Source organism: Mchenga conophoros, linkage group LG3 (genome assembly GCF_057382185.1).
Source record: "Mchenga conophoros isolate Kocher_MC1m ecotype Shallow Benthic linkage group LG3, M_conophoros_male_GT1.1, whole genome shotgun sequence".
In the NCBI taxonomy this organism is placed as follows: domain Eukaryota; kingdom Metazoa; phylum Chordata; class Actinopteri; order Cichliformes; family Cichlidae; genus Mchenga; species Mchenga conophoros.
In genome coordinates, this window is record NC_140528.1 from 65,568,964 (window position 1) to 65,631,902 (window position 62,939).

Consider the following 62,939-nt stretch of genomic DNA (forward strand, 5'->3'; position numbering starts at 1 on the left):
AAACTAGAAATTTAGGTTAACCGTCAAACAGCTAAACTTTAATCAGATTAAGAGTCAAGTAATTTTATTTAGTCCATTATCACATTTTTTGGTACAAATGAAAAACAAAAAATAGTTTTCCTGCATTTCCCAACTCAACAGCATAAAGTGCTGAAGCTTTCTCCTGCTGAGACTGTATGAGTAACCTAACCTAACAATAATGAAATTATCTGTATTTTGATACTGAATTATTTTAGCAATAAAGTCAATATTTCATTTGTACCACATTTTATATAATGTATAATGAAGGATCTTATTTTTAGATGACAGTGTTCACTTACAAGAACTAAGGAATAAATAAAAATCCACAGGAGTTTTCTGGCTTTTCTTTACCACAAATAAATCTTTATTTACATTTTAGTAGTGTTTAAGTAGTGACATTGATTAAACATAACTAAATTTTTCTAAAAGAAACCTTTTCTCTAAACAATTTATCGTCATGTAGCTTGAAATACAAACAACATGTGTGATAAGGAGACAATATATGTTATACATGTAACTAACCAGAGGACAGCATGTGCACACACAGAATGTTTAACCTTATTCTAAAGTTTTTTTAATGAATGACATTAGATTTATGCAGGTTTATCATTGGACTTCAGACATGAGAGCTGTAAAGAACACATTTGATATTAAATGTCTCACTAATAAAACACAATTTTTATTCATAAAGTGATGTTATTAAAGGAGAGAATTTAAAACACAGCATAGTGCCATTTACATTTAGAAAAGACGCTCTCAATACAAAGAAAGTGAAACATATCAGCCTTGTGTCTTTCCCATTATTTCTTCTTCCAAACAGGTATAGAGGTCTGTCTGGGGGCAGGAGTGCACCTGATCCCCCAACATGTACTTGAGTGCTTAAGACATACAAAACAAAATGTCCCATTACATCGAGGGCAAAAAACTGATGGGCAACCCTTCTTGCTGTGCTGCAACAGCAAACCACAGGTTGGACAGGCACGCACTGAGGGACACACACGGATTCCATACTCATACTCATCTCCATACTCGGACTCATACTCATCGTCATACACATACCGATTTAATGTGATATCTGGGCATTTTTTTAGTGTTTCTAGTGACTCGTTACAGCAGTCATCATTTTCACAGCGGTCTTTCCGAGGCCGTGGACCCTTCCATTCCCTCAAACACTGCCAGCAGAATTCAAAGGGCCATCCTTTTACTGCTGTGCACACTTTACAGAGGACATTCAAATCTGATTCATTTGCTCTCGTCACAGTGGATCTGCAGCCAGGACACTACATGGAGACAGAGGTGGGACAATATTTGATATATAGCAAAATGTCTATCAAGTCTATATTCACAGTATATATAATATATTGATGAAACACTTACCAACTTAGTAGTAAGTGTCTGCCTGGCAATGTTAAATTCCATGTTTTTTCTGAAATACGTCTTTTCTTGAGGGTCCAGAAGAGCCATTTTACAAACCTCTGCAAAAGTCCACTCAGCACTACAACCAGACCCACCACACACAAACCTGGTTTCACCCTTTATTAAATATGGAGAGGTGAGAATTAATAGACTCGCATGTTGGAAACAAAACACTAAACAATTCGATGAGTTTTTTTCAGTAGGTTATTAACCCTTTCATGCATGAATTATGACAACCTGAATCTGGATTTTTTTTCTTAAATATTTTTATTCATCTTCAGGCATGAAAAAAAGATTTTTGACCTTCATTTTTTTCAAACATTTTCTTTTTCGAAAGAGTTTTTTAAACTCAATACACGTATTGACTTATGAATTGAGTATGAAGTGACACATCAGTGTCCAATGTAGTGGTATATGTGCAAGTATACCATCAACACTGACACAAATACAAAAAAACAGCCTTTGAATAACTGGCCACTATGCATGAAAGGGTTAAAACTACAAACACTCAAATATTTCATCATACATCACAACTGTATTGCTATATGTACAAATTATGTACAAATTTGATGAAACACAGAGTTGTGTTGCTATATTTTGTCTGAAAGCTATTTATGTTCTTTACTCTATAGAAACACTGAAATGATCACAGCTATAACAGTACAGGTGTAATTCAAAGCTACACTGAGGCCTCACAGAGGGCAGATCAGTCAGCCAACATGCACAAGTACAAGTTACAATAGAGAAGACAGAAGCTGAACATTTCTGACTGTTTGATTTATTTCCTTGAGAGCACAGCAGGTTTCTGCTAAGAGAAGTTCATGAATTTACAGAGCAGTGTGCTGCTCTGTGTTGATTTAAGTCAGCGTAGCTTCTTTCTCATCTACATGACAGTAAACATTACAATCCAATTCACAACCACAAAAACTAATGACATATTGGGCACTGTTTTCATTTTTCTTTATTTATTCACGTTGACATAACATAAAAATCCTGTTAAAAATCAACACAACCCTGCATGACGCTGTTATTTATTTATATATGTCTGCTTGTTTATTTTAGCAAAGCCAACCTTTAGTGGCCTACCTGGTCCAACAACTTGCGACACCAGTTGGTGAGAGAGGTCGGGGTCACAGCGTGACCACAGGACATCTGAGCTCTGCGAGATTTGAAGTCTTCACACAAGACTGAGAACAATCACACACAAGCAAAAAAATCAGTGTCAAACATAAATGAATGCTAATGCGTTTTGTTTAACTTTAGTGTCAACGCAGGTAAAAATATTTTAATATAATATATATATATATATACATATATATATATATATATATATATATATATATATATATACATATATATATATATATATATATATATATATATATATATATATATATATATATATATATATATATATATATATATATATATATATGTATGTATGTATGTATGTATGTCTGTTCGATGTCACTTTAAAAAGTGCTCAGGTAACAGGCCTACTTACAGTCCAAATCATCTTCTCCATCGACAAACTTAAGTGTCTTGTCGCGAGGGTCGTAACACTTCTCCTGTTTTGTTGGCACGCTTGAGGGCGTGAAAAACAAAACAAAAAACAGATTAAAATGAACACTTTCGGTTTCACTTCAAAGAGACATAATTTCGCTGGAGGCAGATAGTCGCACACAGTTTCTTCTTAACATAAAGTTTGTGATCAGCGCGAAGTTTAAAACAATAGAAAAAGTCAGTGAAATCAGAGCAGCAGATGAAACACACACACACACAACAGTGACTGAACCACAGTGTTACCTGTGTCGCGGAGGCGGGAATGCTGGGGCCATCGTCGCTGTGTCCACGAGAAACTCCGTGTAAGGGTGACAGTCATCTAGCAAGATGGAAGCAAACCTTCGTCTCAGTAAAATATCTGAACGCTCGCATAAGGCCGGGTTGAACATCTGGCTTGGCTTTTACTGTCTCTGTTCACAGAATAATATCCAGCGATGGACTGAGAGTCGCTTTGGTCCGCTGTGAATGTAAGCAACGATACTCCTCCCTCTCTCTCTCTATTCGGGCGTGTGTTTCAGGGTAATGCCTCTGAAGGTGTGAAGAAACTCCAGTTTAGGCTGATTGCCTGAGTTTACAACAACGATATTTGGTTCACACAGGGCTGGACTGGGACAAAAAATAAAAATAAAAATCAGACTTTGGTCCAGAAGACCCATCATGATCGCTCAGCAAAAAATTAAAAAATAAAATTAATTAATTAATTAATTGATGAAGTTTAAAAATTTATTACATTTAAGACAAGGTAAAAAAATCACATTGGTTGTTGTTGAATTAATTCTTAGTTGCACTGCAGTGCCGCATAATGATTAAGTACGTTTCAGCTTTTAGTGAACTTTGAATGTGTCACTTCCTAATCACGTCTCCCCACCCCTATATCGATAGATAGATAGATAGATAGATAGATAGATAGATAGATAGATAGATAGATAGATAGATAGATAGATAGATAGATAGATAGATAGATAGATAGATAGATAGATAATGACGGCAGGAAGGAAGAAAAATCCACAGACTTACATCAAATGTTTTGTTCAAATGCATAGATGAAATTTGGCAATAATATTCTGCAATAATAATCTCTAAGGCAGAGCCCTCACTCTTAAGAAGAAACTCTGCTGCTTGTATCCACAGTCTCATTTCTTCAGTCACTACCCAAAGCTGGTGACCACGGGTGAGTGGAAGAACATAGATCAACCTGTAAATCATCAGCTTCACTTTTACACTCAGCTCTCTTCACCACACCAAACTAATAAAGGACCAAACTGCCTGTCAGTCTCTGGCTCCACTCCCCCATCGCTCATGAACTGGTCCTAGGGATACTGGAAATCTTCCACTTGGGGCAGCAGCTCATCCCTGACCAGTGGTGCTGATGGGCCCTCTTGTTACTCCAAAAGAAGAAGCTGAAGCTTTTGAGAACTCACATTCCCGGAAGTGAACTGAAAATGTGTGGAAAGGTCTTGAAAATTTGGTGACTTCTTTAACTGGTCGGTTCATGAATTACATCACAGTAAAGCCATTCATTATCTGCACAAACATTGAGAAAATAAGTGAATTTAGAAGATCTCCCCCTGGCCAAATTTAAAGGTTCAGTTTTCCCAGAATTATTCACACTCTGTTCATTTGAATCCCACCAGTTATCCTTCTCAGGTTTGAGCAGTAAACACAGAAACTGACATCTGCACACACCAGGTCTCTGAACGTCACCAATATATTTTTGTTTCATTTGTTTTTTGTCACTTTCAGTTTCTCCCCAGCAGCTTTAAGAAGTCATACGACTGCAGATCAGGACTTATATGATTTTACTTTATATAATACATGTATTACTGCTGCTGAGAGTTGAGGTTTATTTATTTAATTGATTATATTTTATAACTATCTTTTATAGGCTTGCACCATATAGTCAAAGTTGATCTGACCAGTCGTGCTGTGTTTCTAGCATTATGACCTGGATTTATTATTTTATTTGGAGAGTTGGGGGGATTGTTGCGTTACTGCAATATTCTGAGTGTGAATCAAACTGATTGTTAAAAGTTTTCATCTGAATGTTTGTAAAATAGGACTGCTGAATCCACTCCTAGCCTTCATTTGGCACAACAACCAGGATGTAAAGAAGCAAAAAACCAAACCAAACATTGTTCTGGTTACAAAACAAACACTGATACAAACAGTTCTCGTTAGTAGGTAGTTTCCAGTGTGCAGCTTAATGACAGTCTTTGAAATCGTGTTGTAAAACCAGATTTACTTCTACACTTAGCTACGAGGCATTATGATGAGCATCGTTTACATGTTTCAGCTGTAGTTGAACTCTATCATTTACAGATCATCTTGGGTTCCATATTTAGATCTTAGTGCGTATTTTCTGTGATACATTTTCTGCTGCTGGTAACCAAAGCAATGCAGGTAATGTTCTTCATAATGTATCACTTAACCAGCATTAAAGGTAAAAGGAGAGCATTCATGCTGGGAATACAAGCACATAAGTTTACAGTATAAGCTTATCATGGAATCATAGGCCTTCATCATGGTCATCTGAGACAAATGGTCTAAGATGGCTTGAGCAACCTGATGATGGGCCTAGAGGCCTGGGGCAAAAAGGAACACCACCTACTTCAGGAAGAGGTCGAAGCAGGTGTGGCCAAACGGAATGAGCAGAGCAGTGGGACTGTGGTGGCAAGGAGAGTAGATGTTTTGGCTAACCTGGTAAACCTTTATCATCTTGAGAAAGAGTGAAACTCCTTTCTGCTCCTTTGCTCTTGGAATATCTACTCAGCAGCTGCCCACTGACTCTGCACGATGGCTGCTATCTGTGGCACCATAATCAGGTGCTGATGGCAGTGATTTAGAGTTTAGCTTCATATCAGAATCTCAGACCTGCTCTTTTGACATGTGTATTATATATCATATATCATAACTTGGATTTTGGGAAACATAAGTTCTTCTATAAAATGTTTACCTCAGTGCAATTCATGCAGTGATCTACATGTGAATACGTTAACAATGATTTTAAATGATTTAAGCAGAGTAAAAACTATAGTCATTCTGGGATCACACTAAGACTAGAAATTCACGTTAACATTTAAACAGCTGAACTTTAATCAGATTAAGAGTTAATGTAGTTAAATGTAGTCTATTATCAAATGAAAAACAAATAATGAAAACTGGTTTTCCTGCATTTCCCAACTCAGCAGCACAAAGTAATGAAGCTTTCTCCTACCGATACTGCAATTTAATAACAATGAAAATATCTGCCTTTTAAATCAGTTACTGTATTTATTTACTGTCACATAAATATTTCATTTATAACATTTTTTATATAATGTTTAATGAAGGATCATATTTTATATGACAGTGTTCACTTACAGGATATAAGAAATAAATAAAAATCCACAATATTTTATTGTACAGGATTTTGCTGGCTTTTCTTCCCCCACAGATACATTTTTATTTACATTTAAACATTGACGTTGATTAAATATAACTACAATTTACTAAAACAAACATTTGCTCTAAACAATTTATTATCATGTAGCTAGGAATACAAACAAAATGTGTGATAAGGAGACAATTTAACCTTATTCTAAATTTTTTAAATGGATGACATTAGATTTATGTAGATTTATCACTGGACTTCAGACATAAGACAGCTGTATAGATCACATCTGTTAGTAAATTTATAATGTGATGTTATTAAAGCAGAGAGTTTAAAACACAGCATGCTGACACTTACTGTACATTTAGAAAAGGCACTCTCAATACAAAGTAGGTGAAACTTAACGGCCTGTTTCTTTCCAATCATTTCTTCTTCCAAACAGGTATAGAGGTCTGTCTGGGGGCAATGCAACTGGTTAACAAACATGTACATGGGCATTCCTAATTGCTGCAAACCACAGGTGGGACAGACACGGACAGAGAGGCACACACACATGGACTCCATACCCATACCATGTGATATCTGCACAAGCATTTTTTTAGTGTTTCTAGTGACGGGTTTGAGCAGTCATCATTTTCACAGCGGTCTTTCCGAGGCCGTGCACCCTTCCACTCCCTCAAACACTGCCAGCAGAATTCAAATGGCTGTCCTTTTACTGCTGTGCACACTTTAAAAAGGACATTCAAATCTGACCCATTCTCTCTCATCACAGTGGATCCACATCCTGGACACTACATGGAGACGTACTATTTGGAGGTGCAATATTTGATATATACATTACAGGTTTATATTGCCGAGGCAATTTAACTTATAAGATTTATGTGCTACAAGTTACAATAGAGAAGACAGAAGCTCGTGAATTTACAGCAGTTACACAGTGATTAGTAATAAACAAGCGCCTTTGTGATTTAGTAGAGCTTGTGAGAGTGAGTGGATTTAAGAACGTGAGTGACTTAGGTGTGTCAGTTGGTTTGTCGTGTGTTATCGAGTCTGGAGGAGAGTTGGAAATCTTTTGTTTTAAATCGAAGTTAGGATGATTCATGATTTAATTTCCAAAATTTGCATATGATCTTCAATTTGTAGCAGGTTCACTGACTATCACATAGCAGCTGGAGCAGTCTCAAATGGAGCTCAGTCCACTACTGCCACCTACAGTGGGGCAAAAAAGTATTTAGTCAGCCACCGATTGTGCAAGTTCCCCCACTTAAAATGATGACAGAGGTCAGTAATTTGCACCAGAGGTACACTTCAACTGTGAGAGACAGAATGTGAAAAAAAAAATCCATGAATCCACATGGTAGGATTTGTAAAGAATTTATTCGTAAATTAGGGTGGAAAATAAGTATTTGGTCACCTCAAACAAGGAAAATCTCTGGCTCTCACAGACCTGTAACGTCTTCTGTAAGAAGCTTTTCTGTCCCCCACTCGTTACCTGTATGAATGGCACCTGTTTGAACTCATCATCTGTATAAAAGACACCTGTCCACAGCCTCAAACAGTCAGACTCCAAACACCGCCATGGCCAAGACCAAAGAGCTTTCGAAGGACACCAGGAAAAGTATTGTAGACCTGCACCAGACTGGGAAGAGTGAATCTACAATAGGCAAGCAGCTTGGTGTGAAAAAATCAACTGTGGGAGCAATCATCAGAAAATGGAAGACATACAAGACCACTGATAATCTCCCTCGATCTGGGGCTCCACGCAAGATCTCATCCCGTGGGGTCAAAATGATCATGAGAACGGTGAGCAAAGATCCCAGAACCACACGGGGGGACCTGGTGAATGACCTGCAGAGAGCTGGGACCAAAGTAACAAAGGTCACCATCAGTAACACACTACAACGGCAGGGAATCAAATCCCGCAGTGCCAGACGTGTTCCGCTGCTGAAGCCAGTGCATGTCCAGGCCCGTCTGAAGTTTGCCAGAGAGCACATGGATGATACAGCAGAGGATTGGGAGAATGTCATGTGGTCAGATGAAACCAAAGTAGAACTTTTTGGTATAAACTCAACTCGTCGTGTTTGGAGGAAGAAGAATACTGAGTTGCATCCCAAGAACACCATACCTACTGTGACGCATGGGGGTGGAAACATCATGCTATGGGGCTGTTTTTCTGCCAAGGGGACAGGACGACTGATCCGTGTTAAGGACAGAATGAATGGGGCCATGTATCGTGAGATTTTGAGCCAAAACCTCCTTCCATCAGTGAGAACTTTGAAGATGAAACGAGGCTGGGTCTTCCAACATGACAATGATCCAAAACACACCGCCCGGGCAACAAAGGAGTGGCTCCGTAAGAAGCATTTGAAAGTCCTGGAGTGGCCTAGCCAGTCTCCAGACCTCAACCCCATAGAAAATCTGTGGCGGGAGTTGAAAGTCCGTGTTGCTCGGCGACAGCCCCAAAACATCACTGCTCTCGAGAAGATCTGCATGGAGGAATGGGCCAAAATACCAGCTACTGTGTGTGCAAACCTGGTAAAGACCTATAGTAAACGTTTGACCTCTGTTATTGCCAACAAAGGTTATGTTACAAAGTATTGAGTTGTATTTATGTTATTGACCAAATACTTATTTTCCACCCTGATTTACGAATAAATTCTTTACAAATCCTAACATGTGGATTCATGGATTTTTTTTTTCACATTCTGTCTCTCACAGTTGAAGTGTACCTCTGGTGCAAATTACTGACCTCTGTCATCATTTTAGGTGGGGGAACTTGCACAATCGGTGGCTGACTAAATACTTTTTTTGCCCCACTGTATGCCATAGCGTACTACTAGATTAACTTGTGACACATTTGCACCTGCTTCTATGACCACATTGAGTAGAGGCTGAGTGGCTGCACTTACATCTGGTGCATTCAAATCTACCCACAAACATGTTAAAAGATGAAATGCCAGCAATGTGGATTGTCAAGACTAAAACCAGTCATTAAGCAAAGACAACACTGATCATCTTATCTGTTTATTACACAGCCAGATTAACTTGTGACACCTGTCCTCACTGTTGGTAACACTAAAAGCTGTAAGATTCATTTAAAATCCTCTGAATGAGGGAATTCTGTTATTACTCTTCTCAGTTTCCTTTGATTATGATTCAAACAGTTGAATTCTGATGCCACTTTTTGCAGTGAACTTTCATTTTTATCTTATTGACTTATTCAGCCTTCAGTCTTTAGACTGGATAAATCACTTGGATGAATGATAAAACATTTCTCCCACTAAAAACATTACATACACATGAAGAGAATCAACCTTTTGTTTAGTTAACGGAGTACCAAAAAAAAAGTTATTTTCCTACTTCCACAAGGTGGGGCTTGTACACCAATGTGTGAGCTGAGCTCTTAAGAAAGACACATTCACTCACCAGACATTTCATTAGGTACATCTTGCTAGTACAAAATTAAACCCCCTTTTACCCCCAGAACTTCAGAAAGGGGTGATTTGAATGCAGTGAACTCATCGTTCAGCTTTTGATGAAAGAACACTTTTTACTCTTTGTTCTTCAGGGTGAAAATACTGAGGTTCTTTTACGGCCTGTAAATTTGAAAACTGAGAATGTGATGACTCCTAGAACCAAATAATGAACCAAGGCAGACATTAGACTTCAATAAAAACTACACAAAAAATAATGAATAATGAAGGTACAGCCTCCCGTGACATGGGCCAACATGTAACGTATTTGTCTGTGTGTGTACAAAAGAGTTCAGGGTGGCAGCCATGGGCAGAGATGATCCTAGTGTTTTGGCTGGGATGTTTCTCTCCACATTGCAGTGTGTTTATTAAATCCACTTTGAATCACGCTCACTGGGTGTGTTGCAGGTTACTATTAAAACATTAGCAAAACCACATAATCTTCAGACAAATTTGAAGGCTTATCTCTCTGTTGAATCTTCTCATCTTGCCATTGTGCTGTGATCTTTATTGGGTTTTCCATTGACAGTTTTCTGTGTGCTGGCATTGGTGTTATGGTGCTAATGCTTCACCAGGCTGCGTCAACCTGCCAAATTCTTTCCTCACTGCACACCCCCATCTGCCTCACCTCACTTCTCTTTCTGTCAGCAGATTCCCAGTCCCTCTTTTTTCCCTCTCCTTCCCCTGTCCTTTCAGTTTTCCTGGGATTGTTGACAATCAGTTCATTTGGATTTCATCAGTTAATCTTTCACCTGTTTGAACAGTAAACACCCTCTGCACACACCTGGGAATGCCCCTAAGATTTTTTCTATTTATTCTTTGTTACTTTTGATTCCAACCCAGCAGTTATGCGAAGTCATGTGACTACAGATTAGAAGTCGTCATTATTTTATACACTTTTATTTTAGTTAATCCCTCTTAGTGCTGCAGAGAGTCAAGGTTTATTTATTTATTTTATGACTTTATTGGTTTTATCACACTACTTTTGGAACCTTGCACCACATAGTCAAGTTGAGGAAAGTACCTGATCTACAGATCAGAGACTGGGTGATTTACTTGGAGATTTTGTGGGCTTGTTGTGTTGCTTTCACCATTGTGGTTTTCTGAATGTGAATCAAACTGGATGTTAAAATGTCTTATTTTTTTATATGGTTATACAACAGCACTGATGAATTCACGCATAGCCATCATTTGGCACAAGCCGGATGTGAAGCAGCAAAAAAAATAAACTAAACAAACATTGTTCTGGTTACATATCAAACTGATGAGGGTGTCTTAGGCAGTTTCCAGTATTCATCTGAACAACATTTGAAATCATGCTTTTAATAAGGAGATTCATTTCTACACTGAATAATGGGCATTGTGGTGAACTTCATTTACATGCTTAGCCTTTATTTGAACTTTTAGGTTTACAGATTAAATCCGACTCAATTTAGCATGATAGTTCCCCATCTTAAATGTCCTATTTTTGCACCCATGCCGACCTGTCTGTGATTCAGGCTCCTTTAGACAAGAATGCTTAGTGACAAGAGCTTCAGCTACCACCGATCACTGGGGTATGCATTGAAACTATGCATTTTAGCTGCAAGAATTTCAGGAATGTCATGCTTTTGTTCCCTAAACAACTTGAGAGCCTTTCCTTTTCTCTCATAAGCAACATCACCCTCACCAAGTACGAGTTCTATCTCATAGGAAAATGTAGGAACTGGGAAATCCTGAGGCCATCTTTCAACCCTGTCTGGAGTCATGGTATGGGGTAGACCAGATAGTGGTGATAGTTCCACTATCTGGTCTACCAACTTTTACAACAGCTTTCTGAAGAAGCTCCTCAATATCTAGAAGTGAACAAAGCTGCCTGTCAAAGTCTGGGTCTTCGTATGATAAGCTAAAGTCATAGTCAAGTTTTAACTTTTCTTTTATAATGTCTTTTAGCTCATCCACAGATTCTGGGTGTGAGAATAAAGTCAGTTTTCTCACAATTTCTTTGGGGACATGAACATGAAGTAATAGGAATTCAGAGAACATTCCCTATAGTTAGAAAAGAAAAGAGAAAAGTTGTTACTTTTTGGGGGCTTTTCACCCTGATCTATTTGGTTGCATGTGGCTTATTCCAAAAGAAATATTAATCTTGCCAGTGTCTGATCAAAACAAATCTTTTTTTGTGTCAACAACAGATGTCCATCAACAGTATAGTATATAACAGGAACATGCAAACATAAACGTTGAAAAAAGTCTAAACATGAGCATGAACATGAATCTTAGCAATAGCAGACATTCTGTGACCTAACGTGACTTTGACATTAAGATCTGTTATCTGTTTGATAACTATTCTTTCAAGAATTTTTAATATGAAAGGAAGGAAGGCCTATAATTAGCTAAGACCACTGGGTCAAGAAATGGCTTTTGAAGTAACGGGTTAACTGCTGCCAGCTTGAAGGCCTGTGGTGCTGATAGTTAGTTTATAGGTAATTGGAAAACCTTCTGGAGGAAACCTGGTCTTGTTAGGACAGACAGCATCCATCCCACTTTGGATGGAGCAGCTCTCATTTCTAGAAATCTGGCCTAATCTATTAAATCTCCCCAAAATATCACTATCCAGAGTTGGGACCAGGAAGCAGAGTTGAAGTCTTACACGCCTCTCTGCAGCTTCTGTCCTCCTGTTATCCCCCCCCCCATTCCCCCAAAACCCTATCCCTTTAGAGACTGTGTCAGCTCCCAAACAGACAAAAACATACTATAAACCAGCCAAAAACAGACTTAAACATGACAAATCACAAATAAAGAACAATACAGTACCCACATCTACACCAAATAGTAAAACAGTAAAATGTGGATTAATAAACCATAGTATCTGTCTTCCAGATAATTGATCAACAAATTGATTTACTCAGCCTTACAGAAACTTTATTACTGCAGGATAATTATGATTGTTTAAATGAATCAACACCGAGTAATACCTGTACATAATTTTTTGGACACCACTCAGACAGCCAGCAATTTAAGGAGAACATGCGGCTAAACATATCGCTCTCGGCTGATCACTGTTAGTATGTGTCAGGTTTCTCAATAGGCACGGCAGAGCAAAATGAAGAAATTGCTACGCCAAAGCAACCCCACTTAGCTACCCAGAAATGGCAATACACCATCCCAGCGAATACTGGATAATTACCCCAAATGTGTATTTGGTGGTACAACATTAAGATCATTTATCATGGTACTGCAATTCTGGTTCTGCACTTTTTCAATTTCAGTTTCTCTCCAGCAGTTACAAGAAGTCATATGACTGCAGATCAGTCCATATGATATTACATGATACAATCAGAGTGTTATTGCTGCTAAGGCTCCAGGTTTATTTATTCATGTGATGATTTATGGGTTTTATCACTTTTTCTTTGGTAAACAGTCAAAGTTGATCTGATCAGTGGCACTGTGTTTCCACCATTATGACCTGGAGTTATTACTGTGGGAGGATTATTGTGTTAATTTTGCCACTGCAGTGTTCTAAATGTGCGTCAAACTGGGTGTTGAAAATATTTAATATGAATGTTTGTACAACAGGACTTATGAATCCACTCCTAGCCTTCATTTGGCACAAAAACCAGAATGTAAAGAAGCAAAAGACCAAACCAAACATTGTTCTGGTTACATAACAAACACTGATACAAACAGTTCTAGTTAATAGGTAGTTTCCAGTGGACATCTGAGACTAAAGGCCCAGGTGAGCAACCTGGTGATGGGGCAAAGAGGTAGACTTGTATTCAAGACCGCCTAAACCAAGACAAAGACAATACCAAGACCAGAGGGTATCGAGACCAAGACAAGACCAAGACCAAGACAGACCGAGTCAAGACCAAGACAAAGTTGAGATGAGACCAAGACCGAGACAAAAAAGTCTTTAAACTGCAGCCAGATGCTGCTTCGTTTACAGGTGTCAGGCATATTTATGTGTTTTTGCGATGCACTCCTCTTCACCGCTGTCTACTGTCTCACTCACTTACTGAGAGGACAGACGCATGCTCCACTTGACTGTCGTGTCTCTCACCCTCTCTGTTTTTCACATAATGATATTATCCCATATCCTCGCATGTGGTTGGCCACAATATGGAGGGATTGGAGCATAGTTGAGCCACTGTGTGAGAGCTGATCAGCGAAAGGAAATTAAGTGAGGAGCCGGCTCTCGCTCAATGGGAGTCAGTTCTTCTGATTCACTACAAAGCACTCTCTAAGCACGGCTCTTAGAGCTGATGTTTTTGCGCATGACACATTATCGAACATTATGTTGTGTGTCGTGGATACTGTTGACTCTAAATCTCCCGACCACTAAGACCGAGACAGCGAGACCAAGACCATGTAAAAGTGGTCTCAAGACCAGTCTTGGTCTTGAGACATCCAACTCTACAAAGAAAAACACCACCTACGTCAGGAAGAGATCAAAGCAGGTGTGGCCAAGCAGGAAATGAGCAGAGCAGTGGGACTTTGGGACCAAGGAGAACAGATGTTTTGGCTAACCTGGTAAACTTCAATCGTCTTGAGAAAGAGACACCTTTCTGCCCCTTTGCTCTGGAAGCTGCTCCTTTGAATATCACATATCATAACTTGGACTGGGGGAAATAGAAGTTCTTCTACAAAATGTTTACCTCAGCGCAATCCATGTGAATAAGTTAACAATGCTTTTAAATAACTTAAACCGAGTAAAATACTGATCCTCTGGAATCACACTGAACCTAAAAAAAAAATTAACTTTCAAACTGCTAAACTTTAATCAGATTAAGAGTTAAATATATTTATATTGTCTTTATCATTTTTTTTGTACAAATGAAGAATAAAGAAAACTGATTTTCCTGCATTTCCCAACTCAGCAGAACAAAGTGATGAAGCGTTCTCCTGCTGATACTGTATAAGCAACCTAACAATAATGACAATATCTGCATTTTAACTCAGTTACTGTATTAATTTAACTGTTAAGTCAATATTTCATTTGGACCATTTGTATATAATCTATAATAAAGGATCACATTTTACATGACAGTGTTCACTTGCAGGACCTAAGGAATAAATAAAAATCTACAGGATTTTATTGAAGTTGGTTTTGCTGGCTTTTCTTTCCAAGAAATACGTTTTTATTTACATTGATACTGATTAAACATAACTAAATTTTACTAAAAGAAACATTTTCAGATAGAGGGGGAGGAGGTGGAGGTGGTCAACAAGTACAAGTACCTCGGGCTGTGGGTGGACAATAAACTGGACTGGTCATGCAACACAGAGTACCTGTATAAAAAAGCCCAAAGCCGACTGTACTTCCTCAGGAGGCTGAGGTCTTTTAACATCTGCAGGAAGCTCCTGAGGATGTTTTACCAGTCGGTGGTTGCTGGAGTACTTTTCTATGCTGTGGTGTGCTGGGGGAGCAGCACAGCAAAGAAGGACTCATCCAGGCTGGAGAAACTGATCAGGAGGGCTAGCTCTGTGGTCGGCATGAAGCTGGACACTCTGGTGACAGTGGCAGAGAAAAGGACATTAAAGAAACTGATGGACATTATGGACAATGCCAGGCATCCTCTGCACACGGCCATTAACAACCAGAAGAGTCTGTTCAGTGACAGGTTGCTTCTCCCAAAGACAAGAACTAACAGACTTAAAAACTCCTTTGTCCCACACGCCATCAAACTGTTTAACTCCTCTCTGGAGGGGAGAGGGAGGGGAAACAGGAGGACAAAGGAGGGAACAACTAAGCTGTAGTGCCTCTTCACCTCACTGTGCAATACCTTTTGTGCAATACTTTTGTAAATAGTCAACGGTGCAATAGACTCAATACTTGAAATGTGCAATTCACTTGTATTTTTATTTTTATTCCTATTTATTCTATTTATCCCCTTCGTATATTTTATTTATATTGTCTCTGTATTTATATATATATGTGTGTGTGTATAACTCTGTAACTTCTGTCGGTGCTGTGCTTTTTTGGAAATCGAATTTCTCAGAGGAACCCACCCGAGGGATTAATAAAGTTCTATCTTATCTTATCTTATCTTATCTTATTTTCTCTAAACAATTTATCAATGTGTAGCTAGGAATACAATCAAAATGTGTGATTAGGAGACAACAACCTGTGTTACATATGTAACTAACCAGAGGACAAAATGTGCACACAGAATGTTTAATCTTATTCTAAGTTTATAAATGAACAACATTTTTCAGATTTATCATTAGACTTCAGACATGACACAACTGTAAAGATCACATCTGGTAGTAAATTTCTCAGTAATAAAACACAACAATTTTTATTTATTATGTGATGTTATTCAAAGCAGAGAATTTAAAACATGGCATAGTGAATTCATTTAGAAAAGGCACTCTCAATAAATGAAAGTAAAACTCATCAGTGCACTAATTGGCAGCAGCCGGCCCCCCTCCCCTTTCGATGGGTTATGTGTGTGAGACTTTAAATCATCAAACTGTAAATTTTAAATTGTTATTGATCCCTTTACCCCAAATCCCAAAGTGTATATTTATTTTCTTACTCTTGTTATATATGTTGTTTATTTACTTGCACTGCTGTAACTGGAGCCTCGTCGTCTCGTCTCTCTATATACTGGACTGTATATAGCGGAGATGACAATAAAGTTTACTTTGACTTTAAGTTGACTTTGACAGCAGCAAGCAGGTGCACCGAGGGCTCTCGCGCTCACTTTTCGCATATAGAATTATGATAAAACATCTCTGCAGATTATACGTCTGTATCATAATGTCTAGAGTTTTCGTGTTTGTTATTATTTTGTTTTATTTTGCGAGTTGGTTATTAGATGCTGCTCCAGCCCGCCAGAGAATCCCCCGCAGCCCCGCCCTCTCCTCCCTGTGCCGCAAGCAGCAGGCGCACCTCGCGCAAACGGAGGGTGCCCTTACTCCCAGCAAATGGGCGATAGAAAACCGATCAGTGCCTACGCCATTCCTAATATGCGCTGGCATGATGTCGGTTGGAGAAGAGCTGAGGAGAGTCCCAGATGAGGGGTCACTCAGCAGCCGCGGAGCAGAAGCCAGGGGGGGTTGCAGTGACGCGCCCGTGAGCTCCGCCGGTGTTCCAGATCTACTGGCGTTTAGATCAACTGGCGTTGGTCGAACAGATGTGTGGCAGTCTTGCGTTTCAGGAGCTGCTACCGACAAACCAGCAAAAAAACGCCAAATGTGTCACCTGTGACACTTGTGAGGTTGTCTCAAACACACTCCGTCAGTCTTGATGCTGTTGAACAACAAAATGTTTAAAAATGTGGCGAGTTTACCTGGTGATATCCTCATGCGTGACGCGATCGCGAAAACAGCAAACAAGTAACACCACGCCGTTGTTGTTCACAGGACAGCAAGAGTAAACGATCGGGAGACTCTTGTCGTCGTTATCGTTCCCCTCGCACGGTTTATTTCTCCGAATTCAGCGTTTTTGCTTCACAACTACAGCGAGCAGTTTACTTTGTGCACTAACATGGAGTCGAGTCAACCAGCGCCACCTCTGGCCAAGTGCCACAGCCTACAGCCAGATCAACCTGTGACACACATCTGCACCACGTTTGAATTCGTGTCATGCACATTTGTACCTTTCAATTGTGTCTGTTTGTGCGTCATGCAAATAAACCTTTGAAATGAATGAAATGATATCATGTATTTATTATCAGCCTACATTTGTACAAAATGCCAAATGACATACACATAAGAATCACCATCCTGATATCAATACTTTTGCCCATACGAAAAATGTCGTGAACACACTAATATTTCACCAGTGTTGTAACATCACATGTCGTTAGCGTAGTCTGTCTGTGTCTTCCCTCTGCAAACAAACATGTTAGAGTTGGTTGTTATATACAGTCTGCATAAGTGTGGTCAATCTAATAAACATTTATAAGGAGATGGCAGTTACTGTGAATTCACAGCAGTTACACAGTGATTAGTAATAAACAGCCAGTGAGAGTGAGTGGATATGACTGTTCCCACCACTAACACATGACCATAGGCCACTACTAGATTAACTTGTGACACACATCTGCACCTGCTGCTATGATCACATTGAGTAGAGGCTGAGTGGCTGCACTTACCCCTGGTACATCCAAATCTACCCACAAACATGTTGAAAGATGCAATGCCAGCAATGTGGATTGTCAACACTAAAAACAATCGGTAAGCAAAGACAACAGGGATCAATTTTTTCTGTTTATTTAGCACCCACAACATTTGTAGTCGCCTTCTGCACAGGGGAAGTCCACACACACCGTGTGGTATCACTTTCCACAGAAGGTGCAATCTGCAAGATTGAATGAGATTGTCAGAGTCATTGTCTGACTGTTTATTACTAATCACTGTGTAACTGCTGTACATTCACAGTAACTGCCATCTCCTTATAAATGTTTATTAGATTGACCACACTTATGCAGACTGTATATAACAACCAACTCTAACATGTTTGTTTGCAGAGGGAAGACACAGACAGACTACGCTAACGACATGTGATGTTACAACACTGGTGAAATATTAGTGTGTTCACGACATTTTTCGTATGGGCAAAAGTATTGATATCAGGATGGTGATTCTTATGTGTATGTCATTTGGCATTTTGTACAAATGTAGGCTGATAATAAATACATGATATCATTTCATTCATTTCAAAGGTTTATTTGCATGACGCACAAACAGACACAATTGAAAGGTACAAATGTGCATGACACGAATTCAAACGTGGTGCAGATGTGTCACAGGTTGATCTGGCTGTAGGCTGTGGCACTTGGCCAGAGGTGGCGCTGGTTGACTCGACTCCATGTTAGTGCACAAAGTAAACAGCACGCTGTAGTTGTGAAGCAAAAACGCTGAATTCGGAGAAATAAACCGTGCGAGGTTTATTAACGACGACAAGAGTCTCCCGATCGTTTACTCTTGCTGTCCTGTGAACAACATCGGCGTGGTGTTACTTGTTTGCTGTTTTCGCGATCGCGTCGCGCATGAGGATATCACCAGGTAAACTCGCCACATTTTTAAACATTTTGTTGTTCAACAGCATCAAGACTGACGGAGTGTGTTTGAGACAACCTCACAAGTGTCACAGATGACACATTTGGCGTTTTTTTGCTGGTTTGTCGGTAGGAGCTACTGAAACGCAAGACTGCCACACATCTGTTCGACCAACGCCAGTTGATCTAAACGCCAGTAGATCTGGAACACCGGCAGCCAGCTGTGCCTGAGTGACCGAGCCCCAGTTAGACAGTTTTTCTGAATAAACTTTCCTGTTGTGAAACTGACATCAGCTCAACATGTGTCCCTTTTCTATTCTTTATCACAGGTTAGTAAATACATTTAAATGAATGTATACTGCAGACCTTACAAACAGAGGATGTTGTTTATGTGGGTAATGAGCGCAACTCGCTAAAGAAATGGATTCGTTCTGAGTTGTGTCGGCCACCGTCAGAACAACAACCGGGGCTGTGTCGGTGGCTGTGTATGAACGCCACCCATTTTTCTGAGTGAAATATCCGCATAAACATTCATTACAGTTTCTCCCCTCCGCTGTACTAAGTGTAACTTACTTGTACACATCAAATATATCAGTGATATTGGCAGGCGGCTAGCATCTGTAACACAGCTCCGCTTAACTGCCTTGAAAAACTCTGAAATAGTAGAACAATAAAATAAAATGCAATGAACCCATCTGGGATGATCCTGCGATCAACAACAGTTAAAACGTCAATTCACCTAGTATACTGTAACATCGTGAAATACGTTCATTCCTATATAACATTATAAGCTAACAAGCATGCTAACCGTAACTGTACCGTAACTGTTTTCCTGTAGAAATAGGAGACACCAAACTATTTCGCTTTTTGTTACTCACCTTCTGGTCTTCCATTAATAAAATAACATCTTCGGGGACCCCTCGGCAACGCAAAAAATCACTTATATCCACCATATTTAGTGAATTAGTTCTCCACCTGCCAAACTGGACACATCACTGTCACTGAAGCTGGAAGCCTGCAGGTAGTGATGGCCCGCTTGAAGCTGACGCTCCGGAGCGTGTGTCGAAAAAAACAACACACTGGTTCAGAAGCACTGTGTCGAGGCTTGCTTCGTTTGGCAAAAGTCACGTGACCAGTGACGTCCGAAGCTTCATTACGCACGTAACTGCTTCGGTACCTGATTCAAACAGATATAAGGAAGTGAATCATCCACGGGATTCGTGGAGTGTGTTGATGGTGACAGATAGCGACGAGGTGATCATTCCACTGACAGATATGGAGCCAGCGAGGAAGAGAGGACATTCTGGCGTGTGGGAATATTTTGAGTTGATTTTGCTCAATTCATTTTATCTGCCGAAGTGAAAAACTTGAAATGTCCAAAATCATGTTTTCATAATGTAAATATCATTACAGCATATGACTTTAGGAACACTTCCATGTGAATTAAAGCTGATGAAGACTACAAAAATGTATTTGACACTATACGTACATGACATTGCTACACAGTTTAGAAAATCATTTTGTTTATTGTTTTTAGGTGATAGTCTGCAGGACCCAGGGATACCTGCATATCTACCAACTTGCAGTGTAGTTCCTGCACTCCACAGCCTCTTCTGTTCCATGCAAGTGGATTTTCTCCAGGGCAGGAGAAACTATTTCTAAGAAAAGAAACAGACTCAGCCAGCGCACAGTAACACTAATCCTCTTGTTAACTGTAAATAACAAAAGGGCTACCTTACATTGATCATGTTTTTACTTTGCAAGTTCTTGATTAGGGGTGGGTTTTGATTATCGCTTTTCTGATTACAATCCATGCTAAATTGAATAAAGTGATATTGATTCATTAAAATCCCGTGTCGATTTGTAAATTAACGTTATTATGCCTGAAACGCCAGCATCTCAGGTTAAACCTCACAACATGTCGTCAAACACCATGCAGCTAAAACAGTAACTGGGAGCAGGTTTACGGATTCTGCATACAAACGTAAACACAGAGCGCGGACCCGACGCGTCAGAATCAGATTTTGATGTGTCGTCAGGTCCGCGCTGTGTTTGCCTCTTTTTTTTTCGCTGGCTTCTGCAGCTGCAGGTTTCATAACTCTCTGTTTACATCTCTAATTAAGTCTCACATGTGTCAGCTTTCTTTTAATAGATACGAAATTATGGATATATACTGTTAAATGATCAGACTTGTAATATTTCTGACTGAGGCAAAACTTTCCAGATTCCAATCAAATTGAATCGGATCCTGTATCGAATCAAAATGATTCTACAAATCAGTGACGATGCAGCCGTACTCAGCTTCCTAAGCATTTTCCCTTTCCAGTTCACAATCAATCCCACCCCTATAGGTCAAAAATATGTATAGGACAATTGGCCTAATCTAATATTTTGTATGAACCTGTCCAGCTGTCCAGTGATTAAACGACAAGTAGATGGAGGCAGGACTTCACAGCAGGGGCATACTCCATAATGTGCTGTGCATTCTCATATGTATATTATATATATTGCTCACTTATTGTATTTACCAACATCAAGGAGTTATGAGCAAAGAAAGGCCACCATAGTGCATGTTTAAATAGGGAAAGTTTATTGATCAAAATGTATTACGCAAATACGCATTACATTTTTTTCAGCCCCCCAATCGAGAAAACAAAACCAATTACATGTTCAAAGCAACGGAACGGTGGCCCAATATCAGAGAGAACTCCACTCTTGAGTGAGCAGTGATAATTGAGCAGTCCGTTTTATTTTGCAGATTCAAGCTGCTCTTCAAAATTTTCACCACCAGATGTCACCGGAGAGGACTGTGTTGAAAAGCTTCGAGTAATGAACCGTTTTTCAATACAAGCTTCAGTGCTTCGGAAAGCTTCATTTGGCCATCACTACCTGCAGGTGCCCACCTCAAAATTCTGAGATTAAAGTCAGAATTCTTTTTTTTTCCCCAGTGGCCCTAATCCTCTTCCGTAGAAAAGGGTTGGTTGTTCAAACATGAGAATCAGTTAAAGCAATAAAAGCTGTCTAGATGTAAGCTGCCTTTGAAGAGTTAAAAAATAATAATTATAAACCATCTTTCTGATAGTGGATGTGGTCAGACTACTATAAAAATAGTAATTTTTTCTTGGTTTGTAAATTGGACATTTCTGAAGTTCTGGTGGAGAGGTCACTGAATAAATTGCAATCCTGTTGAATTCCTTTAATTATCCTGATGCCATATTAGCAGTTATTGGTCTATTTCAAGATTTCCACTTACTCGCAAATTGTTAGAAACAGTTGTCAGTAAGTCATTATAGATCCTTATTTTGCAAAAAACATATTTATGACTCTTGTCTGATTCTCAAACACAGCACTCTTCTGAGACTGCTCTGTTAATTGTCTATGATGATCTTCTAATGAAAAGTGCATCCACTTACACTGTTTTTAGGGCAGATATGAAAGCTTTGGATTTTAGAATCATCATTTAACATCTTTAGATTAGACTGACCAAACCTGCAGACCATCTGATAATTTCACTTGAATGTAAATGACAATACTGAGTCAAAATAGCACAGTAAATTCAAAATTGCTGATTTGTTGGTAAGTTTATTATATGGCTTTTTTGTTTTGAACATTGCATGTTGCTACATGCTATAACTATAAAAAAGTAAAGTCACCAATTTTGAAGCATGTTTAATTAATTTTCAAGCACATTTAGTCCCTCAAATATGTCACTGAAAAAGTAATAAATATCAGTCTGTGATTGGGTCCCAGTAATATTCTCTTAACCACTGTCCAGTACTTATTCTTTTTCACCCTTTTTTCCAGGTTTTGAGTATTATAAGATTTGACTGGCAGTATGCATGACCTCAGGATTGGTACCACATCATATGAACTAGCTAGGCAAGTAACTTTCACCGCGGTGGATTCATCTCAATCACTTTATTTTCCAAAAACAAACAAAAAACAAGCTGTGCACAATTACAATGTAAAACAAATAGTACACTCATACAGAAGTGTAACCACAGTTATAGAGTAAAAATTATCTGTCAAAGCATAAAGAGGAGACATTTCGTCTATGTGCAGAAGTGGATCAGTCATTTTTGACTTTGCACATTTTAAAATTAGTTGCACAAGCGAATGAATGAACTCTTTTTAGTTTTAAAGTGATATGAGTCGTACTCTGTAAAGTCTGTCCGATTTGCTCAGTGTTCTCCTGAACTGCTTACCACAATTGCTGCTGAAGCACTGAATGGTTGCACTGCATAAACCTTCTGGCGTAATGGATAGTTAAGTTTTACATGGTCAAACTTATAAGTTAGTAACTTATAGCCAAAGAGTATCAGTAGAAATCAGCTGAGAGAATACAATGAATTTTCTGGGGATGCATGAATCCCCCAAGGGCTGTCCATAACGCTTAAGCTGCATGACCCATTTCACATGGTTAAAGTGTTAAAGTTTTCCGCTTAAATAATACTGATGCTTTTAGAAAGGTTTAACGTAGAAAACATTATCAAATCCACAGAGATGTAGGCCTTGTTTCCACTTGTTAATTGAAAAAGCTTTTTTTAAGAGAAACAGGTTGTGACAGTAGATGAAGCTCTGGATTTCTCTAAATTGTAGTTATTTTTCTGATGACAATTTTAATGCTTCTTAAAGTTTAGGAAAACATGAAAACAAACAATTATATTTTTACAATATTTCTCAAAATAGATGCTTAATATTGAGGGATGTATTTGCAAAATAAGAAATGGATAACTGCAGCATAGTGCATCACTTGAGAAAGAAACTCTTAAATCAAAGAAAAGGAAGATATTCACATTATTTCTTCTGCCATACCGGTATAGATGTCTGTCTAGGGGCCACCACACCACCTGAGCAAGGTCCAAAATACACTTTTGTCTTTTTTGCACATTCAGCAGTGAGTTTCAGGCACACAAAACAAAACTCCACCTTACATCTGGGACAGACAACATTTTTACATTTCCGTCTGCTATGCTCCACCAATGAGCCACAGGTGGGACATGCACGGATAGAGGGACAACCACTGACTCCCTTCACAGACTCAAAAATGATATCTTTACAGTTTCTCAGGGTTTTTATTGCTTCATTGCTGCATCCATTATTGTCACAGTGGTCTGACTGTGGCCGGGAACCCTTCCAGTCCCTCAAGCACTGCCAACAGAATTCATAATTCCGCCCTTTTTTTTTGGTGCAAATACTGCAGCAGACACTCAGGTTAGATGCATCCTTTCTTACAACAGACGAACTGCATCCAGGACACTGTGATGCAGTTGATGGTGGAGGAAAAAAGAAAACAGATTATCTAAATTAAAATGCCATCCAGAGTTTTAAACCAGATGATAAAGGAGAGGCAACAGACTAGAAGGGACAATTTGTTGGAAAGAAACACAACTGAACCATCAACTAAAATGAACATTCAACTAAAATTTTATTAGTATGACAGCCCAGTACTCACTGATTTGGAATGAAATTCATTCTTGGAAGTATTTGTGGCCATGGTCTTTTCAAAGTACTCCATTTCTTCAGAGTTCAGCAGAGCCATTTTACGAACCTCTGTATAACGCCACTCCTTATCACACTTGCCACAGACAAATGTGCTTTTACCCTGTATTTTAAAAAAGACATTTATAAGTATGACAGGTTGGAAACAAACTCTAAACACTGTGAAAATTCTTACGTTTACAAAACATCAGCGGTCTAGATCATCAACATTTCAGAAACTGCTGAAACACATGTGGAAACTGTTGCTAGATTTGCACTCGCTATTGCATTGGACCATAGAAGATTGGAAAAACACTTCACTGCAGTAATTCTGCAGCAGCTGTGTGAAGTTATATTGTCATTGTGTGGTAAAATTTCTGAGGAACACATAACTGAACTTCGTTAACATTTGCTGTCAAATGGAGGACAATTTTCTTCCATTGACATTGGTCTTTTATACAAATTTGAAGAAACAAAATCGAATTAATTTATGGGCTCAAAATGTGGTCATAAATATTTTGTACTTGTAAATCAGGATTTGTATGTGTAAAAAAAAATTGTGTGTGTGGAAAAAACGATTTGTATGTGTAAAAAAAATTTGTGTGTGCGTAAAAAAGATTTGTATGTGTAAAAAAGATTTGTGCGTGCGTAAAAAAGATTTGTGTGTGGACTTAGCCAAAAAAAACCCTGCAAGTTACAAGTACGAATTTTGACCTTATTTTTCTTCCTTTCATCTGATTGGTCAATGTCATGTCAATCACAAATGTAACAATCCAATCAGAGAACAGATGGGGTTGGCTGTCGGAGGGGCGCTTTTTTGAACTGCAGGTCCTTGAAGGGTAGCAGCTAGGTCCCCTAACTTTCAGTAGCTGTTGAAAGGATAAAGTTGTGGTATATCAGTGGTTAGAAATACCATTATTACTTTAGGATTCGTTTAACACAACGTCAGGGCTGACCCGGGACCACTGCTGTGAGTCACAGTGCGCAGCATAAAAGTCCTTTCACATCGGAAGCAGGATGTGCTGCTAATGCTAACTGCTAACTAAAAGAAAAGGATCCAGAATTTGTTGCGCTGGCTGCTGGGCTCTGTGGCTGTGCCTGTGCTAGATGCACCTGCTCCTTGTCTTTTCTATCTCTGACTTTATGTCCTCTACAAGAGTTTCTGGGTTTTTTTGCTAGTTCTTCAAATGTTCAATAAAAACATCTATGCTAATTCATAACGAAGAAAGCTTTGTAATGAAGACTGTCATTTCCAAAACACTGCCCGCCCCCACCCCGCGGTGGGGGCAGAGCTGTTGAAAAGGCTGTGGAAGTCCCTGTATTAAACACGTAGTCCTGTGACACAAAAATCACCAAACTCGGACGACCACAGACTGTTTTCATTCGTGGTGATGAAGGAAAACGCTGGGTTGGCATGTAAAAGGGCATTTATTCCCTTCAAAGACCTGCAGTTCAAAAAAAGCGCCCCTCCGACAACCAAACCCATCTGTTTTCTGATTGGATTGTTACATTTGTGATTGACATGACATTGACCAATCAGATAAAAGGAAGAAAAATAGGGTCAAAATTCGTACTTGTAACTTGCAGGGTTTTTTTTGGCTAAGTCCACACACAAATCTTTTTTACGCACGCACAAATCTTTTTTACACATACAAATCTTTTTTACACATACAAAACCGATTTACAAGTACAAAATATTTATGACCACATTTTGAGCCCATATTAATTTGACTTAAAACAAAGGCAAATGCTGAACAGCGATGAGGAAAAATTAGAAAACATACATAAAGTCCACTGTGTTAGTTGCTTGTGTAACCTAATATTATTATTTTATTCTGAATATAATCCTGTGTTTATGTTTAAAGCAAGGGCATAGATTTGGCATGGACGGAAGGGACATGTCCCCACCAATAATTTGATCTCTTCGAGTAAAGAAAAACAAACCCGATAGAAAGAAGAAGAAAAAAAACGATATGTCAACGTCTCATTCACCTAGTGATGCAGAAAGAATTAAATTACGTTCTCTACTGGAGTCCTACCTCATGTGACAAATATGGCCAATGTGATTGGCTGTGCCTTTCAGGGAGCTCTGTTTAGTTTTCGCAGTGGCAATCCTGTGCTGCGAGGACTTGCAAGGAGGAGAGGAGAATGGCAGCAAAAAGGAAGAACCTGGATATAAGAAAGTATTTTTCAAAGAAACCTGTAAGTCACTTAAAGTCAAGTTCACTCATAAAATGTGGTCGTCATAATAACGTTACAGGCTGTGCTACGCCATACATGCCAGCCCTCCCGATTTTTCCGGGAGAATCCCAAATTTCAGTGCCCCTCCTGAAAATCTCCCGAAGCCACCATTCTCCCGAATTTCCACCCGAACAACAAAATTGAAAAACCATATTCCAGCTTGGCCCAGCCAATTTCAGTTTCCAAAAATGGCTATTACTACTGCAGCTACTTAGTTTTAATATTACTCTTATTAATCTTTCTGGGTCGCAAAATAAACTTTTAACATATTTTCAGGCGAGAATGTAGCTGTGTAAACTTCAAATATCTGTGTTATTGTACTTACATTATAATCAATCAACTTCCTTTTGTCCACTTAAAATATGTTTACAGAACTATTTTTGCATTTGTTGCAATTTCAGCTGTCCTGTTGGCCAGATTACTCTTTTTTTTTTTTTTGTCCCGTTTGGATCTTTAGCCATCAGAATTGTTGTCTTAAGGCCAAGAAAGATGCCAAGCGGATTTATTTTACCAAGTGGATCATCATGGCCTTGCCATATTGGTCCATTTGATTGACCTTTATTATAATTATGAATTTATTTTATTTTCAGTTGCTTGGCCAGATTACTCTGAAGAGAGACATTTTTAAAGTAAACAAGAATTTTTTTTAACTGCATAAATAAAGGTGTTTCACATAGACCAACAAGTTATTTATAGCAGTTTAACTACAAGCAATCAGTTTTTGGCAAATACCGGAAATCAGTTTTTGGCAGACAATCACTTTTTGGCACAACACCGGGTCCTCAGGTGGACGCAGGCTCTGAATTTGGACCCCCCCCCCCCCCCCCCCCCCCCGCCTGTTTCTGGCCGGACAATAATAACGGTGACATTTAACTTATTTTGTCCGATAAATAAACATTGTAAAAATAATGTGTTGTCATGTCCACCAGGAGAGACTGGACAGTATAGATGTAAAACAAACATGCCAGCAGTTTATCTCAGTTAACGAGAGGAGAAGGCATGTGTTTGGCTCCTTCAGATAGTGGACATTGAGTTGTTGTGTGGGACACCAGTAGCTGTAACAGTAGTTCATGTTTAGAATAAAAAAAACTCCCAGCTCACTGAGTTGATAGGGGCAACAGTGTGCCTAAAATGTTGCATAATTTTGCTGAGAGATCTTTTACTTTGTGGTAATCTTAGATGAGTAGCTTTATGGACAAAAACCACCAGGTCATTCAGTGTTCCCTCAGTGCTAATGTATAAGAGATGTTGGTGTAATATAACTGAAGTAATGTTGTTAAGTCCTTAAAGTCATATTCTTTTATTGTCATGACTGTATTTGAAGCTATTTTTATTTTTGTATGATACCTGATTTATATGGATTATGACTGAAGTAAAATAAAGTCTAAAATACTTTAGTCAGTCATTTGTTTAATAGTAATTTAACATTATATAATTGACATATAAAACTATGAATTGTAATTTTAAATGGTTTAAAAGCATGTAGAATAGCATATGTAGGCAAGTAAATTTCTCCTTTTGTTATCAAGAAGCAAAGACAAAAAGGAAAAAAAAGAAAACAAAACAAAACGAAACAGGGCAGAGTTCGGTGGTTGAATCATCCGTCCCCACCAATGCCAAAACCAAATCTATGCCCTTGGTTTAAAGTAATAGACATGAAAAAATATTTAATAAAGACTCAGTCTACCTCATTCAGCAACCTGCGACACCAGTCAGTAAGAGAGGATGGGGTCACAGCATGACCACAGGACATCAGAGCTCTCGGAGACTTAAAATCCTGACACAGAACTGAAAAAAATGAAATAGACTTTGAGGCACACCAAGAGAGCAGCGTTAGAAAAACAAACTTGATAGTTACCTACAGTCTAATTCATCTTCTCTATCTACAAATGTCAGCGTAGAATCAGATAGATCGTAACATTTTTCTTTTTTACTGGTCGAATCTGCGCTCATCCTTCGTTCTTTCTTAAAATCGCCTACGTAGATTAAGGGCAAGCAGCTCCAGTATGTGACTCTGAAATGTGAGAAACGCATTACGTTTCATTTCAGACTTTCATTTTCATGTCTAGAAGTCACGTGATTTCTCATAAACGAGGCGTGACCACCACCGCACCACCACCTCAGATAGATTCAATGCAGTTTTTTGTTTTTTTTTTTTAAATATAGCCCATATGGATATACCCCAAGGCGCTTGATGCTACAAGTTAAAGAGCCTATGGTATTTGCGTAATACCATATTTAGCCTAAAGCTGGGCAGACACTGTGCGGTTTTTTCAGTCGCGTTATTCAGCTTCTGCTCAAACTGCAACTGCGGTCAAGTGAGCCCTCACTTACGAAGTCGCAGTCAAGCTAGCCGCCCCGCCAGCCGCACCGAAAATGTGGTTGCACTACTCTTACGTATATTACGGTATGGGTGAAAACCGGCTTAGAAACGCAGTGTTTTGTGTCCTGACACTATTTTACTTCACAGTCCACTCCCATTTTTAGTGCATCTCCACTTTCCCCCCTGTGATCCACAGCCCAAATTACTGTATGATTCAGAGAAAATTAACAATAAAATTTACCCAATTTACTCAACTATACTTTTAATATCCTCGTCTTTAACCTCAGATTACAGGAAAACTGTAAGAGGTGACGCAGATATTTCACTGGATTATGACTCTGGGTGACCCCCACTCTGCACCCTGTGATCCACAGCCAAAATTACTGTACGGATTTTGAGAAAATTCATAGCAAAATCTTCCCATTGTGCTTTACTGTACTCCACATATTAACATCTTTGAGCTCCGATTACAGGAAAATTGTAAGAGGTGACGCAGATATTTCACTGGATTCTGACTCTAGGCTGTCGCCACTCTTCACCCTGTGATCCACAGCCAAAATTACTGTATGGATTTTGAGAAAATTCATAGCAAAATCTTCCCATTATGCTTTACTGTACTCCACATATTGACATCTTTGAGCTCTGATTACAGGAAAACTGTAAGAGGTGACACAGATATTTCACTGGATTCTGACTCTGGGGGACCCCCACTCTGCACCCTGTGATCCACAGCCAAAATTACTGTACGGATTTTGAGAAAATTGATAGTAAACTTTGCACAATTTACTCTACTGTACTCTATATATTGACATCTTTGAGCTTAGATTAAAGGAAAACTGTAAGAGGTGACGCAGATATCTCACTGGATTATGACTCTGGGTGACCCCCACTCTGCACCCTGTGATCCACAGCAAAAATTACTGTATGGATTTTGAGAAAATTCATAGCAAAATCTTCCCATTTTGCTTTACTGTACTCTACATATTGACATCTTTGGCCTCAGATTACAGGAAAACTGTAAGAGGTGACGCAGATATTTCACTGGATTATGAATCTAGGCCATCTCCACTCTTCACCATGTGATCCACAGCCAAAATTACTGTACGGTTTTTGAGAAAATTGATAGTAAACTTTGCACAATTTACTCTACTGTACTTTTAATATCCTCGTCTTTAACCTCAGATTACAGGAAAACTGTAAGAGGTGACGCAGATATTTCACTGGATTATGACTCTGGGTGACCCCCACTCTGCACCCTGTCATCCACAGCCAAAATTACTGTATGGATTTTGAGAAAATTCATAGCAAAATCTTCCCATTTAGCTTTACTGTACTCTACATATTGACATCTTTGGCCTCAGATTACAGGAAAACTATAAGAGGTGACGCAGATATCTCACTGTATTCTGACTCTAGGCTGTCGCCACTCTTCACCCTGTGATCCACAGCCAAAATTACTGTACGGATTTTGAGAAAATTGATAGTAAACTTTGCACAATTTACTGTACTGTACTTTATATATTGACATCTTTGAGCTCAGATTACAGGAAAACTGTAAGAGGTGACGCAGATATCTCACTGGATTATGACTCTAGGCTGTCGCCACTCTTCACCCTGTGATCCACAGAAAAAATTACTGTACGGTTTTTGAGAAAATTGATAGTAAACTTTGCACAATTTACTCTACTGTACTTTTAATATTCTCATCTTTGACCTCAGATTACAGGAAAACTATAAGAGGTGACGCAGATATCTCACTGGATTATGACTCTGGGTGACCCCCACTCTGCACCCTGTGATCCACAGCCAAAATTACTGTACGGATTTCTGATGAAATTAAATCCTATTCCATTACCAAACAAAATGAGTTCATTGAAGTATTTGCTTAACTACAAGAAATGTCTTTCCACACACAATTTAAATTTTTCAAAATGTCATTCACACACCACCTCAAGTATCAACTTCAGTTTTAGACATTATTTATTCAGTGCTTAATCACAACAATAGTCAACTTAAGGCACTTACATAATAAGTTAAACCTTACAATAATACATACAGAGAAAAACCCAACAATCATATGACCCCCTATGAGCAACAGTGGGAAGGAAAAACTCCCTTTTAACAGGAAGAAACCTCCGGCAGAACCAGGCTCAGGGAGGGGCGGCCATCTGCCTCAACCGGTCAGGGTGAGAAATTACATTTCTCAGAGTACTGATTTCTCATATTACTACTACACAGTTTAGATACACTCAACAAAAATATAAACGCAACACCTTTGTTACTGCTCCCATTCCCCATGGGATGGACGTAGAGACCTAAAATTCATTCCAGATACACAATATAACCATCCCTCCCAAACAGTGGTCACAAATCAGTCCAAATGTGTGGTAGTGGGCACATCTGCCATATTGAGATAATCCATCCCACCTCACAGGTGTGCCACATCAGGATGCTGATCTGACATCATGAGTAGTGCACAGGTGTACCTCAGACTGCCCACAACAAAAGGCCACCCTGGAATGTGCAGTTTTTTGCGCTATTGGGGGTCTGGGGACCCAGAACCGGTCAGTATCTGGTGTGACCACCATTTGCCTCATGCAGTGCAACACATCGTCGCATGGAGTCTATCAGATTGTCAATTGTGGCCTTTGGAATGTTGGTCCACTCCACTTCAATGGCTGTGCGAGGTTGTTGGATATTCGTGGGAACTGGTACACGCTGTCGTATACGCCGGTCAAGCACATCCCGAACATGCTCAATGGGTGACATGTCCGGTGAGTATGCTGGCCATGCAAGAACTGGGACATTCTCAGCTGCCATCTGCCCTGAACAATGTGAACCATGATTCATCCGTGAAGCGCACACCTCTCCAACGTGCCAGACGCCATCGAATGTGAGCATTTGCCCACACAAGTCTGTTACGGCGACGAGCTGGAGTCAGGTCAAGACCCCGATGAGGACGACGGGCATGCAGTTGAGCGTCCCTGAGACGGTTTCTGACAGTTTGTGCAGAAATTGTTTGGTTGTGCAAACCAATTGTTCCAGCAGCTGTCTGGGTGGCTGGTCTCAGACGATCTTGGAGGTGAACCTGCTGGATGTGGAGGTCCTGGGCTGGTGTGGTTACACGAGGTCTGCGGTTGTGAGGCTGGTTGGATGTGCTGCCATATTCTCTGAAACGCCTGTGGAGACGGCTTATGGTTGAGAAATGAACATTCAATGCACGGGCGACAGATCTGGTTGACATTCCTGCTGTCAGCATGCCAATTGCACGCTCCCTCATTGCTTGTGGCATCTGTGGCATTTTGCTGTGAGACAAAACTGCACATTCCAGGGTGGCCTTTTGTTGTGGGCAGTCTGAGGTACACCTGTGCACTACTCATGATGTCAGATCAGCATCCTGATGTGGCACACCTGTGAGGTGGGATGGATTATCTCAATATGGCAGATGTGCCCACTACCACACATTTGGACTGATTTGTGACCACTGTTTGGGAGGGATGGTTATATTGTGTATCTGGAATGAATTTTCGGTCTCTACGTCCATCCCATGGGGAATGGGAGCAGTAACAAAGGTGTTGCGTTTATATTTTTGTTGAGTGTATCTAAACTGTGTAGTAGTAATATGAGAAATCAGTAATCTGAGAAATGTAATTTCTCACCCTGACCGGTTGAGGCAGATGGCCGCCCCTCCCTGAGCCTGGTTCTGCCGGAGGTTTCTTCCTGTTAAAAGGGAGTTTTTCCTTCCCACTGTTGCTCATAGGGGGTCATATGATTGTTGGGTTTTTCTCTGTATGTATTATTGTAAGGTTTAACTTATTATGTAAGTGCCTTAAGTTGACTATTGTTGTGATTAAGCACTGAATAAATAATGTCTAAAACTGAAGTTGATACTTGAGGTGGTGTGTGAATGACATTTTGAAAAATTTAAATTGTGTGTGGAAAGACATTTCTTGTAGTTAAGCAAATACTTCAATGAACTCATTTTGTTTGGTAATGGAATAGGATTTAATTTTATCAGAAATCCGTACAGTAATTTTGGCTGTGGATCACAGGGTGCAGAGTGGGGGTCACCCAGAGTCATAATCCAGTGAGATATCTGTGTCACCTCTTATAGTTTTCCTGTAATCTGAGGTCAAAGATGAGAATATTAAAAGTACAGTAGAGTAAATTGTGCAAAGTTTACTATCAATTTTCTCAAAAACCGTACAGTAATTTTTTCTGTGGATCACAGGGTGAAGAGTGGCGACAGCCTAGAGTCATAATCCAGTGAGATATCTGCGTCACCTCTTACAGTTTTCCTGTAATCTGAGCTCAAAGATGTCAATATATAAAGTACAGTACAGTAAATTGTGCAAAGTTTACTATCAATTTTCTCAAAATCCGTACAGTAATTTTGGCTGTGGATCACAGGGTGCAGAGTGGAGACAGCCTAGAGTCAGAATCCAGTGAAATATCTGCGTCACCTCTTACAGTTTTCCTGTAATCTGATCTCAAAGATGTCAATATGTAGAGTACAGTAAAGCAAAATGGGAAGATTTTACTATCAATTTTCTCAAAAACCGTACAGTAATTTTGGCTGTGGATGACAGGGTGCAGAGTGGCGACAGCCTAGATTCATAATCCAGTGAAATATCTGCGTCACCTCTTACAGTTTTCCTGTAATCTGAGCTCAAAGATGAGAATATATAGAGTATAGTACAGTAAATTGTGCAAAGTTTACTATCAATTTTCTAAAAATCCGTACAGTAATTTGGGCTGTGGATAACAGGGTGAAGAGTGGGGGTCACCCAGAGTCATAATCCAGTGAAATATCTGTGTCACCTCTTATAGTTTTCCTGTAATCTAAGCTCAAAAATGAGAATATATAGAGTACAGTAAAGCAAAATGGGAAGATTTTGCTATGAATTTTCTCAAAATCCATACAGTAATTTTTGCTGTGGATCACAGGGTGCAGAGTGGGGGTCACCCAGAGTCATAATCCAGTGAGATATCTGCGTCACCTCTTACAGTTTTCCTGTAATCTAAGCTCAAAGATGAGAATATATAGAGTACAGTAGAGTAAATTGTGCAAAGTTTACTATCAATTTTCTCAAAATCCGTACAGTAATTTTGGCTGTGGATCACAGGGTGAAGAGTGGCGACAGCCTAGATTCATAATCCAGTGAAATATCTGCGTCACCTCTTACAGTTTTCCTGTAATCGGAGCTCAAAGATGTCAATATGTAGAGTACAGTAAAGCAAAATGGGAAGATTTTACCATGGATTTTCTCAAAAACTGTACAGTAATTTTGGCTGTGGATCACAGGGTGAAGAGTGGAGATTGCCTAGATTCAGAATCCAGTGAAATATCTGCGTCACCTCTTATAGTTTTCCTGTAATCTGAGCTCAAAGATGAGAATATATAGAGTACAGTACAGTAAATTGTGCAAAGTTTACTATCAATTTTCTAAAAATCCGTACAGTAATTTGGGCTGTGGATAACAGGGTGAAGAGTGGGGGTCACCCAGAGTCATAATCCAGTGAGATATCTGTGTCACCTCTTATAGTTTTCCTGTAATCTGAGCTCAAAGATGAGAATATATAGAGTACAGTACAGTAAATTGTGCAAAGTTTACTATCAATTTTCTCAAAAACCGTACAGTAATTTTTGCTGTGGATCACAGGGTGAAGAGTGGCGACAGCCTAGAGTCAGAATCCAGTGAAATATCTGCGTCACCTCTTACAGTTTTCTTGTAATCGGAACTCAAAGATGTCAATATGTAGAGTACAGTGAAGCAAAATGGGAAGATTTTACTATCAATTTTCTCAAAACTGTACAGTAATTTTGGCTGTGGATGACAGGGTGCAGAGTGGAGATGGCCTAGATTCATAATCCAGTGAAATATCTGCGTCACCTCTTATGGTTTTCCTGTAATCTGAGCTCAAAGATGAGAATATATAGAGTATAGTACAGTAAATTGTGCAAAGTTTACTATCAATTTTCTCAAAATCCGTACAGTAATTTTTGCTGTGGATCACAGGGTGCAGAGTGGGGGTCACCCAGAGTCATAATCCAGTGAGATATCTGCGTCACCTCTTACAGTTTTCCTGTAATCTAAACTCAAAGATGAGAATATATAGAGTACAGTAGAGTAAATTGTGCAAAGTTTACTATCAATTTTCTCAAAATCCGTACAGTAATTTTGGCTGTGGATCACAGGGTGAAGACTGGAGATGGCCTAGATTCATAATCCAGTGAAATATCTGCGTCACCTCTTACAGTTTTCCTGTAATCGGAGCTCAAAGATGTCAATATGTAGAGTACAGTAAAGCAAAATGGGAAGATTTTACCATGAATTTTCTCAAAAACTGTACAGTAATTTTTGCTGTGGATCACAGGGTGCAGAGTGGGGGTCACCCAGAGTCATAATCCAGTGAGATATCTGCGTCACCTCTTACAGTTTTCCTGTAATCTAAGCTCAAAGATGAGAATATATAGAGTACAGTAGAGTAAATTGTGCAAAGTTTACTATCAATTTTCTCAAAATCCGTACAGTAATTTTGGCTGTGGATCACAGGGTGAAGACTGGAGATGGCCTAGATTCATAATCCAGTGAAATATCTGCGTCACCTCTTACAGTTTTCCTGTAATCGGAGCTCAAAGATGTCAATATGTAGAGTACAGTAAAGCAAAATGGGAAGATTTTACTATCAATTTTCTCAAAAACTGTACAGTAATTTTGGCTGTGGATCACAGCATGCAGAGTGGGGGTCACCCAGAGTCAGAATCCAGTGAGATATCTGCGTCACCTCTTTCAGTTTTCCTGTAATCTGAGCTCAAAGATGAGGACATTAAAAGTATAGTTGAGTAAATTGGGTAAATTTTATTGTTAATTTTCTCTGAATCATACAGTAATTTGGGCTGTGGATCACAGGGGGGAAAGTGGAGATTAACCAAAACTGGGAGTGGATTGTGAAGTAAAATAGCGTCAGGACAGAAAACACTGCGTTTCTAAGCCAGTCGGCACCTATACCGTAATATGCGTAAGAGTAGTGCAACAACATTTTAGGTGCGGCTGGCGGGGCGGCTAGCTTGACTGCGACTTCGTAAGTGAGGGCTCACTTGACCGCAGTAAACTGCACGATTGACTCGCAGGGGTTAGAAGTTGGTAGGTCACGATGCAGGGTCTCACACTATACGGCCCGATGCTCTGATGCGACCTGAGTGCTCACACTGTGCGTCCATAAAATTAAGGTTATAACAGAAATTCTGTCGCTCGCTCTCCCTCTCTGTCTTTCACTCACACAGACACGCACACCACCACCATCAACTTTGCTAAATTGCAGCTGTGATTGAGCAGCAATGTCTATCCAACTATTTTCACGGTTGTTGTGGTCGTGATACTTTTGTGAGGCCACATCGAAAAGGCTCGGATGAGCTTTCCAAAGTTCTACAAGTTGTGCCTCCGTCATTTGTGAGCCGCGGTCAAGCCAGCCGCCTCCTATCCGCCGCATAAATTTCCTTGCGCTTTTACACCAGTCTTTACGGTAGCGCCTTTTCGCTTTATATCCTGATTGAAAGCCTAGACTCGCGCACACGCACACGCACAAATTACAATGGAACAGCCCAATACAGACATCGTGACAGTCTGGTTGCATATTCAAAAATTCATTAAAAATCATTCTTAAAAGTTGATGCCAAGCTTTCAACACAATCCTCTTCTCGGACACCTACTTTACCTCTGGGCCAGGTTTTACCCAGATTTACTGTAATATTACTCAGAAATCACAGTAAACTCATATTCAGTGCAATACAGTCAATACACTACAATTATGTCTATTTCAAAAAATCATTAAAAATCATCCAGAATAGTTGAGGTCCAACTTTCAACATAACCCTCCTCTGGGACACCTACTGTACCTGTGTGCCAAGTTTCATCCAGATTCACTGTAAAATTCCTCAGAAATTAAAGGACATTTATATACAATTCAATACAGTCAATACAATAGAATTATGTCAATTTCCAAAAATTCATTAAAAATCATCCTGAGTAGTTGAGGTCCAACTTTCAACACATTCCTTCTCTGGGACACCTACTGTACCTGTGGGCCAGGTTTCATCTCAATCTGCTGCATCAATAATTGTTTAATATTGATGGATCAAAAGTGCTGCTGAGAGAGTCATGACAGGGACTATAAAGAGACAGCATATTTGCTTTTCTTCACTGACTCGCTCTGAAATCCAGATTTTAATTTTGGAATATTGTACTTGTGGTTCCTATAGAATTTTAAGGTTGAACGGTAATCAGAGTCTTCATCTCTTAGACCTCTCTTCTGTGGATGCAGCTCACATCATTCTGTACAATACGATCATTTTTAATTCTACAACTGTTTACAACCTGCATAGTTCACATTTCTGTAGCTGTATAGCTGCATATTCTGTATAGTTTTTTTATTTCATATTCTGTATAGTTTTTCATATTTATATCCTGTTCATAGCCTGTACATAGCTTGTACTCACTACAGCCTGTACATACTTATAGTTATAGCATATTCATAACATACCTTCATACCGTGTACATTGTAACATACCATAATAGACCCATTTCTGTAATATACTTACATACCTATATTATTGCTAATATATATTCTAATATATCTATATCATGGCTAAAGCACTTCTGGATGGATGCAAACTGCATTTTCTTGCCTTGTACCTGTGACATGTGCAATGACAATAAAGTTGAATTCTATTCTATTCTAAATTAATTCAGAAGACAAACACCCATCTCTGCTTTTGAGATTAGCGTTAAAGCCCTCAGTTTTGACAAATAATACAGTTATAGTGGATCAGGTGCCCCTGAATCTTCCCTTATTTGTGCTGCAATAAGCCTAGGCTCTTGCGGGCTTCCCATCATATGAATTTTTTCCTTCTTTGCTCGTTCTGTGTTTATACACCTCTCTGCATTTAATCATTAGTTAGTATGTATCTCTTGCACAGTGTATATGTTTTCCTGTCTCCTTTTCATCAACCTCAGCCAGTCACAGTAGATGGCTGTCTCTCCTTGAGCCTGTTTCTGCCAGATGTTTCTACCTCTTCAAATGGAGTTTTTCCTTCCCACTCACCGTAAATGTTAGCTCATATGGGGTACTTAAATTGTTGGGGTTTTCTTTGTATTATTGCTGTGTTTTTACCCAGCAACATAAAGTGTCTTTAGGTGACTGTTGTTGTGATTTGGCGCTGTATAAATAGAATAGAATAGAATAGAATCGAGTACTTCAGACCGGGAGATTGGCAAAATGTATAAATAGGATGGCGATTAGGGGAATTGGAGACAGCTGTGTAACACAGCAGGGATACATTGGGAATAAGAAGACAGTGGAAGTAAGACTCAACAAAAGAAAGAGACAAGAGGCCACCAAACTAAAACACAGACCTAAGACACACAAGCTTGACACAGACAAAACCATAAACAGACATGAAGACAAGACTGGCTTTAACACTAGAGTGTTTTCACAAGTCTTCCATCCACTTGTGGAACGATGAAGAAGAACTACACTTAAAACTAATAAAGACTAATAAAGGTTATCTTATCTTATCTTATCTTAAAAGCAATATGGAACTGAAAACAAAAGAATACATAATGTAAACATATCATCAAATAATCCAGGACTCACAAACAATGATATGATGAACAGAACTATAAAGAACAAAACTGAGAAATGCTTGGTAAACTGACCAAGGACTATGTCATCATGTCATTTTTTAAATATCATTAATGTGTCCTGATTTGTAGATAGTGCCATCTTACAAATACTAGGAAATCCAACTGGGTGACAAGCCAGAGTTTTCTGCCCACACACCCACTGACTAGAAAAAGGGTTAAAACCTCAACTACTAAGGATGATTTTTAATGAATTTCTGAAATTGACATAATTCTATTGTATTGGCTGTAATGAATTGTATATAAATGTCCTTTAATTTCTGAGGAATTTTACAGTGAATCTGGCTGAAACTTGGCACACAGGTACAGTAGGTGTCCTAGAGGAGGGTTATGTTGAAAGTTGGACCTCAACTATTCTGGATGATTTTTAATGAATTTTCGAAATTTACACAATTGTAGTGTATTGACTGTATTGAATTGTATATAAATGTCCTTTAATTTCAGAGGAATTTTACAGTGACTGTTAAGTCTAATTGTTGAATGTTGCCATTGTGTTTCTTAAATTTGTACAGTCTTAGTTTAAGCAGTAGGATCAAAGCCATCCCTTTGATCCTGACCACCTCTCCAGCCACTCTGTGCTGGGGGAGGTTTTATTGTAGATACATCCTATCTGAAAGATCTGTTTCTTTTGATGTAAGCTTCCTGACACACACACACACACACACATTCTCACATAACACACACACATTCTCACATAACACACACACACACACACACACACACACACACACACACACACACACACACACACACACATTTACATACAGTCCTTGTCTATGTAACCAAAGGGGGTTGCAAGGGGAGGTGTTTTGTAAACTATTGTTTGAAGTTGTCAATAAAAGGCAGCGAGAGGAGGCCACCATTGGGGTCATTGTCGTGCTGGACACAGATGAGAGGCCTCCCTTGCGCAAGTAATGGATCGATCGACTGTCTTGTTTTCTTCATGATGAATAAGTCTCTAGAATTAGCGGGGTTTGTGGAAACACAGACCCAACATTTATTTGGTCCTTCGGAGCCGGAGCCTAACACATTGCATCCACCGAGGAGAGGGAGAGGACGCCACCGCAAAGTCTGGGATGATTGACGTAAAGCCCTGGTGTTTTTGGCTTGTCACCAGGCCGGGAAGTTTGCGCCTGACCTCCCCTCGGGATGGATGACGATTGACGGGATCCAGAGACTCTTCCCATGAACGTAAACAAACAGTGAGTACAGAAGGCCTTAGAGAGCGGCTACGTGACCCTGCGTTGACCGCAGGTACGGGAGCGCGCTAGCCGCGTGAGAGAGACGCAGGCTTCTCCGCCATTTGGGGCGTAGAGAGTTCTCCGCCATTTGGGGCGTGGAGATAACCTAGGTTCGGTAGCTCCGCCGTGAGGAGTCCGGAATCTCCGCCATATGGGGCGTTTGAGAGTTTTCAACAGAGAGCGCTAGCTATGCGTGCAGACGCAAGCGATAGGCCTATGTTGTGTGTGTGTGCAGGCCAGACGTGGTCTGCGTGAGTGTGGCTGATTGTTGTCTTGTAATGGAGAATAAAATGTGTAAGTCTGCCTTAGAAGGAGATTTAAAATTTATGGAAAAATTTTCACCGGGCAGCACGCAGTATGTAGGTTGTTGGCGTAAGAAATATGGATTTGAAGGGACATTAGTGGAAGTTAAGTGTAAAATGCTGGTAGAAAGAATAGCTGTAAGTGTAGCAGGTAAAACAGGTAAAGCGAAGCAGAGGAAGGAATTGCAGTTAGCAGTTGCTAAGTTGTTGCTGGAGCAGGCTCAGAAGAGGAGAGAAGCAAGAATGTTAGCAGAAAGTAGAGCCAGAGAAGAGCGTGAGAGAGCAGAGGCAGAGGTGGAGGAGAGACTAAAGGCTGAGTATGGAGAGACATTAGGAGCAGCATTGAGTCCAAGACAGACTAGGCAGGGTAGGAAACAGAAAGTAAAGTTAGTGAACACAAACGTTACAACTACATATCCATCCCTGACACAACACAAAAAAAACATATTTCTGTCCCAGAGTGTGACGATGAAGAAAGTTTTGCTCCTAATCCATTCCGTGAGTGTGAGCATGTTTGATGTCATGGTGTGTGTGAAAAGGTATCCAGCTGGGGCAGACGTGATTCTGCAGGTCACCTGCCCAGTGGACAAAAAGAAATAAAATAGTTGTGTGGATGAATGATAGCATGAAGAGTGTTTGGTGTTTCTCAGTCTGAAACAGCTGTAATGCTATTTTCTGTTTTGGAGAAAAGTACAGTTTAAAAAAAAACAGAGAGAGATGTGTGTTGTTTTAAGCAGTGATAAGAATAATGAAAGTGTGGTGAGAGATGAACACAAAAACATACTGAAAATGCATTAACTATACTAACCCTACATGCATATTAGTTACATGAGAAGAAACTTATTATGTGCTAAGATAACAGGGTTAAGCTGTATGTTGTGTGTATGGCTGATTGGATGAATGTTTGAGATTAAACTGGCTGTTTGATTTGTCTTTTATTACTAAAGTTGAACCTGCCAATTGGGTTGTTACGATTTATCCCCCTGGCATGAAGAACACGTGTCATGACTTTAACAAGGCCTTTCTTTCCTTTATTTTCTTTCTTTTATTTTGTTACTTTCATGGTGCACTGAAAGTTTTGTTTGATGATCTCTGTTTGAGCAGATCTGCACGATTAGAATCGAAGCGTCGTCGAGAAAACTGTTGCAAAGTGAGCTTCTCCAAAATTAAAATGGGCTCAGGAGAAAGCCACTTATTTGGGACAAATTCCTGTCCAAAAGGATTCAACGAGGAAATCCAGTCTAAATAATTTTTCTTTTTGAAATGACGTTGTTTTGCTGAGCGTGGAAACGAATGCGACGATAATTTCCACAATTAGCAAAAGAAGGAATCACTGAGTGAATGAGTAAGAATTTTAAAATAAATGGGGAACTGACTGACTGACAAAAGCTGACAAGACTGACTGACTTAACACCATTGTGTGAAGTCAACCCCCACCTGACAAAGGTGTGGATGTATCTCTGTGTGTGTCTCTGTTGCAGGAGCAGAAGGAGACCACAGGAGGAACCTTGGGTCATATGACTATGTGAACTCTGAAAATTTAACCTTTTTAGTTTAAATTCTCTGTCTGTGAATTTACCATGTGTGTGTCATTCACTACCTTGTGTTGCTCACAGAGATTACTGTGAGAAAGAGTGTATACACCTGCGCAGCGCTAACATTTACATTTCTTTTTACAGCAGATGGTTAATCATGTGATTTGTAAAGGATTCAGCACAGACAGACAAGTGACGATTGAACAGATGTGCAGTGGTTACAGAATAGTTACATGGAGCTCATTATCTGACCACACTGTTGGGCTCATGGTGAGTGACAAACTTAAGTAAAGTCACTGATTACAGTGTGGAATGACGTTGAGATGTTAAATAATTTGGAACAAATTATGGGAAAAAGTAGGAGTTTAATGAGTTTAGAATAAACCTGCAATAATACTTGTCTCTGTGATGCTGAATACTTTATTACTCTTATGATCTATAGTTGGTTGCAAATGTGAAGTTGTTTTATCTTTAAGACTTTGTCTTCTAGGATACAGGAGCTGGGAGCTAAACAAGCTGAACATTTAAGTGCTGATTAATTACACAGGGTTACAGCTTGGAGTGAAGCTGCTCCAAGGGACAAACCCTGGAGATTGTTTTAGGGAGACTGTGCAACACTCTTGTACATGTCTCATTGGGGAGTTGACACATGGCGAAAGCCGTGTGGCGAGAGGAGTGTCATTTTTTCAATTTGTAGATGTCGTGAGGTGTCATGACGAGAAGGAGTGGCTGAGAGGATCGCCCACAAAATGGAACCTGAGGGAGCGTGCCAAGCTCCAAAAAGTGACAACGCAGAGGAGGTCCAGCGATGGACTTGTGGTTCTGTGAACAGCACAAATGCCAGGTGACTGTAAAATAACTAGCAGCACTTTTTCCACAAGTGAAGCCAGTAACTTACTATCCTAAATGAAGGAAACGGTTTCCAGGGCCTAATCCGTGGATCGACTTCCTTCGAGGCGTGGACGTCTATCAGCAGAGAATGTCCCTTAGTCTGTAACACAGTCAAATATATTCTCAAGTAATATTCAAGCATGCCATTCAGCGTGTTAGTACGAGCTCGGGAGCAGCTTGGGAGAACAAGAAAACAGAGACTGCTTCAGGTTGTCTTCCCAAATTGACTCAACTTTATTCACAAGTACAACAGTTTATATAGAGGGTAAAATTCATGAGACAGCAGATTATCAGTTTAAACCAGTACAGACCAAGATAAGGCAGCGTCTTCCTGCCCTTGGGTGAAGAAGCATCCTTTGTGTAGTTTATTAGTTCAGATACAATTGTGATTATCTCAGCGACATATTTTCAAGGCACAAAACAAAGAGTTCTTACACTAGTGAAATCTGAAACAAACCATTTGGCCTTCAACAGGCGTCTAAAAGATTAAGAAACTAATGTAGCTGAGGGAGTGATCTCTGTGGTATTTCAACCTTGTACCAGCCTGTGATTCTCACACATCAATTCTTGGGTCAAAGAGAAAAATAACTAAAACAAAGGGGCCTTATTGAATGACAGAGTTTTCCTGCATAATGTCACTATAAAACAATATCCAGTAAATGCTACCATGGTACTAAAATACCTAACAGTTCCACTCTTTTTTTATTATTATTTTTTTTAAATAATAACTCAAATAGAAAGGAAAAATCACAAATGTAATAACATAATATAAAAAGCAAATCATAAAATGTAATAGTTCACAACCTAATGTTCAATATACACATCAGGAACATCATTGGTAACATCTGGCACATCCTCAGGATCAATTTGTGCTAATTGCAAATACATTGAAGTAGCTGTACTGGTAGCTATATGGGTTATCATTGAAAATGTGGCTTGCAGAAATGTGAACAGGGTTGCAGTTTACAATACGAAATAGTAAATAAAAATCCTAAGGTTAATGCAGTAGATATGATTAATAACCTAAATATATAAAAAAAAGACAGTTCTTTAGTCGTCTCCTGGCCTGGTCCCAGGTTCGAGAGACCCCGTATAAGCGTAGTGTGATGACAATGGGCATTTCATTTTCTCCATTATCAGGATGAAACCAGTCTATCTTTATCAGGTTAGACATTGTGTGGTACTCTAGGTTTTCTGTTCCTGCTGGAGGTTCGAGTACCTTGTTGTTGTTCAGGCGGGGGATCAAAGGGCTTTCTGAGTCTTGGCTCTTTCAGGCGTTGTGTGTTAATCAGTGATTGTGTGTGTGTAGGTGTATTGGATCCGGGCGTTGGCTCGCCTGAGTCGTCATCTACTTGATCCGACGCCTTAGGTGGTTTGGTGGGGCTGGTCTTAACCCTGCTGGCATGAATCCACTGAGGTTGTCCGTCTGTTAGGATGCTGGTTCTCGTCACTGCAAGTACAGTCTGGGGGCTGGAACACGCGGCCTCCCCGAGTGCCCTTGGTTTTAGCGACTTTACCAACACCGCATCTCCTGGTTTCCACAGATGGGTTGGATCTATGGAAGGGAGAGGCTGAGAGAGACAAACTTTCTGATAGTTATTATTCAGTGTTTCTACCAGGTTATGAACATAGTCAGACAATGCAGTGTCTATGTCCCCTTCCAATAGCGGTGCCCCTCTGGAGGCTGACCATGGTGTTGGAAACGGTCTTCCCATGATTATTTCAAATGGAGATAATTTGGTTGCTGCGGATGGAGTCATTCTAATCTCGCAGAGGATTTGAGGAAGTAGTTTGATCCAGGTCATTCCTGTTTCTATCATTGCTTTAGTCAGGCGATTTTTTTATGGTCCTATTCATTCTTTCTACAACTCCTGAACTCTGAGGATGGTATGGCACATGATATTTCCAGTCTATTGCTAGAGTTTTAGCACACTTTTGAATTACTTCTGATGTGAATGAAGGTCCTCTATCACTGTTAATTTGGTGAGGTATTCCAAATCTGGGTATTATTTCATTGCACAACTTTTGACAGACTACTTGTGCAGTTTCTTTTGATGTTGGATAAGCTTCTACCCATTTACTAAATTGGTCCACTATTACCAGTAAGTACTTGATGCTTCCTTGTGCTGGCATGTGTGTAAAATCAATTTGTAATGTATGAAATGGGAAATCTGGTTGTGGTAAATGCTGATGTTTTGCTTTTGGTTTTCCTACATTAGTTCGTGCACATGTTAGACAGGTTGCTAATATGCGTTTTACTGCGTGTGATGTTTTCTCGATTACAAATCTTGATTTTATTGCTCCTATTACCCCTCTTTGTCCGACATGACTCACACCGTGAAAATGGCGGACAAGGATTGGCAGTAGTGAAGATGGGAGGGCAATCAAACCCTCAAGGTTTTTGTATAAGCCGTCTCTGTTATCTAAGGTACAATCATTATTTTCCCAGTAAGTGTAATCTAAGGCAGAGGCTTGCTCTTGTATGAATTTTAGGTCAACATTTGTGTCTAAATAGTCTGGGAGTGTGACAAGTGGCAGCTGTAAAGGCAAAGATAATACTTCCTTTCTGGGTGGTTGCTGTGAGGCAGCAGCTGCTTTCGCGGTTACGTCTGCAAGAGCATTTCCCACTGCTTCGTCTGTGTCAGCCGTGCTGTGCCCCTTCGTTTTAACAACTGCAATTGCCGATGGCAGCTGTATAGCCTGCAAAAGTCTTTGAACAAGGTCAGAATTAGCGATCGATTTTCCATCAGCAGATCTAAATCCTCTTTGTCTCCACAATGTGCCAAAGTCATGCACCATACCGAATGCATAACGGCTATCAGTGTAAATTGTTACCCGCTTATCCACATGTAACTCACAGGCGCGTATTAAAGCCATGAGCTCTGCTTTTTGTGCTGAGTGAAATGGTAATGAGTGAGCCTCTAGTATGATGTCAGGCAATGTCACCACCGAATAGCCACAAAGAAATGAGTTGTCATTTGGTTTTGAACAGGACCCGTCCACATAAACAATGACTGAGTCTGGGATTGGTGTCTGCTCTAAGTCTGGGCGTGGTGCTGTGGATTCCTGTATACGTGTCATACAATCATGATCGTCAGGGTCGTCTGAACCATCCTGTCGGTCAGAGGAACACAGCATACGAATGAGTAAGTGTGCTGGCGAATTGGGTGTGCTGCTTGCTTTTATAGTGAGATTTGCTGTTGAAGTCAGTGTAGCTTCATAACCTGAGCGACGTTGTGCGGTCATATGTTGTGTAGTTATATTTGCTAGAATGGTCGTGACCTGGTGATTGGTGTGTAGAATAGTGTCATGTGAGAGTGTGAGCTTCTCGCAGTCCCTTATCATGATAGAGCAAGCTGCTACTGCTCTCAGGCAGGCCGGCATCCCCTGAACTACTGCTGGCAGTACCTTTGAGTAGAAGGCTACTGGACGGTAGCCACAGCCATGCTCTTGGGCCAATACACCTGCATAGGTTGTGCCGTTCTCTGTGACGTACAGGTGGAACGGTAAGTGGTAGTCAGGCAGACCCAAACAAGGGGCGGAGGTCAGCGCTCCCTGTAATGCATTGAAAGAGGCAGTCATTTCTGTGGACCACAGTATTCGAGGAGGCTTGTCTTTTTTGCAGCATTCACGCAGAATGTGGTCATGAAAAGAACAGTCTGGTATCCACTGTCTGCAATAGTTCACCATGCCTAGGAAAGACAGCATTTCCTTCTGTGTAGTGGGCTTAGGGACAGAGGTCACAGCTTTGACCCTGTCTGTAGTCATGGAACGTTGTCCGTGAGACAGTGTAAATCCCAAATATTGAACAGAAGTCTGACAGTACTGCATTTTCTTTGCTGATGCTTTGTGGCCAGTCTGTTGGAGGTGCTGGAGTAGCATATGTGTGGCAGTTTGACATAGTTTTTCACTTTCAGCACAGAGGAGGAGATCATCTACATACTGGATTAGAATACAGCCCTCTGGAGGAATGAAGCCGTCCAGGGTAGCACGTACCACCATTGAGAAAGCCGCAGGGCTGTCTACCATGCCTTGGGGTAAGCGAGTCCATGTGTACTGCTTATCTCTATGTGTAAAAGCAAATATCGGCTGTGTGTCCTCATGCACAGGTACTGAGAAAAAGGCGGAGCACAAATCCACCACAGTAAAATGTGTGGCTGTTGCTGGAATAGCTGTCAGTATGCTGGGAACGTCTGGGACGATAGGTGGCAGAGGCATAATGACTGCATTAACTTGCCTTAAGTCTTGTGTGAAACGCCATACGCCAGGTTTGTTAGGCTTTGGCACAGGATTGACAGGAGTGTTATATGGAGATACTGTGGGCTTTATTACTCCAACTGTCAATAAATCTCCTATGATGATGTCTAAGGCTGCGGCTTTTTCAGCGGAAATGGGATATTGCTTGACATATACCGGCTTGTTGTGTTTCAGCTGAGCATGATAAGGTGTACAGTCAATAAATCCTACATCATTCTCACCTCTTGACCATAATGTCATGTTCTGATATTCAGCTGGCAATGTGACAGCAGAGATAGTACAGTGTATGGGGTAGGTTAGATCTATGTGTCGACATGGTGCAGTAATGTCATAGCCTATGTCTGAGTTATGTGACAAAACCACTGTTCGGCCTTCACTGGTGTGAGCAGTTATCATGTTGTTGAACAGTGTGAGAGAAACAAATATGTGGCTTCCAGGCATGGGGTTACCTGGTAACGGTGTTTGCACATGTTTTTGACACAGAGTGTGACGTGGGATACCAGTCAGATGGATATTGAGTTCATTCTCCGCTGAGGCGTCCAGCTGACACAGAGGCTGTTCCTTCTCCATGGTGTCGGTGCATAGGGCAGAGAAAACATAGCTGTTATCAGTATCTGCAAACATTTCACCCTTTGTGTTAAATGAAATACACAAGTTCATTTTTGCCATTAAATCTCTGCCTAATAGATTCACAGGCGAGTTTGGAATAATTATGAATGGATGATATGTAATTTCGTCTGGTTTTGGGCCCCAGCGTGTCTTTAGAGAATGAGTTTTGGGGCATTGCACTAGAGTTCCGTTTATTCCCATGGTGTTGATGCACACAGAGGAAACAGGCCCACTATAGAATTTTCCAGACAGTGAACTTTTAGTGGCTCCACTGTCAACTAAAAAGGAATAAATCTTTTCACCTATTTCTATATCTAACATGGGCAAGCTTTCTGTGTTACGGGACAATTGCAAATGCAGCATCGTGTGTAGTGCTTCACACTGTCCCTCATCATCACCTGGGCCTCCCTATGGTTGGTCCAGTCTTTCGTTATCATATGGGTGGGGATTAAAATGTGGATTATAAGGTTGCTCCCTAAGTGCAAAGGGGCCGTTTCTTTGATGTGATTCCTGTCTGCGTTGCCAGTTACCTTGTCTGTAAGAGCTCTGCTGACGCCTAGTGGCAGGAGCTGGTCCTGTGTTTTGTGGTTGAGACCTATGTGCTGCTGATTTGCATTCCCTCCTCCAGTGTCCTATTTTTCCACAATAAAAACATACGTCTCCACTCCTATCTCTCCTTCTGAAATCTCCCTGCTGCGCTTGTTGAGGGGACCCTGCATACATCATTTTTTCACTTTCCTCTGAGCCTTCAACATCAAAATTCAACATCATCTTAACACTTTTAGCCTTCGTGCTGTTGGGGAAAAGATCTGCACCAGCTTTTGTTTTGACAAGTGTGATAAAGTTCTTTATTTTCATGTCATAGAGATTATCAGTGGCAGTCAGCTTCAATAGTTGTGAGCATTCTGGATGAATATTGTTTAAGAATGTTGTTATGAAAATCTGATCATTTCCTCCTTCAGGCATGCATGCCTCATTAGTCCAGCAGTGTGTGAAACGTTTCATAAAAACTAGAATGGATTCATCTGGCTTTTGCTTACACATGGTTACTGCATTTAAATCAATTTTATCTCTAGACATTGTGAGCAGAAATTTCTTTAGATTTTGAAAAAAGGCTGTGATTTTGTCATCGTTCATCCACAAAAACGAGGTGGTGTTGGCTGCTTGGTCATTTTTAGGGTCTAGTTCTTTTACTTCTTCAATAAGCTGAGATTCAGTCACACCTGGAATTCGTTGACATAATATATATCTATAGTCAGGCCCACCCAAGTGGTGGTATCTGGTACTTCTCTGTAATGCAGAAACAAAGGCTGTAGGATTTTGTAGAGGATCGGGAAGTTCTTTAATGGTTGCTGCTAACTCTGAAATTTTAGGGGGTTGAATGCAACACATGTCCCCTATTATCATGAACGGAAGGGAGGGGCTGACGTCATTAAGTTGTGATCCCTGCTTTTCTTTATAACGGGTGTTTTTGTGGGGGCCCTCTTGAGTTTTTTCCTCTTTTTTCTGCTTTAAGTAGTTCCTTATTAAATTTCTGGTGTTAGTTATTGCTTTTGGCACAGTTAAACCATTCGCTACTCTAGTGTGGCGCTGAACATGATTATCTATGACGGAAACGGCTTGCTGCAGTTCAGCTTCCGTACGTTCAGTTAAAGGATCTTTCATGATTTCCTCACACTCTGTCATTAACTGTTTTGTTTGCTTTTTATGTTCCTGTAACTCTCTTTCTCGTTCAGTGTATTCTCGTTCCTGTCTTTGATCTAGGTTAAACCAGTCATCTTCTTCTGATTTAGGTGTCATTTCAGTGCCTTCCTCACTCTTTTGGGATTCCAGCGCAGGATATATGCGCTGATGACGTGCAGCCGCCGCAGCAGCTATTAATTCTGTCTTTTCATCATAAGGCGGCGGAGCCGTAGGTTGAACGGATGGGCATATAAGGCTAGTTTTTTTCTGCAGTGGATTTACTAGAGCCTACACTGGCTTGATTTAAAGCATTTACGTCTGGCTCGGGTCCTTTTTTCCATAGTGGTAGGATGCGATTGATCACATCACGACATTCTATCATATATTTTTTACAGGACTTTTTAATCAGCCTACTTTCCTTATCACAAATAGTATTTAACATTTCTACTGACCTGTTTTCTGGCGATAATCGTTCGGGATAGGGCTCCGGAAATACATTAGGATGCATTAAACTTATAGTTCTTAAGTTCGAGACGAAATCAGTCACGTAAGCACTTCCGCATGTTCTGGATACGTAATCATGGAAGTCTTCATTGATTCGCGAGCGTGGGTTAAACGTAACCGGAAGTGGGAGTCGTACTGAGCCGCTATTTTTATATTTTATTTTTTTCGGTTTTACAGTTAATTTTGATTTTTTATCGGACCCGTCTGTCTTTGAATTATTCTGACCCATGGTCAGTGATTTCCAGAGGGGTTTAGACGCTTGAAGGATTTAAGTTAGTTTTTATTTTTGCTGTGGCACACCTGAGGTTACTTGATTTTTTTGCTAGCAATTTTATCTTTTTAGTGAGCAACTTCTCACTTTTTAACGAGCAACTTCTCGTTTTATGACCCCAGGCAACTTCCTGTGTCCTTTCTGCTTTTATTTACAAAACAACAGGCAACGTCCTGTGTTTCTATGTGGGCCACTAACGAAGGCTCCTCAGCGTATCCCACTTGTTACTATGTGGGCCACTGAAGAAGGCCTCGTCAGCGTATCCCGTTTCTATGTGGATCACTGAGAAAGGTATAACACAGTCTTATAAAATAAAAGACGAGTGCCTACCTTCGTCAGGATCCCACTTCTGACACCAAAATTGAAGGAAACGGTTTCCAGGGCCTAATCCGTGGATCGACTTCCTTCGAGGCGTGGACGTCTATCAGCAGAGAATGTACCTTCACCTATCAGCAGAGAATGTCCCTTAGTCTGTAACACAGTCAAATATATTCTCAAGTAATATTCAAGCATGCCATTCAGCGTGTTAGTACGAGCTCGGGAGCAGCTTGGGAGAACAAGAAAACAGAGACTGCTTCAGGTTGTCTTCCCAAATTGACTCAACTTTATTCACAAGTACAACAGTTTATATAGAGGGTAAAATTCATGAGACAGCAGATTATCAGTTTAAACCAGTACAGACCAAGATAAGGCAGCGTCTTCCTGCCCTTGGGTGAAGAAGCATCCTTTGTGTAGTTTATTAGTTCAGATACAATTGTGATTATCTCAGCGACATATTTTCAAGGCACAAAACAAAGAGTTCTTACACTAGTGAAATCTGAAACAAACCATTTGGCCTCAACAGGCGTCTCCTAAAAGATTAAGAAACTAATGTAGCTGAGGGAGTGATCTCTGTGGTATTTCAACCTTGTACCAGCCTGTGATTCTCACACATCAATTCTTGGGTCAAAGAGAAAAATAACTAAAACAAAGGGGCCTTATTGAATGACAGAGTTTTCCTGCATAATGTCACTATAAAACAATATCCAGTAAATGCTCCCATGGTACTAAAATACCTAACACTAAAAGATTAGCTCTAGTTGCTCGTGCTTTACCTCCATGCGTGAGATCAGTATGTGCAGCAGCTTAAGCTGTACGATGTTTCAGGAAATAGTTTATTTCACCTTTTGACATTGTTAGTTCCAGAAGAGGTAGATGTTTACTACTGCAGACTAAACTTACATTTCTGTCACCTACAAGACACTTGTCTTTAACCCTTTAAGACCTACCATAGAACCAAGTCCGCCAGAGCTTATATTATATTTTTACATGGTGTGGTGCCATTTTTGGGAGCATTTCAAGTTGCTATACATCAATACAACCATTATAGCCCAGATTTTAATAATATGTATTCATTAAGTGCATAGTAATTACATAAATTGCAAAAAAGTGCAATAAACTACAAAAAAATTGAAAATCGTTTTTGCTTTTTTAACATATATTTGTAGTTAGAGAAATTTAAGAGGCTTATCCCTCAAAACTGTAAATACAAAAAAGTTGCACAAAATAGTTTCCCACCACAGGAAATTTATTTTGAGTGTCTTCATAGTTTTATTTTTGAAATACACCAATTTTTATACACTGCAGGAAAAACGAAAATAAATATTATACTGCAAATTTGCAAAAAAGCAGCATATGCATCAAAATAAACTATTTCCAGCAGTGCAATATGAGTCCTAAGCATCCCAGAAATGACACAGAAAGTCATAAAGTCAAAGATAACTTTTAAAAAGAGCAGTATATGCCCTGAGGCCCTGATGGTAAAAAAGACTACATTTCCGTGAAAATGACGTCACTTCCGGTTTCGGGCAGGTAATGGCGGAAATGCAAAAGTTCGTGCTGACGTCTATTCCAACTTAGGAAGTGTTATGAACAGCTGATCGGATCGGCAAAGCGTGTTTCTGGAACATTATGTTTTTGTTGCTGCAAGCGCTTTTTATGCAGTTTTTGCAAAGTTTTATGTGGAAGGAAACCGTGACCTATACAAGCTGATGGCATAAGATGTAAGTACAACTCCTCCGGTTTCATATGAAAAAAAAATTTTTGCGCTAGCTTACGTGGTTGCAGAGCTACTGGGATTTAAAAATAGTTACGCAAAACAGAGCGTGCCCACTCCGATCGGCACTAAAGGGTTAATGTTACTGTTACTCTCACAACCACACATATTACCATAAAGTGGTGCACAATTCTGAATCTGTCCAACCCTTTTTGCCAACGGAGGAGGGCACTTCTCATGAGTGTAGAGAGCGCGAGGAGAAGAAGTGTAAGCTGAGGGATGACTTAATAGATGTGCCACTCGTTGAGGGAAAGGTTTGGTTTGTTGATGATTTGAGTTTTACAACAGCAGAGGGACAGACTAGAACACGTTTTACTGTAGCAGACAGTGAGAGAGAGTTATCTGTGTAGGACAACTAGCATGTTTCATATTTGCTTGAGCAGCAGAGATGCTAGCTTTAACGGAAGCGTGTAAAGCTGTAGAGAGACAATATACACTGATAGGCAGTATACATTTGCTACCGTACATTTCTTTGTAGTGCAGTGAGTGAGACGAGGTGTGACAACCTCTACAGGGAAACCTGCAGGACACACCAAACTCTTGCAAAATCTGCTGGAGGCAGCGTTATTAACCAGTGGAATTGCCGTTTGTAAATGTGCAGCACACATGTGAGGGAAAGATCCAGTTGCATTAGGGAAAGTTTTTGCAGATAAGATCACAAAAGAGGCAGCTGTAGTTAAACATGGTGTTAACCTTTTATCAGTACAACATCAGCAGACATGCAGGCCCACTCACCTACAGCAGGAAAACAGTTGTGACTTACAGAGGGAGCAAGCTTGCAGGATGATGTTTTTTATCTGTGTGATAAACCAGTACTGCCTAATAATTTGTATAAGACTGCTGCTATTTTGAGCCATTGGCTATACCATGTCTCAAACAGGAGGGAGATGAGCAGTAGTTTATACTCACTCTAGGATTATTAAATACTTTAAAAAAAAACTTTTTGCAGCAGAGAGAACTAATGGAACAGTAAAGTTAAGATTTAGGAAGACAGGCAGGACATGGTTAGACTGTATAGAATTAAGTACATGAGGATTACTCCAACAGAGAATGGTCTGACTCTTTGAGATTACACATGTTAGAGCATTTAGAGTTCTAGTCTTCTGTAGTGATGATAGAAAAGCAGAAGAGAGAGCATATTAGCAGAATAGATGCTTGAAAATGTTTAAAAGTAAAGTAGTCATGAGAACAAATGATCTGCCAGATGATTCTGTTTCTCCGCAGGAGCAGAGCCTGAAGTCTGGAGATTGGATGATGATAAGGCCATGGAGAGGAAGTGCTGGTCCAGTCCATGGTGGGAAGGTCCATATCGGATGCTGCTGACGACGACCACAGCAGTGAAGATTGCTGGAAGGAACACTTGGATATATCAAGCGCACTGCAAGAAGGTGACACACATCCAGGCCAGCTCGGAGTAAGTGGCAGGAAGACCGGGAACAAAGGGGGGGGAAAGCCTCCAGGGCCCCTCGTCTCAATCCGGTGAAGAAACCAACTGAGCCACAGGTACTCATCAGAATGGCTGGGAATGTGCTGTGCATCTTCTTGTGCCTGTGGACCCTGAGTGGGATGACAGGGAACGCACTGGAACAGAGCAAACCACACCAAGTGCCGCATGGGTTTTCAACAACTACTGGTGGCAGTTTAAGAACACAACCGCTCACATAAACAACGAGACCAATGGTTATGCTTGTGATGCCACTGGCTACACATTCTTCTAGACTGTGGCCCTATAGCATCGCTGAGAGCGAGACAGTTTGTTTGGTTGCTTTAGCAACACATCCAGGAACACTGCCAACTTTTCAACTGCTCTGAACCTGAATGGAAGGTTGATTCACCAGTAGCTGGGAAGGTGAACTACTCTGGTGAGACAGACCTGCTCGTCTGACTCATAGAATATGACTTGTTGCAGGACATTATACAGTTAAACGAACTGGAAACAGGCCAATTGCCTATGTGTATGAAGGACAATGGATTAGCCCAAGTTGGAGATTAACCATGGAACATGGCAACATCACCTATTCTTTTGTCTTCTGCAAGAAGGATGTAAACAGAGAAGCCTTTTGTCTACATTTACATCATGAACACTCGAGGTTTTGAGCCAAGAAGATCAAAACAGCTTGATCCAATTTCCTTTACAAAGCTTTTTCTGTTGTGACAACAGAACAGGAGAAGAGTTGTAAATGCAGATAATTCACCGGTTGACTCTAACCCCCACAGGATGCCTACAGTGAGAAGATTTGGGGGGACGATAGGAGTCATAAAGAAGGGTGTTGACTTGCTGCAGCTTTGAAGTTAGCTGAGAGCCACATGGACAAACAATAAAGTCAACTGATGCATTTAAATACCTATGTCTGTATACAGTTGGATTGTAGTGACATATGATTTTTGAGAATGATGATTCTTCTTGTTTGACCTTTGACATTCAGTTGTGTACTTTTGCACGACAGGAGAAGATCTGCCACAAGGCTGGATAGCTTGGTTACCGTCTGGTCCTTGGTGGCATCTTCTTTTGAAAATATTAATTCCTGTTTTTGGACTGTTGATACTGATTTGCTTATGTATAGGATGTAGTTTACTGTGTATGAATGAAATCTACACTGACACTGTCTAAACAAAGGGTGCATAAGTTGAAATTTAAGAACAATGACAAAAAGGAGGGAAATGTTAAGTCTAATTGTTGAATGTTGCCATTGTGTTTCTTAAATTTGTACAGTCTTAGTTTAAGCAGTAGGATCAAAGCCATCCCTTTGATCCTGACCACCTCTCCAGCCACTCTGTGCTGGGGGAGGTTTTATTGTAGATACATCCTATCTGAAAGATCTGTTTCTTTTGATGTAAGCTTCCTGCGTTTATGACCCTTTGGTCAGCAGGAGGTCTGACACACACACACACACACACACACACACACACACACACACACACACGCACACACACACACACACATTTACACACAGTCCTTGTCTATGTAACCAAAGGGGGTTGCAAGGGGAGGTGTTTTGTAAACTATTGTTTGAAGTTGTCAATAAAAGGCAGCGAGAGGAGGCCACCATTGGGGTCATTGTCGTGCGGGACACAGATGAGAGGCCTCCCTTGCGCAAGTAATGGATCGATCGACTGTCTTGTTTTCTTCATGATGAATAAGTCTCTAGAATTAGCGGGGTTTGTGGAAACACAGACCCAACAGTGACTCTGGATGAAACCTGGCACACAGGTACAGTAGGTGTCCCAGAGGAGGAATCTGTTGAAAGTTGGACCTCAACTACTCAGGATGATTTTTAATGAATTTCTGAAAATTGACATAATTCTATTGTATTGACTGTATTAGATTGAATAGAAGTTTCCATTAATTTCTGTGGAATCTTACAGTGAATCTGGCTGAAACTTGGCACACAGGTACTGTAGGTGTCCTAGAGGAGGGATGTGTTGAAAGTTGGACCTCAACTACTCAGGATGATTTTTAATGAATTTTTGGAAATTGACATAATTCTATTGTATTGACTGTATTGAATTGTATATAAATGTCCTTTAATTTCTGAGGAATTTTACAGTGAATCTGGATGAAACTTGGCACACAGGTACAGTAGGTGTCCCAGAGGAGGGTTATGTTGAAAGTTGGACCTCAACTATTCTGGATGATTTTTAATGAATTTTTGAAATAGACATAATTGTAGTGTATTGACTGTATTGCACTGAATATGAGTTTACTGTGATTTCTGAGTAATGTTACAGTAAATCTGGGTAAAACCTGGCCCAGAGGTAAAGTAGGTGTCCGAGAAGAGGATTGTGTTGAAAGCTTGGCATCAACTTTTAAGAATGATTTTTAATGAATTTTTGAATATACAACCAGACTGTCACGATGTCTGTATTGGGCTGTTCCATTGTAATTTGTGCGTGTGCGTGTGCGCGAGTCTAGGCTTTCAATCAGGATATAAAGCGAAAAGGCGCTACCGTAAAGACTGGTGTAAAAGCGCAAGGAAATTTATGCGGCGGATAGGAGGCGGCTGGCTTGACCGCGGCTCACAAATGACGGCTCACTTTACCGCGGTGTTTTTTTCCAGATCACACGCTGCACTGCCGTGCTGCGCCGTCTTTTTCACCGACATTTATGTATTTGCGCGTGCGCAGTGTGTGAAGCTGCGGTGACACCCTCACGACGTTTGATGATCGGGAGCTGGTCGTGAGGTGTTAATCGCTTCTCGTTACCCCACGTATACTACACGATGCACGACAGGCCGATCACCAAAACTGTCGCATGACTGAAAACACGGCTCAAAACGTGCCAAAAATCGTACAGTGTAAGCCCAGTAGGCAGAACTATATACTTATTTAGCCCTACTCCCTCAGGTTTACATCCTCATCATCTAAATTTGAACAACAAAAACGTATACAATGCCTTCAACTTAGAACATAACATCACATAAAAATAATTTTCTAATGTTCAACTAAAACTATATTTAGATTTGCTAATTTGCAGAAGAAAATAAACACCAGTTTGACTGCTGTCTTGGGTTAATTGCATTTTCTTCATTCTTATACTTATTTAAAATTTCTTTTTTGAGTTTTATTTTAAACTGGTTTATATCACTACTGACCTTTATTTCTTCTTCTAACTCATTCCAGAATTTAATTGGAGCATTTACCTATGCTCTACACAATAACTCATGTATGGTAATAGTAAAGCACAATATAACATATACAATGTTTTCCTATCCAGAAATTGTTTTACTTTCCCCAAGACAGCAATGCCCTGTGCTTGTAATTGGCTAAAAATAACTTAGCCTACTGGTGAGAGGGTCGTTGTTAGCTTTCCACATTCCAACACTTCAAAAGCTTCAGGAGCTTTCCGCTTAGCACAGCATCAGCACCACGGAAATACACGGGTACATCCGTAGACTCGAGACAGAATTCACAATGTGTTTTTGGGACTTTCAGGTGTATGGACCAATGTTTTATTTTCTGATCAAACCAGAAAGCTTTAATGAGCAGCTAGATTTGTCTCGCATTAACTGGCCGAGTTAACGCCAGTTAATGCAACATCGAAGCAGCTGGAATCCATAGATGTGCGTGTTCATGGAGCTTGCATTTTCACCTGCTGGACATCACTACCTGACAAGTTTAACTGTCTTCAGAACATTGCAGAGGCCTTATTGACAGTATTTGGCTCTACATATCTGTGTGAGCAGATTTTCTCTCACATGAAGAGTGTCCTCAGGTAGCCATCTGAACGCTGGACACTCAGAGACCTGTGTCTCTGAGTGGGAGACCAGACATCACATTAACATGTGTATCCCTGTATTAACAAACATTCCATATTGGCCCAGTTTGTGAGGAGACCATAAATAGCTTTGTCATTATTCCATACAACACTTTGAGCATAAACGTCCAGATGGGAGATGTGGACAGGAGGGTGTCCGCCAGATCTTGAAGTGTCTGACCGTTTCTCACATTCTTATAGCTTCAGCCCCCCCCCCCCCCCATTTGTATTTTCTGTTGTTCATTTACAGTTCATATGCTGTTATGGACTTCTTGTTATGGATAAAAAGTGTCTTTTTTTGTTTCAAAATAGCTGATAACTATTCACTGATAGCTTCCAACATCTGCGAACAAATATAATTCTATAAAGTGGTTCTATATAGTGTGTAACTGTTAATATAGAGTGTTATTAAATTTATTGCTAATGCAATTATATGGCACATTGACTTCTGAGGAAATTTAAGATGGCACTCGTCATCAGAAAGGTTGCCTACCCCTGGTATATATTAATCAGTATCTGTATGTGGAAAGGGAAAGAAAGAATTTCGTTGCACAGAGAAATGCCTTTTTTTTTTCTTTGGACACATGACAAAAAAAAAAAACTAGAATCTTCAATCTTGCAACAACTCACTTTCTCTTTCGCTGGATGCCACATCTATCCAGGTGAGTGGCTAGGGCTGCATTCATGACCTATAGTCATGAATGCTGCCCTAGCCACTCACTTTTATTCACCTCTCCTACTCACCTCTTTAAACCTGTAACCAAAGTCTCTCTTGTTTCTTGTCATAGTTTCGACATAAAATGTATTCTGACACCTGTTACAGTGACCTGGACGTTTTCCTTCAGTCTATTGACTAAGTGTTTTGTGTTAATTAATATTATCCTATGTTTTAATTTTTCTGGTTATGTCTTTTGTTAAGATTTGCTAGTTAGGTTTTGGTTTTTGTGTTCCCTCTATACCGTGTCAGTATCGTGTCTCTGGGTCTGTGTCTGTAGTTTCAGCCAGTGTGCTTCCTGTTAGAAAATCTGGTGGTACAAAAGTTAAATTTATATAGTATTGTATTGTTAAGCTTTGGGCATCTGCATAGATGTTTTTTTTTTTTTTAATTAAAATAAAATTAAAAACTAGCTTGTATGGTGGGCAGGGGCGGAGCGTGGGGGTGGCTTACTGGGCTTAAGCCCGGGTTGTTTTGTCAGAAGCCCGGGGTCTTTTGGAGTGTAATTTTTTCATAGTTAGATGCCTGGCTGACAACTGTATAAAACAAAAAGTACACACAATATTCGAAGCACATAGTGCACACTGTGGGAATTTACGACTGTGCGTGAATCCCCCCTGATATTGGTATGATCCGAGCTCAGGCACTAAGCGACTGAGCGAGGGGGCGGGGCAGCTGCTGCCTGTGAGTGCTCTGTTGGAGAAACGGAGCCAGCCATACTAAGGAGAGCTTAAGTTTGACCAGGTACCAAAGCAAATCATTCGTACCGTACAAATAATGTAAATATGACGGTGAATCACGAAAGATTGATATCAAACTGATCACTTGACCCATATTACGTTACTTGCTGTTCAAGTGAATCAACAAATGGCGAAATGAAAAGCCGAACAATGCTATTTTGTTACAGAGTCTTAGCTTATGTGTGTTTATTTCATATTTTCAGTTCTTACCCTCCCCGACTAAATCGGTTTCAGTTATGTAGTGAAATATAAGAATGGACATTAGAGGCTTCTTTCAAAGAAAAAACTCTGGTAAATGTTATTTTATATGTTATGTTTTGTATGTTGTTCAGTATATTTCTATGCAAAACAAGAGGGATTTCAGTACACAGCAGGACATTCACATTTCTAACCAGACATTTACACTTTAGGGAGAAAACATAAAACATTTTTACTGTACAACATCAATTTAGATTAAACTTTTGTTTTAGATAAATATTGAAATATCTTTTGAATTAGTTAAATGTCAGAATAAAGAGAGACAGCTGTCTATTTTTTATCACTTTGATCAAATTTAGGAGTACATGTACACTAAGTTTATTGTTAATTAATAAGAAAACTCCAGACGATTCCATTCTGAGCTGAAGAAGCTTCTGATAGGTTAGTAGAGTCCATGTGAGTAAATTGGTGGAAATGGGGAAAATCAAGAGATGTCAACCAAAACACCAGAAAAAGAACTGTGGAGCTCCATAAGTGTGGCTCAATTTTGAATACAATTTGGTGCCATTTGCAATTAAGAAATACAGACAATTTCTCTCTTTACTCTTAAAGTTAACAAATATGTTTTTTATATTTATCAATCTAAAAAAATAAACATTTAGTCTGATTTGATGTTACAATTAAAAAAGTGTTTGTTTTGATCTGAAGAGTATGTAAATATCTGTATATTTACCATAGGTAAATATACAGCACAAAGAGAGAGAGAGGAACAGAGAGGGAGATGGAGAATGAGGACAGAACAGAGATGAACAAGAGCAGGTGAGACACACATGTTAGTCAAATGGTTGTTTACCAAAAGTATCACCGTATCATAGGTACTCATGTATCTCGTACCTAGTGTTTCTTTTTAGGTTTGCTATTTTTCAAATTCTATATTTATTAAGTTATGCAGGCTTGTTTGCACAACAAGGCTAAATAATTATATAAACTTTTCTCAATCTAAATAGTGTTCTTTGGTAAAATTTAAAAAACAAGTGTAGTGCAGGTCTATGATGACTTTTAGTGCTACTATCATCTAGTTTTGATTCTTGTTCTGTCTTGGTTAAGTCCTCAGTAGTCCTGATTTTGAACTGTTGTAGTCCTGTTTTAATTCCGGATCAGTTCTGGGTCTGGTTGAATTGGGGTTTAGTCCTCGTGTCTTGATACAACTCCGACTTTGTTCTGCCTTGCTGCTCAATTAAAAAACTAGTTTAAGGTGTCCTGCATATGAGATATATATTTTTCGCTATATGAAGTCATTCTTTTTTGAACAAAACTCAAAACAGAGCCTATTAATCTTTCAGTCATTTCTAACCCGCCCCCCCAAAAAAAATCCCACATGCATACTACCCTTTAGGGCTAAGCCCCGGGTGTTTCAAATGTCTGGCTCCACCTCTGATGGTGGGTCAAGCAGGGTTTTTTCATGTATTGCTGCTTACATACAACCAATTTTGATTTTTGTGAATTAACCTTTTTGTGATATGTGATATGAACAAAGACCAAACGGCACAATTTATTAAAATGAGAGGAGGAAATGATCACCTCTTCAGTGGGGTGCAGAATTCGGCCACTGTGGCATGGAGGTACAAGAATAATTCAATTTACACATCACATTCATATAGGTACGGTTTTATTAACCCTCGTGCCGTACAGAACCTGTGATGTCCAGACGGTATTCGTCTTGTGTTCTGCTGTGAAAACTTTTGGATTTAGGGATTAACATGGTTGCCATGGTTTTCTCTCTTTTCTTATTTGTTGTGTGTGATCAGGACAATTCTGGAGAAGATGGGCCAGCAGGGGAAAGTCACCCAAAACAAAAAATACAAAGTACGTATGTGTGTGTGAGGAGAAATTTGTTAGAAGGCAAAGAAACTCACAACTCAGATATCTATTTTTTACATGCGCATGGGCGGTCACTGCTCAACAGATGTGACACAGAAAAACCGCCCAGGGCATTCAGAACATCCTTTATTTATACTTCAAGCAAGTTTCCACAGCAGTAGGAGTGGCATGTATGGAACTGATAATTTTTCCTTAAAAGGAGAAAACCTTTCGCTTATCTGCTAAAGAAGGAGGTAACTTTGTATATATAGAAATTCAGACATTCCCATAAAAGGAGAGAAAGAGAGAGAGAGCGCCAGCTTGTCTGTTAAAACAGGAGGTACTATCATATGTCACCGCATTCCTCTTCAGAAAAATGCAAACAGGAGATGGTGGGTGCGATACTACTACTAGTATAATACTTGTAACTCTGTAGCAGACAACAGTTTGGTAAAGTGCTATGAAAAAAAGAAATCAGAAGGTTAGAGTATAGAGTACAAGTTTCAAAGACATTTAGTTTATATACTTTATATAATACAGTAAATGTGTACAAATGACCGTCAATAATTCAGTCCCTGAAATTATCCATGAACTTTGCTAAGTAATTCCTGAATGCATGTAGTTTAAAAAAATATTTTACCTGGATATGATGCCGGTAACTATGATAAAGTTTTTCTAGCTTAAAAATGTTTCAAAACTGAGCGAGATTTCTGGGTCCATTTTAAAGTTTTTGTGCTGAGGTGCTAGTGAGTGGAAAAACGCGAAAGTAAGGGCAGACTTGAATGACGGCGAGAAGGCTGTCCAATTTCACAGCCGCTCATTTCCAACCTACCGGCTGTCGAAGGATCCTACCTATGTGGAGCAGGTAGGTAGGATCCTTAGAAGCATCCTTCCCTGGCAGGTAGTTCCATGCCCTCCTGGGTTTTAATTGCACCTTAGAACACACATACATCAACACTACAATGAGCGGGTGGAGGGAGGTTTGGAGTCTTCTCTCACCCCCATTCTCTGCGGCCTGCTGGAGCGGGGGGGCTAGGAGGAGTTGGCCTTCCGACTGCGGTCTGGGGTGTGGGGCCTCCCTGCTGCTGCGGAGTCGGGGCGGTCTGCCTCTCCCCACCGCAGGGAAAAGGGTAACACCACCTGGGTCTGGGTGCAGTTCCCCCCTCCAGGGGCAAGGGTACCTAGACCCGGTTGGTAGAGTACGCTTGGGGAGTGTGATCGTGTATACAGCGTCTCTTTATGTCTGTCTCCACGTCGGTTGAGTGTGGTGTAAGTGCATATGAGAGCATGAGGGTGGGAATGGATGTTTGTGTCTGTGTGTGCCTGTATGTCTGTGTCTATATGTCAGGTTGGGTATCAGACGCCACCTCTCTGGGGACATCTCAGGCCTCCAAACCTTGGAGGGCCTATCTCCACCCACCACCACTTCCCCTGCCGGTGGCGGACTCCCTCAGGTGTCGGTGCGTTGGTGGTTCTTTGTGTCTGGGGGTGGGCGTCCGGGTACACACCGGCTCACTCCTTGGCGGCCGCTTATTGGGGCTCGCTCGGGCCATTTCGGAGGTGGGGTGCCCCCGGCCTCTCGGCCTGGGGCTCGGTCACTCAGGCACAGCTGGCTGCCGGCGGAGCTCACGGGCAGGTCACTGCAGCTCCCCCTGGCTTCTGCTCCGCGGCTGCTGAGTGAGCCCTCATCTGGGACTCTCCTCAGCTCTTACTAGAACAGTGGCGCGGGCTGCCCCTCTGTGGGTCTTCCTTGGTCTCTTGTGCTCTGGGGGCCTCTGGATGTCTGGAGTTTTGATCTCCTCCATACCTGCTTCATACCATAGAGGACAGGGCTGTGGCTCCCCACACTCCCTAGCAGATCATTACATGGAGAAACCTTTGGAATGCAAGCATGCTGATCCACACAGGTATGCACACAGGTGTACGCATGGGTATTCACAGATGTGGACTACAGCTTTCTTGGCTGCTGCCTCAAAGCACATTGTGCGCTGTCTATCTTGCGTGCTGCACAATATCGTTTATTATTTAGTAACTATTGATATCTATTGCTAGCTAGTTTATTGTGATGGTGCTTTTTTTTTTTCTTATTATGTTGCTCTTTGTTGTTTGCTCTCTCTTCTGTTTTTTTTTCTCTCCATACAGGTGATCCAGGTGTTTTGTTTTTTTTGTTTGTTTGTTTGTTTGTTTTTCTCTCTTCCCTCC

At 40.2% G+C, this 62,939-nt stretch overlaps 3 protein-coding genes across 6 annotated transcripts; all 3 read right to left on the bottom strand.

Annotated features, from left to right (window-relative positions):
- Positions 1-279: 279 nt before the first annotated feature.
- On the bottom strand, positions 280-20,087 carry LOC146580154 (uncharacterized). 4 transcript variants are annotated; one of them, XM_085266754.1, is made up of 8 exons: positions 19,712-20,087; positions 19,407-19,487; positions 15,115-15,333; positions 3,244-3,319; positions 2,942-3,021; positions 2,524-2,624; positions 1,399-1,554; positions 280-1,301 (listed from the first exon to the last, which is right to left on the bottom strand). In XM_085266754.1, exons 4-8 carry the CDS (start codon positions 3,273-3,275, stop codon positions 822-824), a joined length of 849 nt encoding a protein of 282 aa, XP_085122880.1. In that variant the 5' UTR covers positions 3,276-3,319; positions 15,115-15,333; positions 19,407-19,487; positions 19,712-20,087; the 3' UTR covers positions 280-821. The 4 variants fall into 4 exon arrangements, with proteins under 4 accessions (XP_085122880.1, XP_085122879.1, XP_085122878.1 ...); XM_085266753.1 differs by lacking the exons at positions 15,115-15,333; positions 19,407-19,487 and having other exon boundaries at positions 281-1,301; XM_085266752.1 differs by lacking the exons at positions 15,115-15,333; positions 19,407-19,487 and having other exon boundaries at positions 285-1,301; positions 3,244-3,606.
- Positions 20,088-21,402: 1,315 nt separating this feature from the next.
- On the bottom strand, positions 21,403-28,598 carry LOC146580155 (uncharacterized). The gene is made up of 4 exons (XM_085266755.1): positions 28,418-28,598; positions 28,243-28,343; positions 24,289-24,438; positions 21,403-24,092 (listed from the first exon to the last, which is right to left on the bottom strand). The coding sequence occupies exons 1-4, from the start codon at positions 28,587-28,589 to the stop codon at positions 23,631-23,633; spliced, it is 885 nt and encodes a 294-aa protein (XP_085122881.1). The 5' UTR covers positions 28,590-28,598; the 3' UTR covers positions 21,403-23,630.
- A 15,119-nt stretch (positions 28,599-43,717) lies between these two features.
- LOC146580156 (uncharacterized) lies at positions 43,718-48,310 on the bottom strand. Its single transcript, XM_085268044.1, has 2 exons — positions 45,635-48,310; positions 43,718-44,106 (listed from the first exon to the last, which is right to left on the bottom strand). The coding sequence occupies exons 1-2, from the start codon at positions 47,778-47,780 to the stop codon at positions 43,718-43,720; spliced, it is 2,535 nt and encodes an 844-aa protein (XP_085124170.1). The 5' UTR covers positions 47,781-48,310.
- Positions 48,311-62,939: the final 14,629 nt, after the last annotated feature.

Bases quoted from the DNA above. Each gene is read 5' to 3' on its own strand.
- LOC146580154 (XM_085266752.1), bottom strand. From the start codon at position 3,389: ATGTTCAACCCGGCCTTATGCGAGCGTTCAGATATTTTACTGAGACGA. The intron at 3,022-3,243 runs GTAACACTGTGG...CACGCCCTCAAG, and splicing joins TTCCCGCCTCCGCGACACAG to CGTGCCAACAAAACAGGAGA. The intron at 1,555-2,523 runs GTAGGCCACTAA...TATTTAATAAAG, and splicing joins GTCGCAAGTTGTTGGACCAG to GGTGAAACCAGGTTTGTGTG.
- LOC146580155 (XM_085266755.1), bottom strand. From the start codon at position 28,589: ATGCGTTTCTCACATTTCAGAGTCACATACTGGAGCTGCTTGCCCTTA. The intron at 28,344-28,417 runs GTAGGTAACTAT...CATTTTTTTCAG, and splicing joins TAGAGAAGATGAATTAGACT to TTCTGTGTCAGGATTTTAAG. The intron at 24,439-28,242 runs GTAGACTGAGTC...TTTAAAATACAG, and splicing joins GTCGCAGGTTGCTGAATGAG to GGTAAAAGCACATTTGTCTG.
- LOC146580156 (XM_085268044.1), bottom strand. From the start codon at position 47,780: ATGCTGCATTTGCAATTGTCCCGTAACACAGAAAGCTTGCCCATGTTA. The intron at 44,107-45,634 runs GTATGACACGTA...TCCCTTCCATAG, and splicing joins CGACCCTGACGATCATGATT to ATCCAACCCATCTGTGGAAA.